This window comes from Sapajus apella, unplaced genomic scaffold (assembly GCF_009761245.1).
Source record: "Sapajus apella isolate SASKATOON/1434 unplaced genomic scaffold, GSC_monkey_1.0 scaffold15, whole genome shotgun sequence".
In the NCBI taxonomy this organism is placed as follows: domain Eukaryota; kingdom Metazoa; phylum Chordata; class Mammalia; order Primates; family Cebidae; genus Sapajus; species Sapajus apella.
In genome coordinates this window covers 975866-1045902 of record NW_022436955.1, presented here as the reverse complement: position 1 = coordinate 1045902, position 70037 = coordinate 975866, and the positions used below count along the sequence as shown (strand labels likewise).

General features: G+C 51.8%; 1 protein-coding gene and 1 long non-coding RNA gene across 8 annotated transcripts in view; one reads left to right on the top strand and one right to left on the bottom strand.

Moving 5' to 3' along the window:
- LOC116555430 overlaps positions 1-5018 on the top strand; it is a 12108-nt gene extending 7090 nt beyond the window's left edge. The window contains exon 3 of the long non-coding RNA XR_004270532.1: positions 4992-5018. This is a non-coding gene — a long non-coding RNA (uncharacterized LOC116555430). The remainder of the gene's footprint in view (positions 1-4991) is intronic.
- Positions 5019-12433: 7415 nt separating this feature from the next.
- On the bottom strand, positions 12434-57845 carry SLC12A3 (solute carrier family 12 member 3). Of its 7 annotated transcripts, none has more exons than XM_032283941.1 (27): positions 57416-57845; positions 55400-55546; positions 54248-54323; positions 53116-53211; positions 52708-52847; positions 52209-52319; positions 51221-51332; positions 50897-51027; positions 44701-44785; positions 43663-43817; positions 43243-43350; positions 42637-42760; positions 40285-40386; positions 38901-39056; positions 37742-37841; positions 36625-36736; positions 36109-36249; positions 35237-35343; positions 32347-32429; positions 32007-32057; positions 31104-31205; positions 29775-29886; positions 25412-25522; positions 24784-24870; positions 23206-23341; positions 21654-21721; positions 12434-12932 (listed from the first exon to the last, which is right to left on the bottom strand). In XM_032283941.1, the coding sequence occupies exons 1-27, from the start codon at positions 57695-57697 to the stop codon at positions 12791-12793; spliced, it is 3177 nt and encodes a 1058-aa protein (XP_032139832.1). In that variant the 5' UTR covers positions 57698-57845; the 3' UTR covers positions 12434-12790. The 7 variants fall into 7 exon arrangements, with proteins under 7 accessions (XP_032139832.1, XP_032139829.1, XP_032139831.1 ...); XM_032283938.1 differs by having other exon boundaries at positions 31980-32057; positions 57416-57843; XM_032283940.1 differs by having other exon boundaries at positions 31980-32057; positions 55400-55543; positions 57416-57843.
- Between the last annotated feature and the right edge of the window lie 12192 nt (positions 57846-70037).

Sequence of the window (70037 nt, the reverse complement as noted above, 5' to 3'; positions counted from 1 at the left end):
TAAAGAATTATTCAGGTGTGGTGGTGCACACCTGTAGTCCCAGCTACTCAGGAGGCTGAGGCAAGAGGATTTCTTGAGCCCAGGAGTTCAAGCTGCAGTGAGCTATGATTAGGCTACTGCCCTCCAACCAGGGCAACAGAGCAAGACCCCATCTCCACAAAAATGTTTTCAAAAATGGGCCAGGCACAGTGGCTCACACCTGTAATCCTAGCAATTTGAGAGGCCAAGGTGGGTGGATTGCTTGAGTCCAGGAGTTCAAGACCAACCTGAGCAACATGGAAAAAAACTCCATCTCTATTTTCTTGTAAAAATTTATTTGAAAAAAAAAAAAATAGAAAAAGTGGCCAGGCACGGTGGCTCATGCCTGTAATCCCAGCACTTTGGGAAGCCAAGGCGGGCGGATCACCTGAGGTCAAGAGTTAGTGACAAGCCTGGCTGACATGTCGAAACTCTGTGTCTACTAAAAATACAAAAATTAGCCAGGCGTGCTGGTGGATGCCTGTAATCCCAGCTTTTTGGGAGGCTGAGACAGGAGAATTGCTTGAACTCCAGGAGGTGAAGGTTGCAGTGAGCTGAGATCACACCACTGCACTCCAGACTGGGCTACAGAGGAAGACTCCATCTCTTAAAAAAAGAAAAAAAAGAAAGAAAAAAAGAAAAAGAAAAAGTAGGAGAGAAAGCATGTGAGGGAATGAAAGTTAGTAATCTGGCTGGGCATGGTGGCTCACATCTGCAATCCCAGCACTTTGGGAGGCTGAGGTGGGTGGATCACCTGAGGTCAGGAGTTTGAGATCAGCCTGACCAACATGGAGAAACCCCATGTCTACTAAAAATATAAAATTAGCTGGGTGTGGTGGCAAGTGCCTGTAATCCCAGTTACTCGGGAGGCTGAGGCAGGAGAATTGCTTGAACCCAGAAGGCGGAGGTTGTGGTGAGCCAAGACTGCACCAATGCACTCCAGCCTGGGCAACAAGAGTGAAACTCCATCTCAAACAAACAAACAAAAAGAATTAGTAATCTGAAGGGAAATCCACAGTGTTAAATGGGATTTCTGGAAATGTGGAACTGAAAGGAACATGGAAACTTTGTAACTTGATTGTGGCAGTGCTGCTGTGTTGCTGTCTCTCTGTCGCAATCGAATTCATGTTTGCATTCTGAGATGGGGACAGAAATGAAGAGCCAATGCCTATCTTATTTTGCAATCAGGCCATGAAGGTAGAGAAGGGGCCTTTGCAAATCTGACTTAACAAAAGATCATTGCCAGTACTCATGTTTTATTTGAAGTAGTCTGGTGTGTTAGGCCCTGCTGAACTTCGGTACTTTGTGTTTTGAACTCTTGGGGGGTGTGTGTGTGTGTGTGTGTGTGTGTGTGTGTGTGCGCGCGCGCATGTGTGTTTGAAGTAATTTGAACTCCAACCAGAATCTGTGTGTGTGTGTGTGTGTGTATGTGTGTGTGTATGTATGTGTGTGCATGTGTGTTTGAAGTAATTTGAACTCCAACCAGAATCTGTGTGTGTGTGTGTGTGTATGTGTGTGTGTATGTATGTGTGTGCATGTGTGTTTGAAGTAATTTGAACTCCAACAAGAATCTGTGCTTTTTATGGTCATTTCTGAAGCCCTAATTTAGCCACCCACATGAGCCACCTTCTTTAGCCCAGGAAATGGACATCCTGTTCCATACTCATGAAACCCTTCCCACGGAAACTCTCCTTGCCTTTGCTAAGCCAGAAGCAGCTTTCCTTCCATACAAGAAGTAGCCCCCAAGGCAAATCCTCCCTTAACATTGTGGCCTGTGATTGGGAAGTGTTTTAGTTTGAAGGAAGGAGGAATGTCAGACTGTGGCTGTCAACTTTTGAGGACTTGGGGCACCCACTTCCATGTTATTCCCCTGTGCTAGCTGATTCTTTTTATTTTTTAATTTTTTGAGATGGAGTCTTGCTCTGTTGCCCACGCTGGGGTGCAGTGGTGCGATCTCGGCTCACTGCAGCCTCCACCTCCCAGGGTCAAGTGATTCTCCTCTCTCAGCCTCCTGAGTAGCTGGGATTACAGGCGCCTGCCACCATGCCCAGCTAATTTTTGTATTTTTAGTAGAGACAGGGTTTCACCATGTTGGCCAGGCTGACCTCAAGCAATCTGCCCACCTCAGCCTCCCAAAGTGCTGGGATTACAAGTGTAAGCCACCACACCTGGCCGCTACCTGATTCTTAAAGATGTTTGTTATATTCAGTTTTTAAATGGAAGAAAGTGAAAACTGAGCGGTTTTGAGAACCTCAAAGTGTGTCTTGAACAGGAGACACCAAGGCGTATGACCAGTCAAGACTGACAACGGGGGCCAAGCTATGGCGGCAGAACAATGGGTCTGATAGTTAAACTCAGACATTAGAAAGTTTTACAGTATACCCAGAGTTGCCGGATAAGTCAACATAGAATTAGCAGATGACCCAGCAATTCCTCTCCTAGATATCTATCTATCCAAAAGAACTGAAAACACTCTTCACAAAAATTTGTCCATGAATATTCATAGCAGCATTATTTATAATAGCACAAAAGGTGGAAACCACCCAAAGGTCCACCAGCTGAATGGATAAGCAAAATACGGTATATCCACACAATGCCATATTACTTAGCCATAAACAGGAATGAAGGGCTGATGCATGCTACAACATGGATGAGCCTCGAAAACATGATGCTAAGTGAAAAAAGCCAGACACAAAAGGCCACATATTGTATCTACTTATATGAAATATCTAGATCAGGCAAATCCATAGAGACGGAAAGCAGACAAATGGTTTCCAGGGGTTAGTGGGGATTTATTGCTTAATGGGTCCAGGATTTCCTTTTGGGGCAATGGCGATGGTTACGCAACATTGTGAATGTACTAAATACCACTGAATGACACTTTGAAATAAAGCTGGGCACAGTGGCTCACACCTGAAATCCCAGCACTATGGGAGGCCGAGGCAGGTGGATCACCTGAGGTCAGGAGTTTGAGACCAGCCTGAGTCTGGCCAACATGGTGAAACCCTGTCTCTACAAGAAAAAAAATACAAAAATTAGCTGGGCATGATGGCATGTGCCTGTAATCCCAGCTACTGGGGAGGCTGCAGCACAAGAATCGCTTGAACCTGGGAGGTGGAGGTGGCAGTGGGCTGAGATCGTGCCACTGCACTCCAGCCTGGATGACAGAGTAAGACTTTGTCTCAAAAAAATAAAATAGTTAAAATGGTGAATTTTGTGCCTTTACCACAATTTTTTTAAAACCTTGGCCTGGCACAGTGGGTCATGCTTGCAGTCCCAGCACTTTAGAAGGCTGAAGTGGGAGGAACACGTGAGACCAGAAGTTCAAGACCAGCCTGGGCAACACAGTGAGACCCCCGTCTTTTTTTTTTTTTTTTTTAATAAAAAAAGGAAAGAAAGAAAAAACCCTGTTTGGGCTTCCCTGTTCTGAGTGTACTCCCCTGCCTTTCTTCCAAGAGTGGGAGGAAGGCAAACAAAATCACCTCCACCACACATAGGAAACCTTCACCCCAACAAAGGACTTAGATCCTGAAGAGGACTGGTAGGTGGGAGGAATCTACCTGATCTGGTCCTCTCTCCCACAGTAAAGACTTGCTTTTGCTCTAGAGCGTGCCGGGTTTATGGCTCTTCCTGGCTGACCAGGTTTGGACCCAGGACAAACAAGTCAGGTGGAGGCCGCCCTCCAGGTCAGCATCTAGGGCAAGGGTCATGGCTGAGCTCAGAGGCCGCAGGTAACCTCTGAAGCCTGCATTCTTTTTCCCCCATCAGAGCTTCCTTCTAAATATTCTGATTGCTATTCAGTGTTTTACTGTAAACAGAAAAGAAAAAAAAATTTATCATAAATGTCAGGTACTTTTTTTTCCCATTCTTTTCTTTTCCCTCCCCTCCCCTTCCCTCCTTTCTTTTCTCTTTTTTTTTCTTTTCTTTTCTCTTCTCTTCCTTTCCCCTTTCCTTTCCTTTTTCTTTTATTTTCTGAGACAGAGCTTCGCTCTTGTTGCCCAAGCTGGAGTACAATGGCACAATCTTGGCTTACTGCAACCTCCACCTCCCAGGTTCAAGCGATTCTCCTGCTTCAGCCCCCCAAGTAGCTGGGATTACTGGTGTCCACCACCATCCCCAGCTAATATTTGTATTTTTACTAGGGATGGGGTTTCACCATGTTGGCTAGACTGGTCTCGAACTCCTGACCTCAACTGATCCACCGGCCTTGGCCTCACAAAGTGCTGGAATTACAGGCGTGAGCCTCCACGCCCGGTCTCATGTACCTTTTCTAGTACACAGAACATTCTATACCCTAAGTAGGATTTTGATCCCTTGTTAGTTTCTTTCTTCCCTCAGCAAAACTCCCACCTTCCCCAAGCTGACTTCAGACAAGACCCAGCACTTCAGCAAAGATGGGTAAGACACCAGAAATAACTTAGGGCAACATTCTTGTCAGATGGAGGGACTTTTTTATCTTCTCCATGAATTTATTTCTGCTTGCTCAGCCCTCGGATTAAGTCCTGGACTTAGCCTCCTGTGTTTATCAGCCCATTGCAAACAACTGCATTGACTCCTCCACCTCTTATCGCTGACATGGTCCAGCTGGCCTTTCCTGCCCTAGGCCCATATCCATCACCAAGATCTTAGGAATTAACCCCTGGGTGTAGTTCTTTGTGAACAGGCTCTAGCCTCCTCCCCAATACGTACCTTACCTTGTACCCCTGGCATTAGCCAACCCTGTCTTTTTTCCAGGAAAGGACCCTGAATATCACGCAAGCTCTTCCCTCCGGTGTCCTCATAAGAGCACACCTGCATCTAATTTGCTGCATATCTTAGCAGCCTTTTCTTTCTTTTTTTTCTTTCTTCAACTTTTAAGTTCCGGGGTACATGTGCAGGTTGTGCGGGTTTGTTACGTAGGTAAATGTGTGCTATGGTGGTTTGCTGCACTGATCATCCCATCGCATGGGTATTTTTCTTTTTTTGAGATGGAGTCTCACTCTGTCACCCAGGCTGGAGGGCAGTGGCACAATCTTGGCTCACTGTAGCCTCTGCCCCCTGGGTTCAAGAGATTCACCTCTCTCAGCCTTCCAAGTAGCTGGAGTTACAGGCACCTGCCACCACACCTGGTTAATTTTGGTATTTTTAGTAGAGATGGAATTTCACCATGTTGGCCAGGCTGGTCTCGAACTCTTGTCCTCAAGTGATCTGCCCGCCTTGCCTCCCAAAGTGCTGGGATTACAGGCATGAGCCGCCGCGACCGGCCACCCGGGTATTAAGCCCAGCACCCATTAACTATTCTTCCTGATGCTCTCCCTCCCCTTACACCCCCTCCCACATTGTGTGTGTTGTTTCCTCCCACGTGTCCATGTGTTCTCATCATTCAGCTCCCTTTTCTGATCTGAAGGTTTACCTGTCTGCAGGTACAACCTATTGACCTCCAGGGCTCTGTCTCAAGGGCTCACTCAGCACCTTTGACAACCGGCTCACGAGCTTCCTCTCCATCCCTTGCCAACTTTAACAACTCCAGCGTCCCGCTCATACTCACTCTCACAATATTCAGCTCACTTCCCTTTATCTCATCTCCACTTTGGTCAACCTCCCATGGGTATGATCCATGCATTCGTTCTTCATTCATTCATTCATTCTGCAAACATTTATTGGGTATCTACTCTGCGCTAAGCCCTATGCAGCATCCTAGGGTAAGAGATGAGTCAGATATGGTCACCCTCAGAGCTGACATGAAGTCATTCAGCCATTTCAGCAGTTAACATATTGAAATAACCCTGTGCCTACTGGTCTATAGCCCCTGCCCTGAGCACACTCCAGCTGCCCCGGGTCTCCCTCCCATCCAGCAACTAAAAGGTGCATCTCAACTCCCACCTTGGTGGACCTCATAGGCAAACGGCGGACACCTTAAGAGTTTGGTGTGCTCAGGATGGTTATTTCCCCCAGAATGTCAAGCTGTGAAGTACACACGGAGTGACCACAAACTTCATTCTTCTGTATCTCCCCATCTCCCACATCGACTGCATGTTTTTTGTTGTTTTTGAAACAGTGTCTCGCTCTGTTGTCCAGGCCGGAGTTTAGTGGCGCCATCTCAGCTCACTGCAGCCTCAACCTCCTGGGTTCAGGCCATCCTCCTGCCTCAGCCCCCAAGTAGCTGGGACTACAGGTGCGTGCCACCACCCCTGGCTAATTTTTGCATTTTTAGTAAAGATGGGGTTTCACCATGTTGCCTAGGCTGGTCTTAAACTCCTGACCTCAAGTGATCCGCCTTGCCTTGGCCTCCCAAAGTGCAGGGATTACAGGTGTGAGTCACCATGCCCGGCCCTCTGCATGCTTTTGTTGTTGTTGTTGTTTTTGAGACGGAGCCTCGCTCTGTCGCCCAGGCTGGAGTGCAGTGGTGCGATCTCAGCTCACTGCAACATCTGCCTCCCGGATTCAAGCGATTATCCCCACTCAGCCTCCTGAGTAGCTGGGACTACAGGCAGCCACCACCATGCCCGGCTAATTTTTTTCATAGAGATGGGATTTCACCACGTTGGCCAAGTTGTTCTCAAACTCTTGGCCTTAAGTGATCTACCTGCCTCGGCCTCCCAAAGTGCTGGGATTATAGGTGTGAGCCACCGCGCCCGGGCTGAGCCACCGCACCCAGCCTGCACGCTCTTTTTGTCCTCATGCTACCAGCATTTCACTTCTCAAGTCTTGCAGTTCACTTCCGTCTCCCCATCCACCTGGGAGCTCACGGTCATCCTTCTTGAATCCCTCCCTCGTGCCTTGTCCTGCCCTCTTTGCTTGGCCAGCCCCATTGCTGGGGAACATGTCACCTGCAATTTCCATGTTTGCTTTCTGACCTGGTGCCTGGGGCCCTGCCAGGTCAGATCACAAGGGCAGGGGTCCTGAGAGTTTTGCACTCTAGGCTACCAGCTTCAGCTACACCTCTCTTGTTGCATGCCAAAAATGTCCTCACGTTTTGTTGATTCATCATCGCTACTTTTCTGCAGTTATTCTCTTCCTTGCATCATCAATCTCTCCCCTCTGACACATCAATACACTCAAGTCTCTATTACTCGACCTCACCCTGTAACAAAGGCTATTATTGCTCAATGAATATTCATATTTTCCCCCAAATTTCCCAGCACCCTTGCAGTTAGGTGGAGCCATGTGACTATTTGGCTTTGGCTAATGGGCTTTGAGTGGAAATAAACAACGTCCCGTCTGGGTGGAAGCGTTTAAAAGCCAGAACATGACCTTCCAGCTATCTCTTCCCTTCTTCAATGAGCTGGCCAAGGTGGTGGCCTTCTCAGACAGGAGTAATTTTGATCATTGAGTCCTGATGTGGAAAAGAGGAACCCTGAAGAGCTGCCTGACTGTTGCAGGAATATTTGTAAAACAGAAACAGATCTTTGTCATGTATGCCTCTAACACAGAGGGCAATTTCTTACTGCAGCATAGCCTAGCATTACCCTAATACAGGCCCTACGATAACAACAGTCAAAGCACCTTTCCTTGAGTCTGCTATTCCCCTGGGTTTCCACTCTATTTTCCTCCATCTCTCCATTGCTGGCTTCTTCAAGTATGAAGTCTCTAAGTAGGGCTGCTCTTTTCCCTTCCTGTCCACAAATTCATTCCTCAATCCCTGGCCCCTGACCTGCCGCTTTACCAAATTCTTTGCTGCAAGCTCCCAGTGATGCCACAACCCCAAATTCAACAGCACCTTCAGCGGCTCTAGCCCCTTTGCAAACAACTCCTATGTGGTGGATTCTGAGCTCCTTTGACCCCCTTCTCTGGTGCCTCCTCGGTGATCTGAGTTTTCCTCCTGTCCCTCCAATGCTCTTTTCAAGGCTGCCTCACCACTGACCCTTCTTCATTCTGCCTCCTAAATATAGCCCTTCCAAAGTTCTAGCCCTGTTCTTTTTTTGTTCTTTCTCTCTTGATTTCACCCAAGCCATGATTTCCATGTCCCTGACCATGAGCATGACTCCCAAATCTATTTACGGTCACTGCTCTCAAAGAGCTGCAGGCTAACGGGAGCACCTTGAGCTCTTCCCAGCCTCCAGGACCACAGTTCTGACCACCTGGGCGTTCTCACATTTAAAGTACCAGACCCAAATCAATTTCCTTTATCTTTCCCTTCAGGATTAAGCCTGTTACTCTGCCCTTCATATTACATGACTGCTACTTCTTCTCTTCCTCCTTCTTCCTTTTTTTTTTTTTTTTTTTTTTTAGATAGAGTCTTACTCTGTCACCCAGGCTGGAGTGCAGTGTCACAGTCACAGCACTGCAGCCTTGACCTCCCAGCTCAAGCGATCGATCCTCCCACCTCAGCCTCTGGAGTACCTGGAGCCACAGGTGTATACCACCACAACCAGCTAATTTTTTTTTTTTCTTTTTTGTAGAGATAGAGTTTCACCATGTTTCTCTGGCTGGTCTCAAACTCGTTGGCTCAGGTGACCCCCCTGCCTCAGCCTCCCAAAGTGTTGGGATTACAGGCATAAGCCACCAAGCCTGGCCCAGTGTTATTTTCCTATGCACACTTCCCTCACACTCCAGGAAAACTGGCTTGTCTCTTGTTCTCCAAACATGCCCAGGGCAGTCCTTATTCTTTTACTGCTGCTGCCTAGAAAGCCTTCTTCCCACCCCAGCTCTCATTTCTGCCTTTCTGCTGAATCCCACCAATCTCTGGAACCGATTTTGTACAACATGTTCCCTATAAAGACTTTCTGAATCCCCTCGACCTTATGTGTTTGCTCCCTCTTTTGCAAACGTAGACTGTTTTATTTGTAACTGTTATGAGTTAGAATAAAAACACTTGCCCTTTCTTGCCACTGTCTTTCACGTATCAGACATTCTGCTCTCTGGCCTCCCAGCCAGGTGGTTCTTCTCGGAGTATTTATAGAAACTGTATTTGCGATGGCTCCCTTTTAGGAAGTGGGTGCTTTTTTTTTTTTTTGTATTTTTGCTTTTAGTCATGGGATGAAACCTCACTTCAAGTGGGGAATTACCAGTGAAGCCGGTGGCTGGGCTTTCCTGGGCCCCACTTTTCTGAACATTCTTGGAGTTGGCAGCGTCTTTTCCCTGACATCCTGAGCTCTCTACATGCTATGAACCAAACCTGGCTGCTTTGCATGTGCCTGTTCAGGTGGTTCTTCTGGAACATTCCAGCTGATTTCATCCCTGTGAACCCTCCTTCTTCTCACCACTCTAGACAGTCCAGGCAGGGGTCTAAAAGGGAATTCAGTCCACACTGGGACTCTCCATGTGTTAAGGAGGCCCACAGCTTTCTGCCTGGGTAAGCAGAGCCCAGAGAGCCTGTTGGGTGAAAAATAGGTGGTACTGTACTTACTTCAAAGCCATGGCAAGTCTGTGCAGGCACTGAGGGAGGATGCTAAATCTGGAGGCTGAAATGCTGAGGGGAAAACTGGGCTAACTGGGTTAACTGGGCAGTGGATCCCAGGGAACAGACAGGAGGAGCCTCTGCTGGGGCTGCCGCTGGAGCTGAGGCTGGCCCTGGGCCCTGATGGTTCCCGCATCTGCTGGCACAGAGGAAGGGAAGGCTTCATGGATAGTACTTCCTTCCACACGAACTCCTCAGTGGGAGGTACTTTGTCATCGAAAGGCAGAGAGAGAGATGCAGCATGACACTATATCTCTTACCCTAATAGGCCAAACAGTGACCTAGAGAAATTCGAAATCCCTGGATCCAAAGGCTCACACCACAGGGGAGTAGGAAGTGGTGGGCTGGGAAGGGCAGTGGGTTGGGGGTGAGCAAGGAATGTGTACCCCTTCCCCTTAACCTCCACCTCCGGATGTAGTCACAAGTGTTGTCACCTACTCCTGGGCCAAACCAGTCACTGTTGGGTCAGCTGGCTGGTGACACCTATTCTGATCCAATTTTTTCATTTGATAGACTGGAGGCCTCCCAGAGAGGTGAAGGGGCATATCTGGGGTCACACAGCCAGTTTCGGGGAGACACTGAAACTCAAATCCCAGTCTCCTGGTGGCCTTGCCATGGCTGCTTCCACTCAACCTGTTACCTCTCTGTGTGAGGCAAGATGGGAAATGCTGGGAGACTTTGAGAAAGGCTGACAAAAATGGTTCCCCAAGAGTCTGCAAATGCGTGGAAGAGAATCAAAGGGAAAATAAATGGCCCCTATGAATATTTATGTCGAAACCTGGCTCTATGACCCGCAGAACCAGTAGAGGCTCTGAGAAAAGTTCAATCCAGGGTTGGAAAAACAATAGTTAATTTTTATCAAAACACACAGCAGAGTTGAAAAACAGTGTGTTCCAGAACAAATAAGTTCTGCTGACTGAGTGACCGTAGTTTTTATTCATTCCATTGTGTATGGCCTCCCTGGTAAAGCTTCTTTTTTGTTATTACAAAGCTATTATTATTAAAAATATACTATTTCTAACATCGTGAAATTTTTGTTTTTGTTTTTTTTTACGACACCCAAAGCCAAAATATTCTTTTTTTTTTTTTTTTGGACCAAGGACTCCTTGAGGTTTGAAGAATCAGAAAATTGTTTTCCATGTGGCTCTAGAAAGGCCAATATTCCCTGATGGAGGCTTCCCCTTATCTGGAGTTGGGGATTATCCCAGGGTCTAGCGCAATGCTTTGGAGGCAGGCCCATTCTCCAGGTCCCTTGGGAGCAGGGGAGCTGTTCCTAGTGAGCACAGCCAGTTCCCAGTCCCTCACAGCAAGCCCTGAGGCAGTCAAAGGACAGTGGGAAGTCCAAGCCTTCTGGACTTTGCAGTGGGGTGAACTGAGAAACGCTAACGTCCTTTGGGTCCTAACTCCAAAAAGGAGACTTCAGCTATCCTTTGAAATTCTAGAAGTCTTTAGTCTCCTTCTGAAGTCTAAAGTGTAGGTGCATGCAGTGGATGTAGCTCTTGCAGGAGGCTGACGAAACCTAAAGATGTCTGTTCCTTCAGCCACCCCAGCGCCACACAGGAAGCAGGCACAGGCAGTGGTGCCACCAAATGACTCACCTTTACGCTGCTCGATTATGTTTAGAGCTGCAAGTACCCTCTCACTGGGCCTCACCCACTGGCATTTGATGGCAGTGCTCTTGCACCCTAGCTTTGGGGGATCAAACCCTGGGGATGTTCAAGGTGTAGTGGCCTGAATGCCTTCCCCGAGCCAGGTGTAGGTCCACTCTCCATCTCCCTTGTCCCAGCTTCTGTCCCACCTCCAACCCGACTCTTAACAGCCCCTCCCTGCCAGTGCCCTCTGCCACCTGCTCTTTCCATCTCTTGCAGGTGGCTCCTCCTCCCCTCTCCTTTCACTCAACCTGGGGCTGGGCTTGGACCTGCTCCTGCCTTTCTGATCCTTACCAACCTCGCCACGTCTACACCCCTCTCCACGTCCCCATTCCTGATATCCTTGTCCTCCGTGGTTAACCATGCCTGAAATCTTACCCCTTGCCACTAGACTTCTTCAACCTTTCTCCTTCTTTAAAACTCTTTTTTGACTCTCCTGTCATCAGTATCCCTCTTCACGTGTTGTGTCAATTTGCTTTTCTTCCCCGTGAGATGAGCTGGGAAAATAGCAGTGACACCCAGCTGTGGCTGAGTGAGCCTTTCCTCAGCTCAGCGGGACTCCCTGTGTGTAAACAAATGCAGGGCATGACAGAAGGGCAGTCGTGGTTTTCAAATGTCCCCACCCAAGAGTGGATCCCAAAGTCATTTTAGTGGATTGCAGCCAACAGTGAAAAATAAATAGAACAGAACATACTGCAGGGCATCCCCCATGGGGAGGGTAAGTATTGTTTTGTGACATTTTTGTCTTTGTTGTTTCCATGTGTATGCGTCGCAAGTCTCAGTGTGAAATATATTCCTTACTATGGGTTGCAACCAAAAAGTTTGCAAAGTCCCTGGTCTAAAGAACCAGTGAAGACATCAAAGACCCATTATTGAAAGTGATGGGAGTGAGAAGTAGTTCAAGAAATTTGCTTGGGCTGGGTGTGGTGGCTTGCACTTTGGGAGGCCAAGGCGGGTGGATCATCTGAGGTTAGGCGTTTGAGACCAGCCTGGCCAATATGGTGAAACCCCATCTCCACTAAAAATACAAAAATTAGCCGGGCATGGTGGCGGACACCTGTAATCCCAGCTACTCAGGGAGGCTGAGGCAGAAGAAACACTTGAACCCGGGAGACAGAGGTTGCAGTGAGCCAAGAATGTGCCGTTGCATTCCAGCCTGGGCAACAAGAGAAAAAAACTCGGTCTCAAAAAAAAAAAAAAAAAAAAAAAAAAGAAAGAAAAGACAAAAGAAAAGAAAAGAAATTCGCCTCACTGTGGAGGCTCAGAGAGAGCCTTACATTCCTCCTTGGAGCACCTGTAGGTCCCACAGGTGAGGCTCCCATTGTCCTATTGGAGGAAGGAGGCATGGCTTAGGAACTTTCACCCAGGAAGGTCTGCAGAAACTGTCAAGATTCACACCCAGCATTGGGACTCCTGTTTGCATACAAATCAAAGACTGAACTCTTAATTAATGGTCATCAAGATCAAAAGAAACCCTTTAAAAGGAATAGGATCCTTTAGAGAGTTTTCCTTGCAGCTCCATCTGCTGTTTCTCCAGCCCATAAAAACAAAACCCAGAGAATGTGTCCGGTGGAAGCAGAGTCCAGCCAGATTTGGAAATCTACCATCTTTTTTGGTGAGATCATCAGATGCTACCACTTAAAGTGCAACAGAACATGAGTCTCATCCCTGTGGACTGCAGCCAGTCGAGTTCCAACTCGTCCCACGCACCCCCAGTGGCGGACAGGGATGGCCAAGCCCGGAGTTACTGGCAGTAAAAGGTGAGCACGTTTTCCTGGTTTCCTCGGATCAGGATGACTGGAGGTCTGAGGTCCTGGGACAGCGTGTCCAGCCAGGCCATGTACAGCGAGCTTGGGCACTTCCCCTTCCTCCCTATGGGCAGAGTGCTGCAAGGCAGGAAAAAGTGGCACCAGAGAGATTAGCATGGGGCCTCTCCAACGCCCAGCTCCTGGCTTGTTTTCAGAACAGCGAGTCTGTTTACTGTCCCTCAGAGCTCCTTCCACCCACCCTAGGAGTGACCTCCCTGCTTTCCGCACAAACATGACCCACAATGGACCTTCCTCTGTGAAGCGTTCCAAACGAAGCTGTGGCCAACGGGCCCCGTGGGATGCAGTCCTCGCCAAGCCCACGAACTCACCCTCGCCTTGTTCACCCCCGATGCCCTGTAGCTTTCTTTCCATTCCCAAAAAAACGCCATGCTCACTCCTGCCTCCAAACTTTACACTTGACACTCTTCCCACCAGGAAGGGAGCAGCCCAGCTCTGGACCTGGTGGCTTCCTTCGAGTCAGGCGAGTGCCCCCACCTCCTTTCCCCGTCACTCCTCCCGGGCAGGCTGCCCATGCCTCTTCCTCACATCACCCACTTTACTGCCTTCAGAGTTCTTCACAGTCCCAACACATCTTCACATGATTTATGTGCTTGTCTCCCCACATTAGAATGTTCACTCACAAGCAGGCCGCGTCTGTCTTGTTCACCCCTCTTACCCAGTGCCTAGAACACAGTCTGATACAGTCGGGCTCAGTCTATATTTGTTAAGTCTATATTTGACCCCTCCCCATCAGGCTACCTGCTTCATGCCAGGCTTGCCTCTCCAGCCCTGTGTCCGCCTGTGGCCACAGCAGTGTGCTATGTTTCTGTTCATTCATTATCCAGCTCAGCATCCTTGTCCTGCCTCCCATCCTGAGCAAGAGTCCCTAGGAGCAGGGCTCCACCACTGCCTGTGGGGAGGCCCCTTGTCTTAACTGTGCAATGCTGCACAAATAACGAGATGCCCTGGGAATGCTGTTCAGCCCTGTCTTCCAACTATTTGAGGAAGTGACTTTTCTACTATCTGGAGAATTCCAAAAATGCACTGGGATGGCTGCAGCCACCCAGCTCTGGGCTCCAGGGGGGGCAGCGTCTTACAGGTCCAGATGGTCCCAAGTGAAGTTGGGGCACCAGCACCTTAAGTGGGACTCACTTGTATGTCTGTTTCCCCCGCAGCACTGTGCTCCTTCACAATTGAGGGAACCGGGGCGGGAGGAGGATGCTGGAGCACTGGGGTCAGAGCCAGGCTTTGGCGTCTGAGTCATGGATTTGCCACTTCCTCAGCCATGTGACCTTTGCAGAATTTCTCTTCCCTAAGCCTCCCTCACAGGATGTTTGTGATGCTAAAGTCAGCAAAGCACACGCAGGCACAGCATAATGCCCGGCACGTAGTGAGTGCTCTGTAAGGTCAGCAGCTGTCATCATCACTTAATACTGACCAGCACGAGATGGCCAAGCCAGCGGCGGCAGAGCTGGAACTTGAACCAAGGTCTTGGCATCTTCCCTCCGCAGTGGCCTCTGCTTACAGCAACTCTGCCCTCCTCTGAGAAGGGTAACTGGGAGCCTAAACAGCTATGTCATACTTGAAGTTCCAACCACAAAGCTTCAGCTGGGACAAGCCCTACCCTCCTATAAAAAGCAAGGTCCCAGGCCAGGCGCAGTGGCTCACACCCATAACCCCAGAACTTTGGGAGGCCGAGGTGGGTGGATCACTTGAGCCCAGGAGTTCAAGACCAGCCTGGGCAACATGGTGAGACCCTGTCTCTACAAAAAATACAAAAATTACCTGGGTGTGATGGCACACGCCTGTGGTCCCGGCTACTCAGGAGGCTGAGGTGGGAGGATCGCTTGAGCCGGGGAGGTTGAGGCTGCAGTAAGCCGTGATTTCGCCACTGCACTCCAGCCTGGGCAACAGAGTGAGACTTTGTCTCAAAACAAACAAAAACTAAGGTCTCAAAAATTAGGGAAGGTGAGTGGGACCAAGGGCATTCCATTAAGCTATAGTCATCTGAGTTCAAATATTTAGTGACTTTCCAGGGGAAAGGGACATAGGAGTACTGAAAGCAAACTCTCCTGACAGCAGTTACGCGAGAGGCAGACAGCACCGTCCAGGAAACAGACGTGATTTCAGGGACTGAATTCAGAAACTTCAAAAGCCATAGGAGAATTGGTGCCTGCATCATAGGGACGGGGAGCACCCATCACCCCTGAGATGGACTTTTAAGCTTCAGCATGGAGTTCCCTCCCCCAGCAGAGCTTGTCCACCTGTCCAAGAGACAGCTCTCTTTAAAATCACCCCCGCCCCCACACCAATCACTGACAAGCTCTATTCCTGCTCACAGGATGTACACGCCTTAAGCTACTAATCTTCAGAAATAAAGCTGTTCCAGAACAAAAGAACATTTGTTTTCAGAATTGCATCTCTTAGCCACAAAGAAAGGCAGCCTTAGATCTAATCTAGATGTGAAACGACAGCCCTGCATCAGAACCACCGCCAGGGGCTCCAGCAGTTCCCACTTCCTGTCTGCAAGATCCTGGCCAAGTTGCTTCACTTCTCTGAAGCTGTTTCCTCATCCCTAAAGCGGGGGCTCACAGAGTTGTGAGCCAGGCACAGTGGCTCATGCCTGTAATCCCAGCACTTTGGGAGGCCAAGGCAGGTGGATTGCTTGAGCTCAGGAGTTGAGACCAGCCTGGGCCAATACAACGAAACACTGTCTCAATAAAAAACACACAAAACTAGCCAGGCCTGGTGGCACATGCAGGTAGTCCCAGCTACTCAGGAGGCTGAGGTGGGAGGATTGCTCAAGTCCCAGGAGGTGGCGCTGCAGTGAGCTGAGGTTGCACCACTGCTCTCCAGCCTGGGTGACAGAGTAAGACCCCGCCTCAATAAACAAAGAAATTAGAGGGCCAAGAGGTCTGAGTCACAGGTTACAAAGAGAAAACAAAAAAACAAAGAGGTTGCAGTGAGCTGAGATCACGCCACTGCACCCCAGCCTGGGTGACGGAGGGAGATGCTGTCTTAAAATTAGGGTTTTGAAAATTCATGAGGCCTGATACTTTGAGTAGCATAGAGGCTCAAGCCATAAAATGCAATGTTGATTATTACTATTTTGATTATTGCTGTTCGGCTTTGAGGAGGAAGTGTTTGTAGAAAAAAAAGGTGTCTGGACCCAACAGGAATATGTTGCTAGGCTAGGCAAAGGTTGCTGGGCTATTTATGAGGCTGGTTTATCAGCTGTGCTGGGGTAACTGCACTCAAACCTGGGGCCACTGATAACCCGCTGATTAGTCAACAGCAGTCAACCAAGTGCTGCCTCATCTGGCTCTAGAAAATGCTCCAAGCACACTCTCCCAAATGCTAGACAATGTGATTTAATCATTTCACAGAGGCTTGGGAGATTTTTTTTTCCCTTCCTCGGAATTTCTGGGCTCCACCCCAGAGCCTGGTCTGGAAGGCATTGAGGACCTTGTTTCTGTAGTCCCCTGGTGGTTCTGATGAAGCTGACCCTCTGGCTGAACTTGTAGAAACACTAGGCATGGCTCCAGGTTGGAGATTAGTGCTGGACAGATGCAGCTGCTCTGTCCTCCTGGTGGATTCGGCCCAATAGCTGGGGCCTCTTTGGACAACAGCTGTAGCTACCGGCATGGGGTGGAACGCCCTGGGTAGAGGTCTTCTCTGAGGTCTCCGGATTTATAATTACTTGTATTGGCGAATCCCACAAAAGCTGGTGGGTAGGGTATTGACTTTCCCTCTGATGTTGGGGGATGGTGATGGGGATGGGGGTTGGGAAGGGAGAGATTCCAACAGGTGGTCACCTCCCCAGATGAAATTCTTCATCTTATGGCTTAAGAGACTGATTGTTTTTAAAAATATATAGATAGGGTCTCACTATGTTGCCCAGGCTGGTCTCCAACTCCTGGGCTCAAGCAATCCTTTGTCCTCAGCCTCCCAAAGTGTTGAGATTACAGGCATGAGCCACTAAGCCCGGCTGAGACTGACTGATTTTAATGACAAATAAACAAAATCACAGCATGTTAGTATGAAAGAGAATCTTGGAAATACTTCTGTTTAACTCTATAATTAGGAAAACTGAGGCTAGAGTGACATGGGGTCTTACCCAAGGTCACACTATTAGTGGGCAAATAGCATAGAGAAAATGCACACGTGCTTCTCTGAACAGAGGCAGCACTCGTTAAGCCGTGGGCTGGCACAGCCATGCACACCCAGCAGGCACCATACCCAAAGAAGAGTCTGGGGAGGCGTCCCAGGACGAAGCCATTTGCACTGTCACTCACTCAGACCCAGCCCTCACCCTGGACCAACCTTGCCCTAGGAACATTCTCTGCTAGGTGTTGACGAGAGGTTTGGAGATAAACCCAGCCCCTTTCCTTAACACCGTTCTCCAAGGAAACACTGAGCACTTTCTTTGTACAAAAAAATTATGTCCCTAAAGCCCCAGGAAGCATTATTCTGGGCAAGCCAGCTTCCTGGGTATGCAACCGGTGCAGTCACGTGGGGCCTTCTGGTTAGTAGGGTCTCTTGCTTTGTCTAATGCTCTGCTGCCACCATCTTGACATCCTGCTTTATTTTTCTCTAATGCCTTGTTTAAGTCACACAAGAAAGTGTTGCAAGTGACAGTTCAACCCAATTGACTACACTATAAATTATATCACTATCGGCGGCCAGGCGCAGTGGCTCACACCTATAATCCCAGCACTCTGGGAGGCCAAGGCGGGTGGATCACCTGAAGTCAGCAGTTCGAGACCAGCCTGGCCAACATGGTGAAACCCCAACTCTACCAGAAATACAAAAAATTAGCCAGGCAAGGTGGCAGTACTTGGGAAGCTGAGGCAGGAGGATCACTTGAACCCAGGAGGTAGAGGTTGCAGTGCCCAGAGATTGCACCACTGCACTCCAGCCTGGGCGACACAGTAAGACTGTCTCAAAAAAAAAAAAAAAAAAAGTTATATCACTATCTGAGAAATAAATACAATCATTCTTCTTCTTCTTCCTCTTATTCTTCTTTTTTAAAAAAGTGTACACTAGCACTGGGGGCATTGGGGCATGAGGAATGCTGAGTCCCAGGGGCAGACTGACAGTGGTCCGTTTCTGGTCTGTTGCTAGACTCATCTGCTGAGAAGGGGTTGCACATTGCATAGGATATTAGGAATCATGAAGATTTCTACATGTTCTACCGTCTACTGGCACGTAGGAAGTGACTGGGAAGAACAGAAACTTTGTAAGTCAGAACCATTTGCTACCGTCTGAATATTCATGTCCCGGAAATTCACACGTTGAAATCCATATCCCCAGGGTGGCAGTTTTAGGAGGTGGGGACTTTAGGAGATGATGAGGTCATGAGGATGGAGCCCAACTCTGAATTTACCATGCTTTGATCTAGGGACTTCCGGGCCTCTAGGACTGTGAGAAATAAATTTCTGTTGCTGACAAGCCCAGTCTATGGTATTTCTTTCTTTTTTTTTTTTTTTAGACGGAGTTTCGCTCTTGTTACCCAGGCTGGAGTGCAATGGCACTATCTCAGCTCACCGCAACCTCCGCCTCCCGGGTTCAGGCAATTCTCCTGCCTCAGCCTCCTGAGTAGCTGGGATTACAGACGCGCGCCACCATGCCCAGCTAATTTTTTGTATTTTTAGTAGAGACAGGGTTTCACCATGTTGACCAGGATGGTCTCGATCTCTTGACCTTGTGATCCACCCGCCTCGGCCTCCCAAAGTGCTGGGATTACAGGCATGAGCCACCGCACCCGGCCCAGTCTATGGTATTTTGCTATAGCAGCCCAAATGTTCTAAGACATGATTCCCGAACACTGCTTGAGTGTATGGAATTACCGTTTTAGTATTATCCAAGCATGTTTCTAGCTCTGTCACTGAGGCTGCAGTGCAGTGGCATGATCTCAGCTCACTGCAACCTCTGCCTCCCTGGTTCAAGCAATTCTCCTGTCTCAGCCTTCCAAGTAGCTGAGATTACAGGTGTGCACCACCACACCTGGCTAATTTTTTGTATTTTTAGTAGAGACAGCATTTCACCACGTTGGCCAGGCTGGTCTCAAACTCCTGATCTCAAGTGATCCACCCACCTCGGCCTCCCAAACTGCTGGGGTTACAGGTGCCAGCCATGGCTGCCAGCCCATGGTTATGTTTCTAATCGCCTAAACCACTCTCCTGGTGACCAAATTCCACTAACTGGTAGAAGCAAACATTTAACCTCTACCCTGTCGATGAAGAGTAACTGGTATTGGTGCCTTTTGAAGCCTCCTGGGCATCTTTTTTTCACATGAGAGTTTTTAATCTTCTTGTAAAATATCCACAATGGCCGCAGATCACATCGTCGCCGCCCCTTTCCTCCAGCAGCAGCAGTGGCCTTCATGGTCCCCTAACTTCCTTCACTCTGTTCCCGCGTTCCTTTCGTTGCTTTCTTGAGGTCTTTTTCTTCTCTTACAGGCCACGTCTTGCAAGTCTATGTTTGGGTTCATTTTTCTTTCCATGATCCAAGGAATCATCAATCATACCAAACTAGCTGTCTTGCTCTTGCTCCACCAAAGTTAAATCCAAATGCAAAGATGATCTCCAGCGTGGTCTTGTACATTTTGGCTGGTTTGTCCTAAATTTCTATCTTAGGTACTGTTGCCTTCCCAGGGTGAAGGACATCGATGGCCATTTCTTTCCTCTGAAGTAGTCAGTTGGTCACGACCTTCCTAGTTTGGATAGCTACTGAGTCATTCATGATGGCGGTCAATCTTCAGGCAGCCAGAGAGGAAAAACCCTTATGGGCATCTTAAAATGAACTGGAGGTCCAGAAACCTCCAGGTCAGGTCTCCAAACTGTTTGCTTAGCTTCTAGCCTTTGGTGAGACCTAGGAGGATGCATATCCTCAGGCTTTATCTACTTATTTGCTAGAAGCCATTGACCTTTTTTTTTTTTTTTTTTTAAGACAAGAGTCTCACTCTGTCGCCCAGGCTACAGTGCAGTGGCACGATCTTGGCTCTGCAGCCTCCACCTCCTGGGTTCAAGCGATTCTCCTGCCTCAGCCTCCTGAGTAGCTGGGATTCAGGTGACTGCCACCACACCTGGCTAATTTTTGTACTTGTAGTAGAGACAGGGTTTCACCATGTTGGTCAGTCTGGTCTTGAACTCCTGACCTCGTGATCCACCTGCCTCAGCCTCCCAAAGTGCTGAGATTACAGACATGAGCCACCAAACCCGGCCAGCCATTGGCCATTTTCAGTCTGAACCCATTTGCCATTTTGATTTTCTCAAAGAGGCACTTACACTACCTAAAAGAAACATTGCTGGTGCTCTCCTGAAAGAGAGTACTGCAGACACAGCAGTCAGGGATGTATGCAACTTATATAGCACTCAAGCAACAGAGGTAGTGGAAAAATAAGTTTGAGTTGCTTTTATCACCCTCAGTGGACGACTTGTTCTGAGGTCTCTTCTCATGAATCCAACATCCTTAGATCCTGGCATCTGCAGTCCAGGTCAGATGTGACAAGTCTGGGAACGGGCTGTACCGCCAGAGCTGAGGGAGCCCCTATCTGAGCACATCTTTCTAAAACAGTGTGCGGTGCTAGGTTTGGGGACCTTCTTGCCAGAGCTTCTTGCAAGTTTGATGAAGCATTTGTGGTTGCTCTCCAAGGCAGGGTGCATTTTGCAGATTTATGGAAACATTCAAACATGTGAACATTGAAAAATGATACTCTGAAATTTCAGGCCCATATCATCATCTTTCTACATCAATGATCAACCGATGATCAGTTTTGCTGAACCTCTGCCCTCTCCTCCTTTCCACCACCATGAGATTTTTACTAAAACAAATTCCATACAGACTATGTGAGAATGTAAGGGAGATTACTTTGAAAGAAAAGACCTTGACCTTCTTAATATTTTCTGAGCAAGGAGCCACACATTTTTGTTTTGTTCTAGGCCTTGCAAATTGTGCAGTTGGTCCTGGCTTCAGGTTATGAACAAGCAGGTCCCATGGACGTTGTGGCTGTCCTGCAGAACCTGGCATCTGCAGTCCAGGTCAGATGGTGATAGGTCTGGGAGTGAGTTCCACCACCCATCACCAGAGCTGAGGGATCCCTTCTGTCTGATTCCCAGGCGGTTGGCCCTCAGGAAATGTACAAGAGGCCAGTTACTTGCCTTGGCAAAGACCCCTTATCCCCTGAGCTGAGGGCTTGGCTGATCATGTTCTTCTTACAGGCTTCAGAAAGAGCAGAGCCACCCTGAGACCCTCGCTGCATAACTGTCACCTTCCATCCCACCTTCTGCTTGCTCAGCCCTGGCTGACACACCCCAGGGGTGGCTCAGAACTGGACATGGGTCCAGTAGGAACAGCCAGGGCCGGGGCAGGCCTCCGTTACTGTTGCTCAGGCTTGGAACCAACATCAGTTGGGAATGGCTGATGGCCAAAGAGGGCCAAGTGATTCCTAAACAACCAGGAATCGATGTCCTTCTGGAAACAGCTGGGTTCCCTTTTTGCCAAGTGCAATTTGGTAGGAAAAGGCAGCCACCAGGATAAAGCAATGACAAGGGGAGGTCAATGGTGTCTGGGACACGTGAGGCCCTCAGCTTCTGCCAGCTGGAGCTCAGGTATGTGGCAGACTCGGGCCCAGCCACGTGCTGAGAATCACCAGGGCTATGTTTATGGGAGTTTTGGTCCTTCTGCTTCCCAGGGAAAGGCTCCGGTCGTCTGTGGTGCCCCCATTGAGCCCCTTCCCAGAGCTGAGACACCTGACCCCAGACAGGCTGGTCCTCCCACCAGCCAGGAACTACTTACATGACGATGAGAGCAGCATCTCTGGAGTAATCCAGCAGAATCTCATTCAGCCTCACCTGCCGAAGGGACTGAGCAGGAGAAAGCCAAGTGATCACTTCCCATATCCTCGAGAGCACTTGACCCCTCACCACATCCACAGCCTCGTTAACATTTTCAACTGGATTCATAAATTACTCCCTTAAATTCTTATTGACTCTCCTGCCTCCAGGAAGAAGGGGACCCTTGGAGTAATGGAGCACCAAGCTCACCTCCTCCAAGAAGCCTTCCATGATGTTTCCTTGTCTGACTCTATGACCATAACCACTGGGGTAGAAGGAAGAGAGAACACCTTACTAGGTTCAGACCTCAGCTCTCATATTTCATAGCAGAGAGAACTTGAGCAAGTCATGTCACCTCCCTGACCTTCACTGTCTTCATCTGTAAAATGGGTATGATGATACCTTCTCCAGGTGAATTTGGAGAGTTTCAAATGAGACAACCTACGCAAAAGCACCCAGGAGACGGCCTGGTACATGAAAAATGCTCTAGAAAAGACAGGGGAACTAGGAGCAGGGACAGGTCACCCCACTTCTTCTGTAACAGAATATTGGAGGGTCTCCTTTGGACACAAGGTTTTATTCATCATTTTCCAAAGACCCTGATGGCTGCATGAGCCCTTTGGGGCAAGGTCTAGGGCTGACAGATTAGGGAAGTCCCCAAAGCTTGTGTGGGACTGGGTTGGGGGTCACCCCCTGCCCTTCCAGAGCTCACCCCACCTCGACACGGCCACGGGTACAGGCACACTTTACCTTAGCCCTTAGAGTCCTGAAGTACTGTCAGGAAGGGGCACCATGGCCCTGAGCTGTGTCAGGGCAGGGTCTAGAGGCTAAGGGGGGAAGGTCAGGCCGCTGTGTCCCACAGGATGGAGTCTTGCTCTGTCGCCCAGGCTGGAGTGCTCTGGTGTGATCTCGGCTCACTGCAACCTCCCCGTCCTGGGTTCAACCAATTCTCCTGCCTCAGCTGGGATTACAGGTGCTCACCACCAAGCCCAGCTAATTTTTTTTTTTTTTTTTTTTTTGTATTTTTAGTAGAGACAGGGTTTTACCCTGTTGGTCAAGCTGGTCTTGAGCTCCTGACCTCAAGTGATCCACCTGCCTCAGCCTCACAGAGTCCTGGGATTACAGGGGTGAGCCATCACGCCCAGCCTAACAGGACAAACTATACTTTGGCCATCACCATAAGTCTCAGGAATCTCTTCTACCCAGCATAGAGGAAGCGGGGAGGAGAAGGAGGAGGACTCAGGGCAGTCCATGCCCACTGCCGGGACTCACTCAAGACGGGCAGGAGGACCAGGGTCCCACACAAGGGATAGCACTGAGTTCCACAGCTGGGTAGCCCATCAGCCTGAGTGACTGTGGCGTGAGGATACCTCGGGGGCCGGAGTGGAAGGCAGGGTGGAGGATCAAGGGGAGGGGCTGGGGAGCTCAGGACATGCAGGACGCCTGTCCCTGACCCAATGATGCGTCGTGTTTCCCACCCCCACCCACCCCGGCAAGGCTGCCCCCTCCTGCACCTTGACTCTGTTCTTCGTAATCTCCTCATCTGAGATTTTCCAGGGGCAGTCCCGCCGCATCTCGTTGACAGTGGCCTCGTCCTTGAAGCCATCATTCAGGCGGAAGGGTGCAATCATGTCCTCAAACCTCTTGGTGCTGGGGATGAGAGAGTGTGTGAGGCTGGCTGAGATGATGTGGGGAGTAGAAAAGTTTTGCTTTAAAGTTTTCTTTCTTGTTAAAGAGTAAATTGTAAGTGTGCTGATAACTTTAAGCCCTGTGCTATGTAGCTGTTTAACATGCCATGCTTACAGGCACGTAGTACATTCTATGCCCTTATACTTTAACCAAGATATCTGTGCTGGATGTGCTCACAGGCATGTCCCAGCTCTCCATTGCTTCTGCCTAGTTGGAAAAGTTTTAAGTTATTAGCCAATCAGGTTTTAGTTTAGATTGTGAGGTCTGGCTCCAGCCAATGGGGATCAGACAAAGCAGTAAGGACAATCCCAAATGCCTAAGAAATAAACTTGTGTGTATTCCGGTGTGGTGGTGGGCACCTATAATCCCAGCTACTTGGGAGGCTGAGGCAGGAGAATCACTTGAACCTGGGAGGTGGAGGTTGCAGTGCGCCGAGATCACACCACAGCACTCCAGTCTGCGTGGCAGAGCAAGATTCTGTCTCAAAAATAAATAAATAAATAAAAATCAGATGCTAGATGAGGTCTGTATGTTGCTCCTGCTGTCCCTGCTGCCTGGAAGATCTCCCCCGTCTCTTTTTGATCATCAAGGCCCTTCTCAAGGCTTTGCTTTTCCACCAACAGAGCCAGCCCTACTCTCCTTGGCATCCTGGTCTGTCTCTGCAGCATTGCAACTGCCTTGGCTTCCGCCAGCCTGCCGCTATGCTTGGAGGACTGGGCTGCAGATTTCTCATCTCTGCCTCTGCAGCACCAAGCACAGCTCCTAACAAATGGTTGGCGCCAGTGCATCCATCACTATTACATGGCTCCTTTCTGCTTATCTTGATTTCCTTCCCTGTCCAGGTGGGGGACATCCTTATGGCTGGGAAATGTAAGAGAAAAGTTAGGGCTAGGAGGTCAGGAGGAAACATAATTAGTGAGGAGAGTGTCCTGGAAAACCTCATGCACACTGATTGACAGAATGCAAATCCCATTTGTAAATGTCTTATTTTAAGAAGACGAAGTCACACCATTTGAAAGCAAGCAATCCCTGCTGAACGTACCATTGGTCATTGCTACAAATTCACAGAAGAGTTTGCTTAAAAATCTGCGCTCTTGCCCTCAGATGGAAGGAAGAAGGAAGCTGTTGCCCAGGTCACTCACCTTTTCCCCACTCCCAGCACCGATGTGTTAACACAACCATCAGGGGCTGCAGCCGCCTTGCCCAGTGACAGCCTCAGCCCCAGGGAGGAGACATGTCCTGGCCACAACCACTGCAGAAGTTGTGCCCTCTGACACATCTAGGAAGGACTCGGGGGAGAGCTCTTTGCTCTTAGCTTACCAAAGTGAAAGGGGGCAGCCAGCAGAGGGGTCTGCAGGCACACAACTGGCCATTCTGCCTGGAAGCCCCAACACAGAACTTACTGCTCAGCCCGAGGGTTCTGGTTGATGTCAGGGAGGATGTGGACTTCATGGAATCCCAGTCGGAACTTGCTCAGCAGAGAAATCATCCTGCAGGAAACATGGAGAGGTTTATTATTATTATTATTATTTATTATTATTATTTTGAGACAGAGTCTTGCTCTGTCTCTCAGGCTGGAATGCAGTGGTGCAATCTCAGCTCTTGTGCCCCAGCCTCCCAAGTAGCTGGGATTACAGGTGTGTACCACCATGCTTGGCTAATTTTTGTATTGTGAGTAGAGACAGGGTTTGGTCATGTTGGTCTCAGGTGATCCTCCTGCCTCAGCCTCCCGAAGTTCAGGGATTATAGGTGGGAGCCACCAGGCCCAGCCTGAGAGGTTTAAAATGTATTTATTCATTTAACTAATTTTTACCAAGCACCTACTGACTATGTAGCAGTGAGGAAAACAGAAAGCCTGCCCTCAAAGAACACGGGGGTAGGGGCAGACAGGAAACTCATAAAATGGGTTAGATGATGAGAAGTGAAACAGAAAAGTAATTGACAAGATTTTCCCAAGTATCTGGTGGCCATCTCTGTACTAGCGCACCCCAAATTTTCACATTTCTATGCATCTGCTGAGGATCTTGTTACCGTGCTGATTCTGATTCGGCTGGTCTGGAGTGGGGCCTGGGATTCTGCATGTCTAACACACTCCAGACGCAGTGCTGCTGGACCACAGACAACACTTTGAGTAGGAAAGTTCTAAGGAACAGGAGAGTTGAATAAAGGAAATTCTGGAGTGGCTGAGGAAGCAAAGATAACACACAAGAAACTTGGTACAGAACCAGGAGTAGCAAGCCAGACAGTACTGACTTTGCATCTAACAGGGAAGGTCAACGGGGAGGATTGACCTGTGGTTTGTAGCAGTCAGGGAAGACTTCACAGAGGTGGCAGTCTGGCTGGATGGTGAATGAAAGGTAAGATTGTTACAGGCCAGAGCAGGTGGGGCAGGGGAATGTCTACACTGAAATCACCCAAGGAGCCTTCAAAACAATATACCTGCTGGGCGTGGTGGCTCAGGCCTATAATCCCAGCACTTTGGGAGGCCAAGGTGGACCGATCGCCTAAGGTCAGGAGTTCAAGACCAGCCTGGCCAACATGACAAAACCCCATCTCTACTAGAAATACAAAAATTAGCCGGGCATGGTGGCATGCATCTATAATTCCAGCTACTTGGGAGGCTGAGGTAGAATTGCCTGAACTCAAGAGGCGGAGGTTACAGTGAGCTGAGATCGTGCTATTGCACTCCCGCCTGGGCAACAAAGCAGGATTCTGTCTCAAAACAAACAAACAAAAAACAATACACCTGCCTGGGCCTTCCCCCCACCCCCTTGCCCACCATTAAGTCAGAACCCCTGGGAGGGACCTGATTTGGGTAATGCCTCAGGTGATTCTGATGTGCCAGCCTGGTTAGGGACCACGGGACTGATTGGTAGGGAACAGTTAAAATGAGGGAAGGTGTCGGGGTGCAGGGGGTGGAGCAGGGCAGTGAGGAGCTGGCTGGGATGCATGGAGTGTGCTAGGAGAGAGGAAGAAATAAGAGGCAAGCCTGGAGGACGAGGTTGGGGCCGAGCAGTCAAGCCGCTGCTGGCCCCTGACCATGGGGAGTGAAATTTTGAAAGCAGAGCTGTGGGCAGATTCAAATGGTGTGCGGTGACAGTGGGGGCTGGCAGACCTGGCCAGTGCCTAGGTAAAGACAGACCTGCTCCCGGGTTATGTAGAGAGCAAAGGATGTGGCCCATCAAGGGACAAAGGGAGGCAGAGGAAGGGTTTTCATAACCTTCCCACCAAGTACATGCCGTTAGCCCAGGCTGCCATAGCCTTGAGCTAAACCAAATCTGCTAAAGTCAGCTTCCATTCAGAGCCCGGACAGGAAGCAGAGACAGCACAGCAGTCTCATGGCTTATTTACTTTTTGGAGATCACAGAGAAGTCAAATGCTGCTTTTTCCAAGCCACAGTTTCCTTAGCATTGCTGAAAAGGGGTTTTCAGGGAAGAAATTCTTAGTGGGGTGAGGACAAAGAGACGGGATTTATGGGTTTCTCTTAATTCATACTGTGGATGGCTAGAGAATGGGGCATGGGAGGCCATCCTGGCATAGGACGGGGTGGTGTAGGCCAGGTTATCCCCTCCTACCCCGACCCTGGGGCATCACAGCCAGGATGGTTGTAAAGGGCATTAGAGACCAAGCAGGGGTTCTTCTCTTCAGCTAATTAGTTGCATGACTTTGGGCAAATTGCCCCATCTGTTGGTACCCTTCAGCAGACCTCCAGCCTGTCACCTCCCACCTCACCTGACCTTGCTCAAAGCAGCAGCTGCCCAGTTCCACCTGCCGACACCTGCCAGCTCCACACCTGTGTGCCACCTGCCTTACTATTTACTTCCTTTTCTGTTTAAATCAACTCACATTCTGACTTAGTTACATTTATTTCTTTATTTTATTTATTTATTTATTTTTGAGATGGAGTTTTCCTCTGTCGCCCAGGCTGGACTGCAGTGGCACAATCTCGGCTCACTGCAACCTCTGCCTCCCAGGTTCAAGTAATTCTCCTGTCTCAGCCTCCCCAGTAGCTGGGACTGCAGGCACACACTACCACACCCAGCTAATTTTTGCATTTTTAGTAAAGACGGAGTTTCACCATATTGGTCAGGCTGGTTTTGAACGTCTGACCTCAGGTGATCCACCCACCTCCGCCTCCCAAAGTGCTGAGATTACAGGCATGAGCCACCAGCCTGGCCCAAACTGAGATACATTTCAAAGGCAGATTTTATGTCATGATTTTATTTATTTGTTCAGATTTTACTTTATTTTTATTACTATTAAAAAACAGAGACAAGATCTGTTCTATCACCATGGCTAGAGCGCAGTGGTGCAATCATAGCTCACTGCAGCCTTGATCTGGGCCAAGTGATCCTCCTGCCTCAGCCTCAAGTAAGCTAAGACTATAAGCACATGCCACCATTCACAGTTAATTTTTTATCCTTTTTACTTTTTGGTAGAGACAGGCTGTCACTATGTTGCCCAGTCTGGTCTCAAACTCCTGGCCTCAAGCCATCTCCTGCCTTGGCCTGCTGTCAAAGTGCCAGGATTTATAGGCAGAGCCACTGCACCCAGCCAATGCCACAATTTTAAACAGAAAACCGGCACCTCTTGCCAGGAAGATGTAACCAATAAAATCCATGTAGATGAACCAGGGTCACTGTTCTGGCCAGATGCCACTGCCTGCCAAGCCCATGCAACCAGCCTGCTCCTCTTGCTCAGGGAGCCAAACACAGGCTACCAAACAGAAGGACAGGCCAGGGCTACGCCAGGACCTTCTGCAAAATCAGCCCCAGAATTGGAGGAGAATTAAAAGCCACTTCTTATCAAAAGACTCAGTGGTATTTGCTGCCTCATCCCCTGGCCACTAAAGTCACCTCTTATCTCTCCAGAACCTGCATCCCATGCGTTAGGAACATTGCCTTAAAGCAAGGGCCCCTGATTCCTGGGCTGCTGACAGGTACCAGCCATGGCCTGTTAGCAACTGGGCGCATGGCAGTGAACAAAGCTTCATCTGTATTTACAGCTGCTCCCCACTGCTTGCATTACCACCTGAGCTCTGACTACTGTCAGCTCATCAGTGGCATTAGACTCTTAGAGGGCCATGAACTCTCTTGTAGGATCTAGGCTGTGTGCACTCATTATGAGAATCTAATGCCTAATGATCTGTCACTGTCTCCCATCACCTCTGGATGGGACCATCCCGTGGCAGGAAAACAAGCTCGGGGTTCCCACTGACTCTAAGTGACGGTGAGCTGTATAACTATTTCATTATATATTACCATGTAATCATAATAGAAATAAAGTGCACAATAACGTAAAGAGCTTGAATCATCCCCAAACCACTACTCTTTCCCCAGCCTGTAGAAAAACCGTCTTCCACAAAACCTGTCCCTGGTGCCAAAAAGGTTGGGGACCGCTGCGCTAAAGGATTCCAGCTCCTACTTCATTTCTCCATCCTTCATTTCCTTTTTACAAAACATTATATATATTTAAATTTTTTAATATATGTAAAATATTTATATAAAAATTTAAAATATTGGCTGGGCATGGAGGCTCATGCCTGTCATCCCAGCACTTTGGGAGGCTGAGGTGAGGGGATCACTTGAGGTTAGGAGTTCGAGATCAGCCTAGCCAACACGGCGAAACTCCAACTCTACTAAAAATACAAAAAAATTTATCTGGGCATAGTAGCACGTGCCTCTAATCCCAGCCACTAGGGAGGCTGAGGCAGGAGAATTGCTTGAACCCAGGGGCGGAGGTTGCAGCGAGCTGAGATTGCGCCACTGTAGTCCAGTCTGGGTGACAGAGGGAGACCCCATCTCAAACAAAAACAAAAACAAAAACAAAACTTAAAATATGCAGACAGAGTTTTGCCATGTCACCCAGGCTGGTCTTGAACTCCAGGACTCCTGGATCCACCCGCCTTGGCCTCCCAAAGGGCTAGGATGACAGACGTGAGCCACTGTGCCCAGCCCGTCCCCCATTTCATACAGGTTCCTCCTAGAGGAGATTTACTTTTTGTTCTTTTTTATCTTTTTTTGTTTTCAATTTTTCTTGTCTTTTTTTTAAACTTTAAATCTAAAAGATAGATCCCTTTTCTTTCTTATTTTTATGTTTCTCATTGTCCAAACCCAGAGATTTATGACTTTACAACCTAACTCCCCTCCCTGTCGTCCCAAAGCCTCTGCATTTTATTGAAGGAGGCAGGAAACCAGAACAACTTCTGGAAGGGAGAGAAGCCTGCTCCTGCTCCTGCCCACTGCAGTGGCCTGGAGAGAACTGGTCCTGGGCTTGGGACAATCTCAGAACCCACCTAGGGGTGGTGGTAGACGAGCAGGGGTGGAGGGCAACCTTAGGTGGAGCTAAGCTGGCCGTGGTCCCTGCAGCCCTGGGGCCGGCCCTCCGTACTTACGCCCTTCTCTCCTGGTCCATCCTGTTAATCTGGCCGCCCACGAACACGCGGATCCTGCATTTGCTCCACCTCTTCTTGCGGTGGAGGAGATAGGGAATGAGGAGGGTAAGACCTGGCAAGGAGAATCCCCGAGAGTCACGACGGGAGTCCACTCAGGAAAGAGCGCTCTGTGGGTTCCTGCCCCACTCTGCTATTAGCAAACCTCTTCCTCTCCTCGCCAGGCCTCAGTCAACCCATCTGTATAATGAACATGCCTGACTAAACCCAAGTTGCACATGGTACTCTGCGGGGTAGGGTTTATTTGGCTTGTGCAGTGTATTTAAATAAACAAGCTAGCAGCCGGGTGCCATGGTTAATGCCTGTAATCCCAGCACTTCGGGAGGCCAAGGCAGGCAGATCACCTGAGGTCAGGAGTTCGAGACTAGCCTGGCCAACATGGTGAAACTCATCTCTACCGAAAATATAAAAAATTAGCTGGGCTTTATGGTGTATGCCTGTAGTCCCAGCTACTCGGGAGGCTAAGGCAGGAGAATTGCTTGAACCCAGGAGGCGGAGGTTGCAGTGAGCCAAGATCGTGCCATTGCACTCCAGCCTGGGACACAAAGAATTAAAAAAAAAAAAAAAAGCTGGCATTTAATAATTGAGCAGTTTCATATAAAACTCGAGGTCACTGGCAGTTCTTGAAGGCTGAATACTTGACCAGCGTGGGGAGCCCTCATCCCTCCCTGTCGTCTCCCCACACAAGACCGTGAACCAGCTGTCATGTGTCACCTCATAATCCTCTGTGCCTCAGTTTCCTTATGTATAGAGCGGGATTAATCGTGACAGCTCCTTCCTGGGACTACATTAGGTAGGGAATTCCATGTCAGGCAGGTAGTGAGTGCTCAGCCGATTTCAGCAGTTATCAACAGAACCCATTCCACTGGAGCAAAGACATTTCTTTCTATCCATGACTCTACCAAGGGTAGGAGCAATAAAGCTGAAAGTCACTTTCTCTTTTTTTAATGGGAGAGGATATACTTCCTCGTGAAGTGAGAAATATTCCTACAGCTTTCCTGGGCACCAGCCCACCTCCCTGTTTCTATCACCTGCCTGTGCCCCTGAGGACCATCCAGGCAGAAGGTTCCAGCTCATGGCGACTTCAGCTCTTCCCTCAGTTTCCCATTTTATAGCCGAAAAACTAGAGGCCAGACGGAGGGGTCCCTCCAGGCTCCCCTGAGCTCACTGGTGGGCCCAGGAGCCCCCGTCCCCTTTGAGAGCAGGCCAGGAAGGAGAGGGAAGGAAGACCCCCGCCCCAGGCAGAGGGGCTGATCCGAGCAGGGAACTGACCTCCGTCGTCAAAGAGCCAGTAGATGTCGATGGTCTTCTTGCCCTGCTCCGACTGGAAGATGGTGCTGGCCTGCTCCTCCAGCACCAGAGCCTTGGGGTCCACTGCAGGAGGTGGGGGCGGGTCAGAGCAGAGCCAGCTGCAGCACATCTGGGCTGGCCTGGCCCAGGGCCCCACCAATGCCCCTTCTGAGGCTGAACGCAGATTCTCTGGCAGGTGGGCCAGGACCCACGGCCCAGGACACTCAGTACTGTGATGTGCCCCTGCCCCGCTCTCAGCTTCTCTCTCCCGGAATTCTGGTGAGTACTAGGAGTGGGGACAGAGCCCTCTGGGTAGGTAGGGAAGTACACTCTCCCTTCTCTTAAACACCCTCCTGTGCTCTCACAGATACCCACAGGAGCCCTCCCGCCTGCACTGCAGGCCCCCTACCTCCCAGGGTGACCGTGGGAGAGGACGAAGGAAAATCCCGCCCCACCCTGCATGGCTAGAGGGGTCTTGGCAGGAGAGGGACAAGGGCTCCAGAGCCTGCTGGGTGGACCTCTGATGCCCTGACCCTGAATTCTCCACTCCTGGCAATCTTTTTTTTTCTGAGACAGGGTCTCACTTTGTCGCCCAGGCCAGCATGTCGTGGTGCGGTCATAGCTCACTGCAGCCTGGAACTCCTGCCTCAGACTCCCACAGTGCTGGGATTACAGACACCAGCCACTGCGCCCGGCTGCTGGCAATCTTTAACACAGCCAAGGCCTTCCAGTTCCCAACCCCCGTTACTCAGGCTGTCATGATAAAAAAACCACCTGTCCTCCACCGAGTTCCCCAGTGGCCCGCCCCTAGCTGCCCCACAGGGCAGGAGTGCCTTGAGCTGTGAGGGGAACACTGACACACGCCAGAGACTGACGGCCTGGCACCTCTGGCACTGGCTTCCTTCCTGTCCTCCGCTGGGTCAAACACGGGGTTAACTGCAAAAGAAGGGCAGCATGGTTCATAGGCTCTCCTCGTCTGAGGGCACAGTGGGTTCCTCCTGGACAGGGCTCCCTTGATGCTAGGAAGAAAGTGCCGACACCCCACCTGGCCTCCATGAGCCCACTGCACCCGGCCCTGGCCCCCCTCTGACCTGCCTCCTGCCCGGCCCCTCACACTCCAGCTGCGCCTGGCCTCCTCCTGCCCCTCACATAGGCCAAGTTCATCCCCACCTTGGGCTGTTCCGGCTTTTGACAGGGATGCTGAGTGGGCAGGGCATGTACTCACTGTGTGCCTGCATCATCCTGGACATGTTGAGCCCCTCCCGCATCCTCATGACACACACGCCATAGTTAAAATCAAAGGCATCGCTGGAAAGAGAGGAGGTGAGGTCCAGCTTCTCCCCCAGCTCCCACCCAGGAGATGACCTGGTACCCAGGAGACCGGGTGTCTAGAGTTGCCTCTGCCTCCTACCATACCCTTTTTGTTCTTTGGGCCTCAGTTTCCCCATCTGTATAATGTACAGGCAGAATTGGAGAGTACCCTGGAACTCTTCCAGCTCTACAGACTGTGACACTGTGGACCTACAGATCCGGTTCTCGGGGAAACCAAGTCAGCCCTGTCCTCCTGATACATTTGGATAATCCCCCACGAGTCTGCCCATGGAGGTGGGGATGGTCATTATTACAGATGCAAAAACTGAGTTTTGGAGAGGAACCTGCCCGTGATCACACAGCTAGGAAATGAGTAGCTGGGATTAGAATCATATGGCTGACACTGGAGGCCAGAGGACAGGCATGCTCATGAGAAGAGCTTCACTCATGTACTAGCCTGTCTACAGAGATGTCTGGAGGCCAGAGGCAGTGGCTCACCCCTGTAATCCCAGCACTTTGGGAGATCAAGGTGAAAGGATCACCTGAGGTCAGGAGTTAGAGACCAGCCTGGCCAACATGGTAAAACCCCGTTTCTACTAAAAAGTACAAAAATTAGGCCGGGCACGGTGGCTCAAGCCTGTAATCCCAGCACTTTGGGAGGCCAAGGCGGGTGGATCACGAGGTCAAGAGATCAAGACCATCCTGGTCAACATGGTGAAACCCCGTCTCTATTAAAAATACAAAAAACATTGGCTGGGCATGGCAGCGCGTGCCTGTAATCCCAGCTACTCGGGAGGCTGAGGCAGGAGAATTGCCTGAACCCAGGAGGCAGAGGTTGCAGTGAGCCGAGATCGCCCTGTTGCACTCCAGCCTGGGTAACAAGAGCGAAACTCTGTCTCAAAACAAAAAAAAAAAAGTACAAAAATTAGCTGGGCGTGGTGGAGCACGCCTGTAGTGCCAGCTACTCAGGAGGCTGAGGCAGGAGAATTACTTGAACCTGGGAGGCGGAGGTTGTGGTGTGAGCCGAGATTACGCTGTTGCACTTCAGCCTGGGCGACAGAATGAGACTCTGTCTCAAAAATAAAAATAAAATAATAAAATAAAATAAATTGCAAAAGCTGGGCACGGTGGCTCATGCCTGTAATCCCAGCACTTTGGGAGGCTAAGGCGGGTGGATCACCTGAGGTCAGGAGTTTGAAACCAGCCTGGCCAACATGGCAAAACCCCATTTCTACTAAAAACACAAAAATGAGCTGGGCGTGGTGGAGTACACCTGTAATCCAGCTACTCTGGAGGCTGAGGAAGGAGAATTGCTTCAACCCAGGAGGTGGAGGCTGTAGTGAGCTAAGATTTCGCCACCACACTCCAGCCTGGGTGACAGAGCAAGACTCCATTTCAATAAGTAAATAAAATAATTAAATAAAGACGTCTGGAAGACTCTTGTTCCAAAGGTGTATGAACTGCCTGATTGACACAGTGCCCAAGAGCCCACCCACCACTGGGGTTTGGGCCAATGGGCTGCGTACTGCCCTCTCTGGGCTCCTTAAATCACATTATCTCTGGGACAAGGACCTTTCAGGCCCCGCTTTTTGAAGTTTTGGAATGTTGGAATGTTGGAGGGTGGCTGGAGACCAGGTATTCTACCAACTGCTGCTGTAATTCTGTTAGCAGCAGCCGAGAGGATTGCTCCGAGTCCGACAGCTGCTTAACAGCATATCTGGAAGCGGGTCCCAAGGGCCCGCCCGACCCTCAGCCTCATGCTGTTCACTGACACCACACACGACGACATCAACACAGAAAAGCCACACATCAGGCAGGCATTCTCTGGACCTCACACAGCACAAGCTGAAGAAGACTTTGGAGTCAGCCCGGACATCCCAGGGAGTTTGGTCCTCAGGGCTTGGTTTCACTTCCCTGTTCAGTGTCACCCGGGCTGGAGTGCAGTGGCACGATCTCAGCTCACTGCAACATCTGCCTCCCAGGTTCAAGCGATTCTCCTGCCTCAGCTTCCCGAGTAGCTGAGATTATAGGTGTGTGCCACCACACCCGGCTAATTTTTTGTATTTTTAGTAGAGTCGGGGGTTTCACTATGTTGGTCAGGCTGGTCTCGAACTCCTGACTTTGTGATCCACCTGCCTTGGCATCCCAAAGTGCTGGGATTACAGGTGTGAGCCACCATGCCCGGCCAGCCTCAGAGCTCGAGCTGGCTACCTGTGTACCTTCTGAAGCCCACAGGGAGGCATAAGGTTTTCACCGAAAAACTCACATTTGCAGTTACTCTGAAAAATTAAAAGATCTGGCAATATTGGGTTCACATTTCTGCCTGGGCACTAGAGCGTATTCTGCTTGTGCTACAGCCAAGTAGCAGCCACTCTCCCTGGGGTTACCACAGTCTCCACTGCTCCCTATCATCCCACGCCCAGCCCACTGCACTTTTGGTGCTGCCTGCCTGATCCCTGCCGGCTCTGGCGTCCCTGACTCATACGTCAGAGAAGGGCATTTTCAGCCTCAGCCTGTTTCTTCTTCAGCTTTGAACAAATAGATTGAACTTCTTTCTCAAAGCCAGGGTCTTGCTCTTTCACCTAGGCTGAGTGCAGTGGTGCGATCATCACTCACTGCAGCCTCCAACTCCTGGGCTCAAGTGGGCTTCCTGCCTCAGCCTCCCAAGTGGCTGGGACTACAGATGCCAGACACGCTGCCCAGCAGGACTCAACATTTCAAGCACCCACTACTTCCTCTCCACTGCTCAAGGCCCAATGGCCCGAATTAACAGACCCCAAGCTCCTTCCCCTCCCCCAACTCACTGGAGGATGCCAATGTAGTCTTCCACTGTGGCTGGGTGAGCCAACTGCCAGTTCTTCTTGAACCCGACCACCAGAATATTGGGCTTCATTCTCCCGAGACCTGCGGCCTGCCAGGGGACAGAGGTGAGATGACCCGTCAGAGGGGCAGTTAGTGATCAGGCCTTAGGTCCGGAAAGGGCTGTGCCCTATGACTAGGGTGGGGCTCTGTCTCAGCCCCAGCCACCCTCCCATCCAAGCTTTGGGGGGTCAGGAGATGCATCCCCCTATTTGGGGTCCTGTCTGCCTGGACACACCCAGAAGAAAGGTGAAACTGCAGACAAAGCTGCCCGCCATGGCTTCTCAATCCTTGGCCGAGGACTATAGTGTCCCATGGTTGCAGCTGATCCCAGCTCCTACTTCTCTAACAAATTAATTTCCCATAAGAGACTTGAGTTTGGATGCCACGCTTGGCGTATTACCGGGTCATCTAATCCACACATCATTTACGTTTCTCTCTCTTTTTTTTTCCTTTTTTTTTTTTGAGACAGAGTGCCGTCATGTCACCCAGGCTGGAGTGCCGTGGCACGATCTCTACTAAAAATACAAAAAAATTAGGCAGGTGCGGTGGCGTGTGCCTGTAATCCCAGCTATACAGAAGGCTGAGGCAGGAGAATCGCTTGAACCCAGGAGGCGAAGATTGCAGTGAGCTGAGATCACACCATTGCACTCCAGCCTGGGCAACAAGAGCAAACAAGTCTCAAAAAAAAAAAAAAAAAGTCAGGGCTTTTTCTGCAGCAAAAGGGGCTTAAGCAAAGGGGTGTGCAGGACTTTCTGCCTTCCAGCTTGTCTCCCCGAGCCATAAGTCTTGTAGGGGAGCCCCCAGCCCACGGCACCTGCATGAGAATCTGGGCACCGCTTCGGAGGTCCTCGGCAATGACGTCGGAGTAGAAGGCCTTGATCTTCCTCTTGTTCAGCCACTTGGTGTGCCCGCTGGCGATGAGCCGGAGCTCAGGCATCCTCTGCTTGGGGGGTCCCTGTGGGTGGAAGGGGCAGGGGACACTGCCAGCTGCCTTCACCCTCCGGCCTGAGATTCAGCCCCTCTCCTGTCCTGGAGGCTGCCCCAGGGGCTCAGCAGCATCCATGGTGCCCCTTTCCTTTGATCATTTAAGGGAAGGACAAGGAGTGTGGAGAAAGAGGGGAAGAAGGGAGAGGTAGGGAGCAGGAAAGAGGCAGAGCAGCTGGGGGAGAAGCCAGCAAGAGAGACCAGGAAGGGGAGAGAACAGGTCCGTGGGGGGCCTGGCTGGGCGCCCCTTGCTCTGTATCCCCTCAGCCACCACCCCGTGGGTGGACATCACACCCAGACGGCTCCCCCAGGAGTACTGCCCTACGCCCCTCCTGGGGTCACTCACGATGAGCACATGGCCACAGATCATCAGGCTGAGGTTCTGGGTGAAGGTGCCCACAAAGTCCACCAGCGCTGGGCGGAAGTTTGGGGGCCCTGTGAGCACCAGGCACTGGGGGCTGCGGAGGGAAGAGAAAAGGACAGGAGCCATCAGGAGAGAGCCCACAGGTGGCTGGGTGCAAAAGGCACCACCCAGGCTCCCTGAACAGCGATGTGGCCACCAACATGACCCTAGGTGCTTGGGGCCTCAACTTCCTGCCTATAAATCCAGGGTGACTTTTAGGGCCCTTCCCACTCTTTTGGTGGCCTCCAAAAGGACTAGTCTCCCTGGTCCTTCCTGCTCAGGCCACCGAACACTCCCCGCACTGCTTCTCCCCTGCCCGGCCTAGCCTAGCACGGAGATGGGAAGAACAAAGCCTGGGAGTGAGGAAGCCTGTCACTTACAAACTCACCAGTTACCCAGGCAGGTGACTCAGCCTCTGCGTCAAGAGGCAGCAGAGGGCAGTGGTCAAGGGCCACGACCTGAGTCAACTGGAGCCAGACTTAATCGGCCATTCACCAGCTGTGTGACCTGGGGCCAATGACTTAACCTCTCCGTGCCTCAGTGTCCTTGTCCATGACTGGGTTAGTAATTTCCTGGACCTCAGCCGGTTGTCCTAAGGCTGTGTGAGGTACTTTGCAAGTGCCTGCCTCATAGTAAGCATGACATAAACAGATATTGTCAATAATTACTAGAATCTGGTGGGAAGGGGATGGCAGGTGCATAATTCTCCTCGACAAAGAGGGGAATCAGCTTTGAAGGGTACTCAGGAGAGGTTCACACCATCCACCCCCAGGATACTGTGAGGGGAACTGCAACACCAATTGCCTCCACAACAGAGATGCTTCCACTGTGGAAACTGAGGCACGGAGAGGTCCCTTGACTGGCCTGGTCCCCATCATGATATGTCCACCCCTGTCTCATGGCGGCTGGGTGGCTCCTCCACCTCTGTTCCCTCTCTGAGTGGGGGCCGCGCACACCGTGGGTCTGTCCAGGGCAGGTGACAGGTCTAGGCTTGGAAACTCCCAGGGTGGGGTCATCACCAGCCCCCGGGTCTTAGGTGGGTCCCAGCAGCTCTGCTCACCGGTAGTTCTTGATGTGGTCTTCTACCTCGTTGAGGCCCACTGAGTAGCTCAGGGCCAGGTTGTAGGAGCCGGCCTGTACCGAGGAGCCCCAATTTACCTCTGGGGGAGCAAGGGAGCAGTGGGTTAAGAGCAGTGTTAGGAATCACCAGAAGAAACCAGACACACATGGAGGGATGGGGGCAATGTCAGTCCTCTCTAGGCACCCAGCATCCGTGGGAGCAGGGCCACCTGGGGTGGGCAGCCTGCAGGGTGGAGGCCTGCGGACCATGTGGCTGCACACTGAAAAGTGACACATCGAGGCCGGGCGCAGTGACTCATGCCTGTAATCCTGGTACTTTGGAAGGCCGAGGTGAGTGGCTCACCGAGGTCAGGAGTTCGAGACCAGCCTGGCCAACATGGTAAAACCCCATCTCTACTAAAAATTCAGAAGTTACCCAGGTGTGGTGGCGGGCACCTATAATCTCAGCTACTCGGGAGGCTGAGGCAGGAGTTCCTCGTATTGCTTGAACCCGGGAGGTGGGGGTTGCAGTGAGCCGAGATTGTGCCACTGCAGTCCAGCCTGGGCAACAGAGTGAGAATCTGCCTCCCAACCCCCCACAAAAAAAGTTATACATCAAACTACACACAGTATCCTGCTTTGCCAAATCTTTGCAATGGCCTAGACGCCCAGGTTGAGACTTAGAATCCCAGGCCTTCTCAGAGTCCTGCTTCCTGCCCTCAGGTCACTGCCACCCCAGGGTCCCTGCCTGCAGCCAAGTAGAGCCCCTGCCCAGAGTCCAAGCTTTGTCTGCCTGCAACCACACAGCAGCCCTCGGCCACCCGAGGCCTAGGTGTGCATAGTAGCCAGCCAGCCCCTCCTGGGGGACAGCCCTAGGGAAGAGGCAGGGGCGGCCTCTGGAAGCTCACTCAGGGTCCTTTGGGCAGGGATTCCAAGGTCCTGAGTGCCCAGGGGTGGCTTAGAAGTTGGGGCATGGGACCTGAGTGGGGACATCCCTTGGGGCTCCTTGCCACATGGGGAGGGACGAGGGCGGGGGCCAGAGAGGGGCCCTAGATAGCACAGAGCCTGACTCAGAGCCCTCTAGTGGGGGCAGAGGGCAGTACCGCCTGGGTGGCTACCCTGGGGGAGGAGGGCCGCGGCCCCGCAGCTGGGACGCACACCTGGCTTCTTGTAGATCACATAGAGCAGGAGGAAGAGCACCACGCCGATGGCGATGAGGGCTGCCCACCAGGTGAGAAGGAACATGATGACCACGGAGATGACAGCCCCGAACAGCGCCGCCCACTTGTTGTAGTATTGGAATGAGGGTCTCCACCCTGGGCCGAGAGCACCAGTCAGTGGGCAGTCCTGGCACTCTGGAGCCTCTTTCTAGGCCAGAGCTGCTGGGCAGGGCCTGGCAGTAATGCCAGCAGTGCCCAGAGCCAGGGTCACAACATGTACCCACCAGCCATGAGTACCACCCACTCCTCCTCCCGGGGCTGGGTCTGCAGGCTCTGAGGCAAACCACACACCCATCTTGGCTGGCATTTCACCATGTGCCCCGGCTGTGCCAAGGAGTGGGTGTCCGGCTCTGGCCAAATACAGCCACAGGACACCCCATGCCAGCAACAGCACCAGCTCCCATGGTGCCAAGGGGGTGAGATGGAGGTGGAAGGGCTTGATTCTGCCTGGCTCCTCACCAGCAGGCCAGGCTAGGGCTGCCACGAGTGATAGCCGCCTCATGGCTCAACTCCAGGGCCATCATGCACGCTGGGGTCTATGTGAAAGGTGGCCTGGTAAAAGGCAATGGCAATTTGGAACTAGTTAGAAAAAGTCTTCCTCAAGACTTTATTGCCATCTGCCAGAAGTTTTCCATCATACATATGCAAATGTGTGAAATAATATGATATGAATCGTGCCTTCTAGAGTTGTGCAGTGTGCAACCTGTAGCACTGTACGTGACAGCCCTAGCTGTGACTTTGGGCAATTCTTTCTCTAAGGAATCAGACTCCTGATTCCTGTAAAACTGGGGAAGGAAAAGACTGGAAAACCCCTACAGATGGTAAACAACATCTGAATTCATGTAAAGTGTACACTGTCAGAGCCACTATTATTACTATTTGAGATGGAGTCTTGCTCTGTTGCCCAGGCTAGAGTGCAATGGCATGATCTTGGCTCACTGCAACCTCCTGTTCCCGGGTTCAAGTGATTCTCCTGCCTCAGCCTCCTGAATAGCTGGGATTACAGGCATCCGCCACCACACCCAGCTAATTTTTGTGTTTTTGTAGAGACAGGGTTGCACCATGTTGGCCAGGCTGGTCACAGACTTCTGACCTCAAGTGATCACCCACCTCGGCCTCCCAAAGTGCTAGGATTACAGGTGTGAGCCACCGCGCCCGGCCGAGAGCCGCTGTTACTAGACTAATGTTCCCTCTCATTGGTTTTAATTTGAGAGGTGATCTTGGGCTGCTGACCTCCACCCATGCCTCCCACTCCCACCCCAGGCTCCACTACCCCCCAGCCCCTGGGTGCCTCCTCCTGAAGTGAGGTGAAGGGTTTGCTTACCAGGCGAGTTGGTGATGGAGGCATGGAAGCAGCTGAAGTTGATGAGGGCATAGGAGCAGAGGAAGAAGTTGGAAATGATGGGGGCTATGGTGTTGAGCTCAGCTTCAGGGACCCAGGGAGAGAGAGGACAGCCTGTTGGGCAACTCCGCCGAGGAGTGGCTTGGCACCCTCCTTCCCAGAGTAGGGGACCCCAGACAGGTCACGAAGGCTCAGACAGTCTCAACCTTCTCATCTGTGAAATGGGTCTATCCTTTTGAGAAGCTCAAAGGGATGGTGCAAACTGTAAGTGCCCAGGTTTTAAGACACTGGTGGGGGCAGTGTGAGAGTAGACCCCCTCAGGCTATGGGATGATCAAGAGTAGTGGCTGTCACACTGTTTCGACCACAATTACAGTAAGAAATACTTTTTTTTTTTTTTTTTTTTTGAGATGGAGTCTTGCTTCATTGCCCAGTGGCGTAATCTCAGCTCACTGCAACCTCTGCCTCCCGGGCTCAAACAATTCTCCTGCCTCAGCCTCTCTAGTAGCTTGGATTACAGGCATGCACCACCACGCCCAGCAAATTTTTGTTTTTGTTTTTGTTTTTTGGTGGTGGTGTTGTTTTTTTAGACGGAGTCTTGCTCTGTTACCAGGCTGGAGTACAGTGGCGAAATCTCGACTCACTGCAACCTCCACCTCCTGGGTTCAAGCGATTCTCCTGCCTCAGCCTCCCGAGCAGCTGGGACCACAGGCGTGTGCCACCACTCCCGGCTAATTTTTTTTGTATTTTTAGTAGAGACGGGGTTTCACCGTGTTGGCTAGGCTGGTCTCAAACTCCTGAACTCAAGTGATCCGCCCCCTTGGCTTCCCAAAGTGCTGGGATTACAGGCATGAGCCACTGCGCCCAGCCAGAAATACATTTTGCAATGTGACTCCGGACACCAAAGGCCGTAACACAGCTCCACCCCAGTGGTAACCCACCCAAAAACTGCTTCCACTCCCGTCTCCCTGTTCCCCTCCCCTGCCACTGTCCCCAGCACCCCAGATAAACTTTTCCATATGAATCCTTGTCTCAGGGCCTGCTTCTGGGGATCCCAAAACATTATACGCACCAATGTGCCAGGCCCTCTGTCCACGATTTCATGTAATCACCTAAGAACCCTGCCTGAAGCATCTGAGATCATGGTCCTCAGTCTGAAGTCAAGTCAGACCCACCCAGATGAAAGGACATCAAATCTAAATCAGGGTGCATTGCAGGGAAATGTGTTTCTGGGCCCCGGAGAGCAGGAAGCAGACACAGGGCCAGGGAACACCAAGTCTGAACAGACTTTTCCATCCCTGCCACCTCTCCATGTGGTTCAGGACCCGGTAGTGCCTGGTGTCTGGAAAGCTTCCTTTGGGCAATAGTGACTAAGCAAATCTCATGGACTGTGATGCCAGCCTGAACAGCACGGAGTCACTGGTGGCAGGAGGGTGTCATGAGCCCAGGGAGGCTGGCCAGCAGTCTACCCCCCACCCTACTCCTGTACAAGGAGCGGGGGCCGGGGACCATCATGTCGCAGCCTGGCCACTGCCCATGCTTGGCATGGCCACCTCTCTCCTAGCGAGTTCTGCTGCCACGGCTAAGTTAATGAGGGAAGCGTCGGGTGTGTGCACATGTGAGAGTGTGTGCGTGCATGAATGCATGTAGGTGTTCCTGCACACGTGGTCTCTTCCTGCCCTTCTGAGATACACCTGTTATGCACTATTGCTCCCATTCTGTAGATGAAAAAGGTGAGGCTCAGAGAGGTGAAGTAACTTGTCTAAGGTCACACAGCTGGCACGTGGCAAAGCCTGGATAGGAAGTAGATCTAATGAACCAATTAACTGTGCCCTTTTCTCCTAAGGCATCTTCCACCTTGAAACCCAAGGGGTCTAGAAGTCCGAGGTCTGAGGAACTGGGTTTGTCTAGTTCATATACCTATGAGGATACTGACCAGCCATTTGTATCCCATCCCAAGGAGGGACCAGTCAGCTTGTCCCATGCTCTGAAGGCGTTCTGGGGGTTCATTTAGACCCGGGGAGGGGATGCTAGCAGACCGGGAGAACAGGTAGGTTCCCTTCTCACAAAGCAGAAGGCTCTGCTGCCTGACCTGGTTTGGGAGCCACCCTGCCTGGAGGTGGGAAGGGGAAGGATCACACGGCCCCCTGATGTCTCCTCCCAGGTGGGGCGTCACCCCTCAAGACTTAGCCTCTGAGTGCCCACTAACTATCACACCTAGCGGGGCACTGGGGCGGGGAGATGAGGAGGCGGGAGAAGAGCCCGGCCCCCATGACCCTCAGGGCCACCCAGGGGAACAGGAGGCCAGGCCCTGTGAGCCCCAGCAGCGCCTTACCGATGATGATGAAGGCCACGGCGATGGCATAGGCCAGCAGGTAGCCGCGCACAGGCTCCTTGTTCTTGCCGTAGCCTTTCCCGAAGAAGCCGATCAGTGGGTACAGCTGGTCTTTGCAAAGGCACTGCAGCACCAGATGCCGCGCTCACCCCCAGGCTGGGACCTGCCACTTCCCCTCCCCTGGGGCCACCTGAGCTCCAGACCAGCTCAGTGCCCTCCCCAACCTGGATCCTGGTGTCTGTTTCTGTTAAACAGGGGTGATCAGCCCTCCTCCGCTCTCCCCACTCTACCATGAAGACAGTAAAAGGGCATGACCAGGTGGGTTGGTGGCTCTGGGTACAGCTTGAAAGATGGAGTTGCGGACAGGATGCAGGTGGCACAGGTGGGAATTTGGGGTGGCGACTGCAGGTGTTATTCAAGTCACACTGCCGGGAAGGGGCTGCTTCCTTCAAGAGTTTGCTGATAGCTCCTTTTCCCTTCTGGCTAGAGATCCCGGTCTAATGACACCTCCAGGTCTTTATAGCAGTCACCCAGGGTCCCAGCCTATTGTGTCTCTGGCCCAGGCTTCCCACCCCCCATCATCTTGATCCCTTTCTGTGGCCTCACCTGGAAGACTTTGGCAGCAGAGACAAGGCAGGCCAGGGCAGAGGAAAGGGTGGCCCCAAAAATGCCGGCCGTGATCAGGGGCGCGAAGCCTGACACCATGCTCATAGTCTGCAGGGATTTGGGGATCAGGGACTCCATGGTGGGGGGCTGAGCCAGAAGCCCCCAACTGTGGCACCTCATTCCTTACTGCAGGCAGGGGCTGGGCCCTGAGCCTCCATCTGAGTCCACAACCCACCCCCGGAGATCCCAGGGTCCACTCACAGGCCGGGACAGGACAGACCTGGCTCTGAACCCCTATCCCCTAAGCCTAGGGCTCAGCTCCCCAAACTAGTCCCCCCAGAAATTTCCAGGCCTGCAAGGGGCCCTGCAGCCTCCACCCAGCCCCCACGGTGTCTGCTGGGTCAGCCCTCCTGGCGGTACCTGGTAATAGTTGATGAGGCCATAGCGGCAGCTGTGCTGCTGGGCGCATTCAGTGAAGTTCCAGCCATAGCCGCAGGCCAGTCCCTCACAGGCACCCCAGCCGGGGGTCACCGTGTCATTCAGGACCCCAGAGGCATCGCGTACCACGCAGGAGCCTGAGAGGGGGAAGGAGAGCATGGGGAGATCTCCCTTCCCTCCTTACTCGGTCCTCTTCCAGCCCCACCTCTGCAGAGGGTGAGACACTGCAGAGGAGGGGGCAGCCCCCGCTTCATCACGCGGGGATGATGACAATGGCGGCATGCTGACGGTGTGCCCGGCGCCATGCTAAGTACTTTACAACAACCTATGAGCAGGCGTCGCTATCACTTTTGTTGTCGTTGCCATTTTACAGGGGCCCAGAGAGCTTAAGCGACCAAGATCACAATGTCCTCCTGAGATAAGCTGGACCAAGTCCCTTGGCCATTTGTGAACAGCTTGCCTCAAAGGGGACCTCTGGGAGCAAGTGCACCTGTGAGGATCTCAGTTCAAGGCAGGTTTTAATAGCCCAGGCCTGGGCTCAAAGCCCGGCTCCACCATTCAGTGGCTGTGTGACCCCAGGAAGGTCATTTAACCTCTCTGAGCTCCTGTTTTCTCCTTGGTGAAACAGGGAAAATGACAGTGATGGGATTGGCATGAAAAGGGCTGGGCACGTGACGAGTCAGTTGCGGGTATCATCACCATCATCATCACTCCTGGGGTTGGAGCAGGATTTGTCCTGTAGGATCTTCACACTCATGAACCTGGACCCTCAAGGAACCCAAGGAGCCTGGTCTGACCCTGCCACATCCACCGCCATGAAGATGTTCTGATCATTGCCAAGACACCCCAGAGACAGGTTCAAGGTTCCACATCCTGAGGTCACCACACCCTCCCAGCCCAGCTCTCCCTGTTAGAGAGTCAAACCCCACCCTCTGATCCCCTCCGGTGGTTTGGGGTTTGGACACCGCACGGCGGAGACCAGGTCCCTCCCCTTCCTGACTGGCTGGGCTGGCCACTTACCAATGGTGGCTGAGATGGCCAGGTAAGAAATGGTGGTCCAGAAAATGGCCATGAGGGTCCCCTTGGGGATGGCTATGGCAGGGTCCTGTAGGAGGGAGGGAGAGAGGGGGACAGGGAGGGAGGGCGGGCATCAGACGACCCCTGGGCCTCCTTCCAGGCCCATGCCCCTTGTCCAAGGCTGAGGCTGAGGGCAGCAACCTCTGACCTTGGCCCCTCAGAGCCCCCGTTCCAGCACAGAGGAAGAAGCCTCATGACTGAGGACACAGAGGGAAGCAACCAAGATCACGGGGTGGAGACTCCACCCGAGGCCCTGGGAGATGGAAGCAGAGAGAAGAAATTCAACAGCTCCACGCCTAGGCCATGAGGGCGCTTGGCCAGGGCTTGCTTTAGGGTGGGGAAGGCGGGGGCAAGGCGGTGGGCTCTGGAGTCGGCCAGCCCGGGATCAGTTTCAGGTGGCCAACGGGGCAGGGTGCTGTGTTCTCATGCCCCGGCCCTCACCTGTCAGGGATGTTGGTGAAATAAATTAATCCACATTGAGATCCTAGACCAGGACTCCCCTCCCCACCAGCCCTCACAGCGTGGTCAATCATTATGCACCAATTGATTTGTCTGGCTCCTCAACAATAAATAGGATACGCCCCGAACGTTCCCTTTCCATTCTGGGAAAGAAATCTCTGCTCGTATTTTCTTGTTTCTTTTCTTTCTTTCTTTCTTTTTTTTTTTTTCTGAGACAGAGTATTGCTCTGTCACCCAGGCTGGAGTGCAGTGGCACAATCTCGGTTCACTGCAACCTCCACTTCCTGTGTTCAAGTGATTCTCCTGCCTCAGCCTCCAAGTACCTGGGACTATAGGTGTGCACCACCACTATAGGTGCCCTAATTTTTGTACTTTTAGTAGCGACGAGGTTTTGCCGTTATGGCCAGGCTGGTCTCGAACTCCAGACCTCAAGTGATCCACCCACCTCGGCCTCCCAAAGTGCTGGGATTATAGGCGTGAGCCACTGAGCCTGGCATGCTTGTATTTTCTTAACAGTGATAATAGTGATAACAAGCCTTCATGAACACACCACGTGCTACACTATTCTAGGTACTTTCTCAAATGTAATTTCCTGAGAAGTGGGCTGGGCAGCCCGGCTCAGCTGGTGGGGAAGCTGAGGGCAAAGAGCCGTGAGGAAGACCAAGCTCTGGTCCTGACCACATCAAGGTCCATAGCCTCAGGCTCCGAGAAACTGGTCCTGGGTGCTGCAACACAGGCTGGGATTTTGACAGCAAGTTTAAGACCTACGCACCCTCCAGGCACAGACCCAACCCGGAGGCAAAGGCCAGGCCTGTCACGGGATGTCAATTTCTAAACCTCCCCAGCCTTTCCTGGGCTGTTCTGCACACTGTCCAGTTAGCAGATGGAGCCACAGATTAGCAGCAAGTCAAACTAGGGTGGTGGGGGAGGCTGCCAGGAGGAGGTGAGAGGGAGGGTGTGGCAGTCCTGAGAAAAATGGGAGGAGAGATGCAGAGCTGGAATCTCGAGCCCGGGTCTGCTGGGATCCCCAAGCCTTGGCCAAGTCCCCTCTGTGGCCCAGGTGTGGAACTGTTGAATTTCTTCTCTCTGCCTCAGCCTCCCAGGGCCTTGGGTGGAGTCTCCACCCCAGGGCTCTGCAAGGCCCCTGCACCCGTGGACCTGCTATCCCTACCTGGTATACCTGTTTGACTTAACTGGGCCATGCACATGGGATCCCCAGTCCCAAAGCCAACAGAACTTACCAGCCTCCCACCCTGCCTCTAGTGGATTGAATAGTGTCCCCCAAAATTCACATCCACCTAGAATCTCAGAATATGGCCTTATTTGGAAATAGAATCTTTGCAGGTGCCATTAGTGAAGACGACGTCATACTGGATGAGGGTGGGCCCCGCATGCAATGACTGGTGTCCTTGGGAGGAAAGGACCCACAGAAGAAATGCCATGTGAGACAGAGACAGAGATTGGACTGATGTGGTTGCCAGCCAAGGAAAGCCACTGTCAGCAGCCACCAGAAATTAGGAAGAGGAAAGGAAGTGTTCTCCCCTGGGCTTTCAGGGGGAGCTTGGTCCTGCCAACACCTGCGTTCCAGACTTTTAACCTCCTGAACTGGGAGAGAATATAGGTGTTTTTAAGGCACCCAACTGGTGGTAAAAACACAAATATGTCAGCCATCAACCCCCACCCTGCCTCCTGCATCTAAATCTGAGATCTCAGCCCTTGGATGCACTGGGAAGAGGCGGGCGGGGAAGAGGTGAGCTGGGTAGAGGTGGGCTGAGATGTGGACCTGGATGTGCCTGCCTTTGAGATTGCTGCCTGGGAATTTAACCAAGTTAGACTCTTCCCTGCTGTGTGCACTGGGAGAAGCCCCTTAACACCCCTGAGCCTGTTTCCCCATCTGTGAAATAAGCAAATAACTTGGCATGTGACAAGTGCCCATAAATATGAGCTGTTGGGGTGGGGGCAGTATTGTGAACAGGGATGTGGCCTGAGGCTAGACAAAAAATATTTGTTGAATGATGAAATTGTGATGCAGTTGAGGTCTCTCTGTTTTAGAAACTGGCACTCAGGCGGGGTGCGGTGGCTCATACCTGTAATCCCAACACTTTGGGAGGTCGAGGCAGGCAGATCATCTGAGGTCAGGAGTTTGAGACCAGCCTGACCAACATGCAGAAACCCTGTCACTACTAAAAACACAAAATTAGCTGGGTGTGGTGGCACATCCCTGTAATCCCAGCTATTTGGTAGGCTGAGGCAGGAGAATCACTTGAATGTCGCAGCGAGCTGAGATTGCACCATTGCACTCCAGCCTAGGCAACAGGAGTGAAACTCCATCTCAAAAAATAAAACAGAAAAGAAACTGGCACTCGGGCTCCTCTGCCACCTGTGTAGTCCTGGGCAGGCCTCTGAACCTCTATGACCTTGGCTTGCTTGTCTATATCATGGTAAAAATGACAATGATGACAAGAAGCTCTTAGCTCCTCTTGCGAGCCGGGCACTGTTCTAAGCACTGTATTTTACATGAATTAGTGCATGGAATCCTCTCCACTGCCCTGCAGTGCGGGGGCTGTACTAGTCCCATTTTAGAGTTGGGGAAGCTGAGGCTCAGGGAGTTTTAAAGGATCTTGCCCAAAGTGTCACAGTGAAGGCTCCACACACGGTGGCTCTGCTGCTGAGGATGCTCCCACAGGATGGGTGAGGACATCCAACAGCCAAGGGACCCTTACGGCTTGGGACCATTTAGGACAGAGTGCAGGTGCTGGCCCCACCCAGTTCCAGACAGCTGACACCAGCCGGTTGATAACCTAAGAAGATGGATAAGGCAGATAAATTCCCAGGCAACTATGTAACGAGGCTCCTTGGAATCCAGGCTGTCTGAGCACAGGCCCAGCCTCTGCGGGACCTCAGGACACACAGACCAGGCCTCTGCCAGCCATTCCCCAGACAAAGGAGAGGAGCCGACCAACACCTATTCTGCAATTTCCAGGCTGGTTAAAGCCAGCCTGGCTTCACAATCACCTCCATGCACGGTTCTTTTCTTTCCTTTTCCTTTTTCTTTTTCTTTTTTTTTTTGAGATGGAGTTTCACTCTTGTTGCCCAGGCTGGAGTGCAGTGGCACAATTCTGGCTCACTGCAACCTCCACCTCCTGGGTTCAAGCAATTCTCCTGCCTCAGCTTCCCAAGTAGCTGGGATTACGGGTGCGTGCCACCACGCCCAGATAATTTTTGTGTTTTTAGTGGAGACTAAAACATAGTTTCACCATATTGGCCGGGCTGGTCTCGAACTCCTGACCTCAAGTGATCCACCTGTCCCAGTCTCCCAAAGTACTGGGATTATACGGATGAGCCGCTGTGCCTGGCCCAATGCACAGTTCTTACTTCGCTTAAGAAAATGCGTCAAGGAGCGACTGGAAGTTGAGGGTGGGGGTTAGCTGTGGTGTCCAGCAGGGGGCTAGCTCCCCACTCATCACCCTTGCTTGCCTGCCACCTCCTTTGAGCAAAGCCTCCACCGGCTTCCCATCTTTCAAAACCCAGCTCTGGAGCCTCCTGCACCCAGAAATTCTGCTGGAGCCCCTGCCAACATTAGTCTCTCCTCCCCCACGATGCAGCACTTTGTGCCACTACTCAAACACTGCATTTCACCACAATTCAGTCAACAATCATGTACGGAGCACCTAGTATGCGCCAGGCTCCGAGCTGGGAGGGAATAGAGAGATGGAGGCAAGCCTCAGTTCTCCAGATGCTGGGCAACAGATATGTTTGGCCAGACATCATTTTGCTGGGGAAACCATGGCGCTGAAGGAAGGGCTGGTAGAGATGATAGTTGAAGGAGGTATTTGCAACAGGCCAGGTGCAGTGGCTCATGCCTGTAATCCCAGAACTTTGGGAGGGCAGATCACTTGAGGTCAGGAGTTCGAGACCAGCCCGGCCAACATGGTGAAACCCCCGTCACTATTAAAAATACAAACATTAGCCAGGCATAGTGGCAGGTGCCTGTAGTTCTAGCTACTCTGGAGGCTGAAGCACGAGAATCACTTGAACCTGGGAGGCGGAGGTTGCAGTGAACTGAGATCATGCCACTGCACTGCCCTTCAGCCTGGGAGAGAGTGAGAGGTCATCTCAAAAAAAAAAAAAAAAAGGCCCGGCACCGTGGCTCACGCCTGTAATTCCAGCACTCCTGGGAAGCCAAGGCGGGTGGATCACTTTAGGTCAGAAGTTGGAGACCAGCCTGGCCAACATAGTGAAACCCCGTCTCTACTAAAACATATAAAAATTGGCCAGGCCGAGGCCGGGAGCGGTGGCTCAAGCCTGTAATCCCAGCACTTTGGGAGGCCGAGGCGGGTGGATCACGAGGTCAAGAGATCGAGACCATCCTGGTCAACATGGTGAAACCCCGTCTCTACTAAAAATACAGAAAAAAATTAGCTGGGCATGGTGGTGCGTGCCTGTAATCCCAGCGACTCAGAGGGCTGAGGCAGGAGAATTGCCTGAACCCAGGAGACGGAGGTTGCGGTGAGCCGAGGTCGCGCCATTGCACTCCAGCCTGGGTAATAAGAGCGAAACTCCGTCTCAAAAAAAAAAAAAAAATTAGCCAGGCTGTGGTGGTGTACCCCTGTAATCCCAGCTACTTGGGAGGCTGAGGCAGGAGAATCGCTTGAATCCGGGAAGCAGAGGTTGCAGTGAGCCGAGATTACACCACTGCTCCAGCCTGGACAAGAAGAGGTAAACCCTGTTTCAAAAAAAAAAAAAAAAAGAAGAAGAAGAAAGAAAGAAAAAAAGAAAGAGAAGCAGAACAGAACTTTGAGGGTAAAAAAGCCAGCATAGGGAATTGCAGGTAGAGAGCGCAGCATAGGTGAAGGCGTGGAGGAGGGACAGGGTAACGTGGGCAAAGCAGCAGTCTCAGGGCTGAAGCAGGCTCATAAGGGTGGCACTGGTCAGAGGTGAGGCTGGACAGATGGGCTGGAGCCTTGAATGCCGAGCTGAGAAGCCTGCCTGCAGCAAGGCAATGGAGAGCCCTGGGAGGGTGTCAGCCCAGCGAAGATGTGCATGAACAAGGCTGAGTTCTTTTTTTTTTTTTTTTTTTTTTGAGACGGAGTTTCACTCATGTTACCCAGGCTGGAGTGCAATGGCGCGACCTCGGCTCACCGCAACCTCCGCCTCCTGGGTTCAGGCAATTCTCCTGCCTCAGCCTCCTGAGTAGCTGGGATTACAGGCACGTGCCACCACGCCCAGCTAATTTTTTGTATTTTTAGTAGAGACAGGGTTTAACCATGTTGGCCAGGATGGTCTCGATCTCTTGACCTCGTGATCCACCCGCCTCGGCCTCCCAAAGTGCTGGGATTACAGGCTTGAGCCACCACGCCCGGCCAAGGCTGAGTTCTTAAGGTCACAGCTGGGCCAGTCTTCCTCTAAGGCTGACAGTTCCGGAAACTAGGGAGGAGCCTAGCCATTTTGCGGTGCCCCTCAAAACCTACAATGCAGCTGGTCTTCATAAACAACCGCATAATGGAATAGAATTGGTTGGACTGGATTGAACTGAGCTGAGTAGGACTGGACTGGATTTTAGAGGCCCTGCCTCCTGGGTCTCAGTGCCCAGAGGCAGATGTCAGTAGAGCAGGGAGCAGGATTCTGCTCACTGCCCCCTGCAGTGCTGGGACATGGGATGGATGGGGATTCTTCTCACCCTGAGGTCACCGGAGATGTTGGCCCCTGCAAGGATGCCCGTGGCTGAGGGGAAGAAGATGGAGAACATTCCAAAGAAGGTGCCATCTGGGCCCCGCCAGTCAGGCACCAAGTTCTGGACAAAAATGTCCCCTGCAAAAGCAAGGCCTGAGTAAGGCTCACGTGGAGGGCTTGACCCCACTCGGTGGGACCCACTGGGCAGGCAGCCCCTGATCATGGGATTGGGGAATCCCATCCTCCCAGTGTCCACACCATGGGCCAGATTCCTGGGCAGACACTACTCCCTGTCCCCAGAGCCATGGTCAGGGCCCCGGTCTGCACATACCCCGGTAGCTGAAGAAGCCTTTGGAGGCCTTGTCCTCAGATGGGGGGATCAGCGTCCCCACCAAGTAGTTGGCAAAGGAGACCATGATGACAAGGAAGAACAGCACCTGGGCCTGGGGGACGAAGGACCCCACAGGTCAATTATTCTGGTTCTACCTCTTTGGGAAGCCCCACCAGAAAATGATTTGCCCAGACCGGTCACCCTGTTATTCACTCACTCATTCATTCATCACACGTTATACAGCAGGCTCTGTTTAAGGAGCTGGGAATATAGCAGAGAACAAGACCACCAAAACCTCTTGTCTTGGCTGATAAATAAGGAAGATGAATTTAAAGTAAGAAGAGCTTTGGGCTGGAGGCGGTGGCTCATGCCTGTAATCCCAGCACTTTGGGAGGCCAAGGCAGGTGGATCATCTGAGGTCAGGAGTTCAAGACCAGCCTGGGCAGCATGATCAAACCCCGTCTCTACTAAAAATACAAAATTAGCCAGGCACGGTGGCGGGCACATGCCTGTGATCCCAGCCACTCAGGAGGCTGAGGCAGGAGAATCGCTTGAACCTTGAGAATCGAGATTGCACCACTGTACTCCAGCCTGGGCAACAAGAGGGAGACTCTGTCTCAGAAAAAAAAGAGATTTGGGAGGCTGAGGTGGGCGGATCACCTGATGTCAGGAGTTTGAGACCTGCCTGGCCAACATGGTGAAACCCTGTCTCTATAAAAAATACCAAAATTAGCCAGGTATGGTGGCGTTGCCTGTAATCCCAGCTACTCAGGAGGCTGAGCCTCAAGAATCACTTGAACCTGGCAGGCAGAGGTTGCAGTGAGCCAAGATCATGCCACTGCACTCCAGCCTGGGTGCGAAGCAAGATTTTGTCTCAAAAAAAATAAAAAGAAAAGAAAAGGCACAGGGCCAGGGAGGGCCCAGGCCTGGAGACCCCCGAGTCTCCATGTGACCACCTCCGTGTCCCCCTCCTCCATGTCCTCCTCACCTTGGACTCCCACTCCATGCCAGCCAGGGAGATGGCCAGCAGCACAGTGACGGAGACCACACCGATGATGCGGATGTCGTTAGTGGGGTCCACGATGGGTGTCCCATACTCCTGGGGAGGGAAAATGAGCCATGCTGCAAGCCACGCTCTGAACTCCCCACCCCCCCAGACTCCGCCCACCTAGGAGGCACCTCCTGTGGGGTGCGCTCTGCTAAGACGAAGCTAACTCAAGCACCACCCCTGCCATCGAGTCCCCAAAGCAGCTGCTTCACGGGCCTGGACAACATGGCCCTAAAGGCAACACACACCCCCAAAGGGGACTTGTGGGAAAGGAATGGTCTCTATTTGATGAGACTGTCACTCTCACCCACAGTGATCAGGCTGTGGTTGCTGACGGGTGAGGTCAGGCAGGGAGCAGGCGGGCCCAGCCCAGATAGCGGGGAGGAGAGTGCAGTGGGCTGCCGGATCCCTCTACCCAGGGTCCAGCCCCCCGCCTCACCTGGAGCAGGTCCCGCACGGTCTCTGCAAAGCCCACAGTGTGCATGGCCACACCCACGGCATTGGCGAAAGCGAAAATGAGGCCGATGGAGCCCCCGAGCTCTGGGCCCAGACTCCGGGAGATGAGGAAGTAGGTGCCACCTATGAGGGCAGAGCCGGGAAGCATGAAACCAGAGGGGTCGGTTGGCTGGGGCAGATTCGGGAAGGCAGAGGCCAGGAGAGAGTGGCCATGGGACCCATGGAGTCGGAGACAGCCAAGGCCATCTCGTGGTGTAGAGAGCCTGTCTACAGCGCTGTCCCGGAATCACAGGAGCGGCTGGGGTATCCCATTGGGTTGGGGCAGTCTGCAGTCCTGTTCCCAGGATGAGCCCACGAGAGGAGGGCCTTGGTGGGAAGGGGGATGGCCCACCTGACTTGACCTTGCCGTTGGTGGAGATGGCTGAGATGGAGAGGCCTGTGATGGAGGTCACCGTGACCGACAACAGGATGATGATCCAGGTCAGGACTGCGGGGACACCCAAAGGTAGTCAGGGCATTTCCCGGGGGAGGAGCCGCTTGCCTACTCATTCACCATGCCGCCTAAATTCACCTCCCTTCTCTGAGCCTGTTTTCTCATCTGAAAAATGGGTGTCTATCTACCTCCTGGCATACTTCGAATAGCCAGGGAGCCCTTGAACTAGCATATCTGGGATTGTTAGGTATGGAGGGGAAGCCACCTTTTTTTAAATAAAAATATTAAGTAGCAGTTCCACCCCATGATCACCTCTGGAAGCCAAATCCGTGCTGTGTTTTTACCTGCCTCATATAAATCCTACAACGGCTCTGTGAGGTAGGTTCTGTTATCACCCCCATTTTCCTAATGAGGAATCCAGGGCTCAGAGAGGTTAAGAAACTTGCCCAAAGTCACACAGCGGGGTACAGAGCTAGCATCTGAGTACTGTTCTGTCCAGAATGCAGCTTAATTTATTTTTATTTTTACTTTTGAGACAGGAGTCTCACTCTGTCACCCAGGCTGGAGTGCAGTGGTATGATCTTGGCTCACTGCAACCTCCACCTCGTGGGTTCAAATGATTCTCCTGCCTCAGCCTCCTGAATAGCTGGGATTACAGGTGCCTGCCAATTTTTTATATTTTTAGTAGATACAGGGTTTCACCATCTTGGCCAGGCTGGTCTTGAACTCCTGACCTCGTGATCCACTTGCCTTGGCCTCCCAAAGCGCTGGGATTACAGGCGTGAGCCACGGTGCCTGGCCAGAGTGCAGCTTTCTAACCTGCATGCTTTGGGATAGAAATGGGCTTCGAGAGGTTAAGTGGCTTACCGAGGGCAAACAGCCCTTATACCTGCTGACACCATGTCCAGGGTGCCTCTGCCGTGCCACCTTGACAGCATGCCTCTGCCGCTGCAGGGGACCGAGGCTGCACCAGGGAGGAGCAGGCCTGGCCCTTGGTCTGTGCAGCTCAGGTTTAATCCTGCACCCTCGGGGCCTGAGAAGAACAGGGTTCGGGCATGCCCTCCCTCCTCTACCCCAGAGGGGTACTCACCAATGCCTGCCTGGGCCGTAATCCAGGGCAGCCGCAGGTAGAGGATCACGCCCCAAATGTTGAGCATGCAACGGATCTGCGAGGAGAGGGGAGTCAGAGGCCACCTGAGTGTACACCCCAAGGCTAAATGCACAGGTCCCTGTCCCTGGCTATGGCAGGGTTTCAAGTACCTAGGCCCTGGGGACACCTGCGTCCCTTCTTCACCCACTTCAATAGGTTCTGAGTCTGGTTCTATGGGGCAGGAGGGTGAGAGGCACCCGGAGACCCACCTGTCCCTCTCACCTACTTTCCTGTTCCCATTGAGGCCTGACACTGGGCTATGAGCACTGTCCCCCATCACTCTATCCATCCCAAGCCCGCGATCTTGTGTCTGCCAGCCCCCATCATGGCCCGAGTGGCCAGCAGTTGACCCAGAGCCTGGCATTTACAGGGAGCTCAGCAAATGCCAGCTGAGCCAGTGCCCCATGTATGAGCAGATATCAGAGCTCAGGTGGCTGTGACTTCAGCTTCCAAATTTAAAGCAAAGCCAGAAGCCGAAATGGAGGCTGAAGCTTCCAACTGGGAGGGGCTGGGGTGGTCGCTGTCCCCACCAAGTTTCAGGGCCATTCCGAGCTCTGACAACACAGCCCGGGAGAGAGATCCCAGCTCTGAATATGAGACTCCGGGGATCAGGAGGGGCTCAAGGTTCAGAGGAAGAAATGGAGGCACAGCCAGTTGGCAGTTAAGATCAGAACCCCAGCCTCCTGCCTCCCAGAGTAGGGCTAAAGCCTTCGACATCCCATGAAGTCCCCTCCATAAAGTCCCATAATGTCTCCAAAGCCAAGTGTACTTGATTCTTTGCTGTCTGGAGACTTAATCCTGCTCCACACTACAGCAAACCTTTTTCTTCCCTTCATGAAGGGGAAAAACACGTTCACGGATTTCGGCGTTTAGTGCAGCCCCCTGGTGGCTTTTTAGGGAAACACAGTTTCTTCTAATAACTCCCTGGCAGGCATTGATCTATTATCTATTGATTTATTAACTCATTGAATTCACTGTACAGATGGGGAAACTGAAGTCCCACCAGGGCTTGAGAGTCAGAGCTGAGCCTGGATGGAGCTCTGCCTCCCCTCCCATTTCTGGACATCAAGCACCTACCCACACCCCACTCACCATCACCCCCTTGACCCAGCCGAAGCGCACAGGCTCTTCAGGGTTCTTCTCGCTGCTGGTGCCTGCCTCGTCTTCCACCAGCCCATCGGTCATCTCGTGGCTGGGCCGGCTGTCAAAGGCCAGGGCATGCAGGTGTCTGCCTTCCTGCTGGCAGCCCAGAGACCACGAGTCAGGCAGGTAGCGTTGCTAGGGACGGCATCTCTGCGTCCAGCTCACCGATCTGTACCACTGTACTCCATACTGGGCACCCCCTGACCTCTCAGCTCACAGGGTGTAGAGCTGCTTGAGAGGCTTTTAAAATGCTCCCCAGGTCGGGCACGGTGGCTCAAGCCTGTAATTCCAGCACTTTGGGAGGCTGAGGCGGGTGGATCACGAGGTCAAGAGATCAAGACCATCCTGGTCAACATGGTGAAACCCCGTCTCTACTAAAAATACAAAACATTAGCTGGGCATGGTGGTGCGTGCCTGTAATCCCAGCTACTGAGGAGGCTGAGGCAGGAGAATTGCCTGAACCCAGGAGGCAGAGGTTGCGGTGAGCCGAGGTCGCGCCATTGCACTCCAGCCTGGGTAACATGAGTGAAACTCCGACTCAAAATAAATAAATAAATAAATAAATAATAAAAATAAATAAATAAAATGCTCCCCAGGCCGAGCATGGTGGCTCACACCTGTAGTCCCAGTACTTTGGGAGACCAACGTCAGTGGACCGTTTGAGCTCAAGAGTTCAAGACCAGACTAGGCAACAAAGTGAAACCCTGTCTCTACTAAGAAATACAAAAATTAGCCAGGCATGGTGGTGTGCACCTGTAGTCCCAGCTACTCGGGAGGCTGACATAGGAGGATCCACCTCTTGAAGCCAGGAGGTGGAGGCTGCAGTGAGCCGAGGTGAGATGCCACGGGAGACTGAGGGCCTTGGGTGCTCGGTTTCATAACAGCATCTCCCCCTGGGAGAGCAGTGGCCTTGGAACTAATTAGGCAGTTACCCAGCTTTATATCGGGGGATGGGATTATTATCACCCTGGAGAAGTTAAAGCTTGTCCAAGGCCACACAGTTGGTCCCTGGAGGGCTGGCTCTTGAAACCAGGCTCTACCTCTGCGGCACTGGGAGGTCTCCTGGTTTGTGCCCCAAGTGACTGACGCCCTCCTCTGGGGCTTTCTTCCTGCCACTTCATCTCAGTATGGAGAAAGGGCCGTGTTTTGGTTTGCTCTAAGGTAGGGAAGAGTCCTGTGAATTTAATAAGTCTCAGCCCCAGTATCAAGAACAATTCTGGGCCAGGTGCAGTGGCTCGCGTCTGTAATCCCAGCACTTTGGGAGGCCAAGGTGGGCAGATCATTTGAAGTCAGGAGTTCGAGACCAGCCTGGCCTACATGGTGAAATCCTGTCTCTACTAAAAATACAAAAAATAGCTGGGCGTGGTGGCGTCCGCCTTTAGTCGCAGCTACTCAGGAGGCTGAGGCAGGAGAATCACTTGAACCCAGGAGGTGGAGGTTGCAGTGAGCTGAGATCGCACCACTGTACTCCAGCCTGGACAACAGAGCCAGACTCCATCTCAAAAAATAAATAAAGAAAGAACAATTCTGCCCAATTGTCATATAGGAAAAGTGAGGCCCCACAGGGGTCATGACGATCCAGCTTCCAGCCCTCCACTCTTCACAGTCTGGCCTCCCAGGCAGCAAACCCGGCTAGCCCCCTCTCTGAGGTGGACCTTCCCAGGCCCTTCTTTCCCTGTCTCTTTCAGGGGTGTGCAACCTGCTTGCATGCCTCTACTCACTGGAAGCTCATTGCCTCTCTGGGCCTCCCACTCTACCTCTGGGTTGCTAGTGTTCGGCTAATACAAATTCCAACATGTGCCCAGAGTTCTGCAGCTCCACTATTTCACAGGGGCCTCTCCACCCAGGAGGAAGACGCTCCTCCATCTCCACAGTGCAGACAACAGACCGAGGCTCAGAGAGGTTAGGCAACTGGGTCGAGATCACACAGCAGGAAAGTGGCTGGTCTTCTAAGACAGCACTCACCTTGAGGAAGGAGTGCAGGTCAGCCAGTGTGGGCCGGACCTTCCGGGGCTCACCAGGCTGGGTGCTGTTGGCATAATGATCGTACGCGGGCACCACGTCGATGGTGTTGTAGCCAAAGGTGCGCATGCAGAAGGTGCTGCTGTGGGTCAGGTGGCTGGGGTGGCTGCTGTCGTAGGCAGCTGGTGGTGAGGGCTCATCACTGCTCAGCAGCGTGCTGATGGTGAAGCGCCCGCTGCACAGAGTGGGGTCCCCAGGCGTCTCTGTGGCGGGCAGTTCTGCCATTGTGGCCTGGGTGTCCAGGGAGGGGCTAGGGTCGGCAAGCACACACCGGGTGGTTTTATAGGCTGTGTCTGCGCTGAGGAGGAGGCGGGGAGGTCGGCCTAAACCGCCCGTGGCTGGTGAGCAGCGTCCCCAGACAGGGCCAGAGGCAGAGCACCATTTGATTGCTGAGATAGGAGACCTGCCTTGGATCTGGAGAGGTGGGCTGGCCCAAAGCCAGCCATGCCCTGAGTCCTGGAGTGGCTCTGCTGAGTCTGGGGGTGGCAGAGATCTCCAGCCAGGACCCAAGAAGGAACAGTTGTCAGAGAGGACCCTGAGGGGCCCTCTAAGGGATCCTAGAGATAGTCTCGTGACCTGAGAACCTACTGTGAGCCCTACTCTATGAGAATTCAAAAATCACTCGTATTACTATTTGATCTTAAAAATTTTACTTAGTAGGCCAGGCGCGGTGGCTCACGCCTGTAATCCCAGCACTTTGGGAGGCTGAGGCGGGTGGATCACAAGGTCAAGAGATCGAGACCATCCTGGTCAACATGGTGAAACCCCGTCTTTACTAAAAATACAAAAAATCAGCTGGGCATGGTGGCGCATGCCTGTAGTCCCAGCTACTCAGGAGGCTGAGGCAGGAGAATTGCCTGAACCCAGGAGGCGGAGGTTGCGGTGAGCCGAGATCGCGCCATTGCACTCCAGCCTGGGCAACAAGAGCGAAACTCCGTCTCAAAAAAAAAAAAAAAAAAAAAAAAATTTTACTTAGTATTGGGAGGCCTAGGAGGGTGGATCACCTGAGGTCAAGGGTTCAAGACCAGCCTGGCCAACATGGCGAAACCCTGTCTCTACTAAAAAAAACAAAAATTAGCCGGGCATGGTGCTGGATGCCTGCAACCCCAGCTACTTTGGAGACTGAGGCAGGAGAATCACTTGAACCCGGGAGGTGAAGGTTGCACTGGGCACCACTACACTCCACCTGGGTGAGAGAGTGAGACTCTGCCTCAAAAAAAAATTATTTAGTAGTTTTGAATAGATTAATTATATAATTTCCTTTTTTGAGACAGGGTCTTGCTCTGTCACCCAGGCTAGAGGGCAGTGGCAAAATCACAGCTCACTGCAGCCTCAACCACCAGAGCTCAAGGATCCTCCCACCTCAGCATCCCAAGCCGCTGGGACCACAGGCACACACCATCATGCTTGGCTAATTTGTTTTTACTTTTTGTATAGATGGGGTCTCTAGTCACCCCAGCCACTCGACCCTGGTTACCCAGGCTGGTCTCAAACTCCTGGACTAGAGTCTCCTACCTTGGCCTCCCACCTCCCAAAGCGTTGGGATTGCAGGCATGAGCCACTGCGCCTGGCTGGTATAACACTTTAAAAGATGTGTACACACACACACACACACACACACACACACACACACACACACACACGTTAGTCTCTCTAGCTCCAACCTGTCTTCCAATGTCTGTGTGTCCCTCCAGAGACATCTCAGTATATATACAAGTAACTCCAAACCAGAGCTCAGCGGGTCAGTTAGGGAGCCAGCGCCTTTCTCAGCTCCTGAAGCCATCCCAGACAAGGCGCCCCAGCTCCTTGGGAGCTGCCCCCTCCCAGTGCTGGGCCAGGTCAGACCTGATTTTGCAAGCACTCTGAGGCCACACCTTGAACGCACAGTGGCAGGGGAGAAGCACCCTCGTTACCAGCAGTGCCAAAGCCATTGCAGGGAGGCAGTGGTTGAAATTTGAGCTGTTGGCTGGGCGCGGTGGCTCATGCCTATAATCCCAGCACTTTGGGGGGCCGAGGCAGGTGGATCACCTGAGGTTGGGGGTTCAAGAATAACCTGACCAACATGGAGAAATCCCGTATCTACTAAAAATACAGAATCGGCTGGGCGCGGTGGCTCAAGCCTGTAATCCCAGCACTTTGGGAGGCCGAGGCAGGTGGATCACAAGGTCAAGAGATCGAGACCATCCTGGTCAACATGGTGAAACCCCATCTCTACTAAAAATACAAAAAATCAGCTGGGCATGGTGGCGCGTGCCTGTAGTCCCAGCTACTCAGGAGGCTGAGGCAGGAGAATTGCCTGAACCCAGGAGGCGGAGGTTGCGGTGAGCCGAGGCTGTGCCATTGCACTCCAGCCTGGGTAACAAGAGCGAAACTCCGTCTCAAAAAAAAAAAAAAAAAAAAAATTACAGAATCAGCTGGGCATGGTGGCGCTCGCCTCTAATCCCAGCTACTCAGGAGGCTGAGGCAGGAGAATCGCTTGAACCTGGGAAGCAGAGGTTGCCGTGAGCCGAGATCGCGCCATTGCACTCCAGCCTGGGCAACAAGAGCGAACCTCAGTCTCAAAACAAAAAAAAAAAAAGAAATTTGAGCTGTCAGGGGATGAAAGGTGAGTCAGGGTATCGAGAGATGAGTGAGTGAGTGCGCACTTAATGTGTTGCCAGAAATGGAGAAATGGAGGGCGTATTTTCCCAGCTATTGTGAGGGCTCTCGGTGTCAGCCCCTGTGATCTGGCCTCACCTATGGTCACCTTTCCTCCGAAAGGCCAGCATTCAGTGACTGATGGATCTAGGTATAAAGACCTGGCGCCCTGCCCCAGCTGAGGCTTTGGGTATACACCAAAACTCACTTATCCCTCTGCCCAGCCCTGCTTCCTTCCCTTCTACCCACAAGTACCAACCCCAAGAGTCTCCCTGTTGAATGCCCTGCACGCATTCCTCTATCTTGGAGTCTGCTACTCTGGAGTGAGTGAACTAGTGGCTCACAAGAAAATCACTGATCTCTTTGTCACCTCTGCAGAGTTTTCCATCTTGCAGCCATTCACCCAGCAAACCTTTACTGACCACCCACCATGCCATGGGTGGCGATAGAAGCTGAGGACACACATGGTGGGCTCTGTGCCTGTGCTCATGATGGGGCTGAGTTCTTCGGGAAATTGACATGGAAACAGATCAGCCCAGCTGTGTAGTGAGAGTAGCGATGGGACAGATGTCCCTGGAGGAGGGTTAGGGGAGGGACAGCCAGGGAAGGCTTCCTGGAGAAGGGGATCCCTGACCTGATTCTTAGATAATAAGTTGCTCTTCCTGGAGGCAGGGAATAGAAAGGCCATCGCCAGCTCTGGACATCTGAGCTTGGCTTATGCTCTGGCTCTGGTCATCCTTGGGAGGGACATGGGGGGGACATCCTTCCTCTCTCTTCCTAGCCCTGCCTCTCAGGCCTGGGCTCACAGAGTTCACACAGGTCCCTCAGAGGACTGGCTCCAAGGTGCTCAAAGTCCTTAGGGCTCCATGACCCCAGTAGCAAGTCTGCACTGGGTGACTGAGATCACTCTGTCCCCCTTGCTGACCCTCTTCCTCCTCGTCCAGAGGTGCCAGGCACAAGTGTAGCCACCCAGTTGTAGGGCCAGGCAGAAGGGGTTGGTGAAATGCCCAGCCTGGGGTAGGGCAGCAAGCACTGCTGGGGAGTCCACCTCTAAGATGAGGGTCCAGGAGTCCCACAAAATCGTGAATAAGTTTTCATACCTCAGTGCATTTTTCTGGGGAGGAGACAGAAATTTCATTCACCTTGCTAGACCCACAAGGGCAGGGATCTGGCCCTGTTTTGTTCAGTGATATTCCCAAGCAACAAAACAGTACACAGTGGCTCATGCCTGTAATCCTAGCACTCTGGGAGGCCGAGGCGGGTGGATCATGAGGTCAGGAGACTGAGACCATCCTGGCTAACACAGTGAAATCCTGTCTCTACTAAAAATAAAAAATAAAAAAAAATTAGCCAGGCATGGTGGCACGTGCCTATAGTCCCAGCTACTTGGGAGGCTGAGGCAGGAGAAACGCTTGAACCTGGGAGGCGGAGGTTGTGGTGAGCCAAGATCACAACACTGTACTCCAGCCTGGGCAACAGAGCGAGACCCTGTCTCAAAAAAAAAGAAAGAAAAAATGAGTATTTAACAAATGCTTGTTGAATTACGAAGGAGACGAAGAACCAAAGAGGGCAAAGCGCGGCTCCGTGGAAATCCTTGGCTGACAGTGACAGAATGACCCCAAATGGGGCTCATGCAAGTGGCCACTCCCCAGGCTCTCCCAGCTCAGCATGTGGCCTCTAGTCTTGCATCTAGAGGTGAGCTGAGGGTAACAGGACCTCAATGACAAACCCCAAAGGTTACGATCACTGTGCACTTTTTTTTTTTGCAAAGCTTATACATTTACCATATGTGTTAATTTTTAAATCTTCTCAGGGCACCTCTTAATGACCCCCAGGCCTCCCTACCCCCTTCCCAGGACTCGCAGCCCTTCCCCTACCCCCTTCCCAGGACTCGCAGCCCTTCCTCAGAGCGGCATCTGCCAGGGTGGCTGAAGGCTTGAGGGCCCCACCCTGGCTCTGCTGGGGGAGAGGATTTGTGGAGGAGGCCTCTCTCTGCTCGTTTCCTCCCATGGGGCCCTCGGGGAAGATCTTATCGATCCTTTCCCTCTTAAACTGCCATTTGATTGGCGAAATCATAGCGGCTCTTTTGATCTGCTCATATCATTCCTTCACACCCTGTCCCCAGGCAGCTATGGAAAATTCCTGATTAAGATCTCACAGAGGAAGGAGCCTGAAGGGGCCCGGGCTGGTTTCTAGCAGTGCTGTGGTCCTGGGCAGAGTGAGGGGCCCTGACTGTGCTTGCCAAGGGTGACCTTGGGCAAGTCACTTGCTCCTCCCTCCAGAACACCCTGGCCCAGTCAGCTCCAAACTCCCTTCTGCTCTGGAGGGGGACATTTGCTGCTTCAAGAACCCTTTCCTGCCCCTCTGCCTCTCTATGGGTAAGATAGGGTTTTAGCAGGTCCCATGGGAGGGCTTATCGATAGGACATGCTGAGTGACTGTCAGATACCTTGTCCCAAAGCACAGATCCCCAGGAAGGGGATGCTTGCATTTGGATGGAATTTAATCAATTTCAGAAGTGTTTACAGAGGCACTCTTTGATGGTTGGTAGGGACACAGTGCTGGGTCACACACAGTCCCTACCTTTCAGGACTCTGGCTTCCAAGAGAACCCACGGGCCAGGCCCATAGATCTGAGGTTCTATGCCTGGAGCAAAGCCCTTGATTTGGCCAAACAGAGTCTCAGTTCTGGCCGTGTCTGTGTGACCTTGAGCAAGAAACCGACCTGGGAGAGCCTCAGCTCTGCAGCAGCAAAATGGAAATGACACCTCTACCAGTGCCAAGGCATCCCTCACCCATGGGTGAGTGCTGTGGGCTCCTCGGATCTCCTGGCTCTCAGACAGAACAGGAGCAGCAAAGAAACTGAACCTCTCAGCCATCAGGAAACTCCTGAGAAGTGAAAACCCCAGATGCAGGGCCTGAAATGGTGAGGACAGGAGGCCCTGCTGCAACCTCGGAATCTCGGGGCCTCCTGTTTTGTGGCTACAGAGGCACAGCATTTAGTGTGCTCCTCCTGTGTACCAAGCGCTGGACCTCACAGCCTAGCCTGGCAGGCAGACCAGCAAGGAGATCATGCAGCTGGCCAGCGGAGGAGGAAGGCTGTCCAGAGATAAGGGAGGGGGGAGGGCAGGTGTGTGGGTGAGGATGCAGGGGAGCTGAGGAAGGGGAGAGGAGGGAAAGGAGCTCAGGAAGAGTGTGGTCAGTGCAGGGGGAGAGGCAGTGGGACTGGGGCCCACGTAGTGCTGTGGGGTAGGAGAAAAAAGGGAAGAAATGGTGGGAGATGAGGCTAAAAGGGGTCCAATTGTTTCTTCAGTCCACTGCATTTATTGAGTGCCTACTGCATACCACACCCTGTGCTAGGCAAGGGAGGCACCACAAGGAACAAGACACAGACCCTGCCCTCCCAGAGCTCACATTCTAATGGGAGAGACAATCAATAAACAAGCAATTGTTAGAATACATTTAGTGATAAATGCTGTTAAGAAAACAAACCTTTTCTTAGGAATGGTACATTAGGCATCTTTGAGAATTCCAGCCGAGCTCCAACCATGAGAAGAGCCACCGGCACATGAGCAGGTATGAGCACAGGGGTTCCAGACAGAGGGCGGAGCATGTGCAAAGGCCCTGCGGCAGGATGGTGACGAGGGCTTCCAGACTAGCAAGGAGGCCTGTGTGGCCGGAGCAGAGGGATCAAGGAGATGGTGTTTGAGACCTGTGAAAGGGAACATCCAGCATTATAGGCCGGGGCTAGAGGTGTCCTAATATATTCTACGATGGTCAGGTTTATTTTTCCAAGCTCATTTTGGCTGTTGTTGAGAGAATGATGTGAGGGAGAAAGGCTAGGTAAGACTAGTCATGGGCCGGGCGCTGTGGCTCACCCCTGTAATCCCAGCACTTTGGGAGGCTGAGGCAGGTGGATCACCTGAGATCAGGAGTTCAAGACCAGCCTGATCAATACAGTGAAATCCTGTCTCTATAAAAATACAAAAATTAGCTGGGCATGATGGCAGGTGCCTGTAGTCCCAGATACTTGGGAAGCTGAGGTGGGAGAATCACTTGAGGCAGAGGTTGCAGTGAGCCGAGATCTCGCCATTGCACTTTAGCCTGGGCGACAGAGTAAGACTCCGTTTCAAAAAACAAAAAAAGAAAACACTAGTCAGGGGCCACCACAGGTACATGACAGTGGTGTTGTAGCCAGGCTGGGGGAGTAGCTGTGGGATGGCAGGATGGTGGGAAGGGCTGGGAGCTGAGATAGTTTCTGAAGGCAGAGCTGACAGAACCAGCATGTAGATTTGTGTGGGGCAGAGTTCAAAGGAACGAGGGACCTGGGAGCTCCATGGGGGAAATGATTGTATCGTTTCCAAGTAGAGAACCCTGATGGGAAGTCCATGAAGGCTAGGGCAAGAAGCCTGGCTTTTGTCCTGGGGTCTCAGGCCCCATCTGTTTCTGAAAAGCTGGCCCAGGGCAGCAGTTGCGTTAAAAGAAATGGGGCCAGGGAGGGCCAGTTGAAGGCTATGGCAACTGTCAGGCTGGAACAGGCAATGACCCTGGCTGTGAGTTCCAGGGCCCTCCCTTGACTACTTACAGCTTCGGCATCACACCGGAACCGCTAACAAATGCTGATTCCAGGGCCCCACCCTGGAGAGTCTATGGACCTGGGAGAGAGGAGGTGAGGGGCAGGCATCAGTGTTTATTAAAAGCTGCCAGGTGATTCTGAACAGCAGTCTGGCCTGAGATCCAGCAGGCTACAGAGGACAAGCGTTCACACACAGACTCCCACTCCCACCCCATCCCCAGGTCCTTGCGTCCGGCCCGGTCCCACGAGGCTCGCCTGGAGAGGATGGGTATGATGCAACCCTGGTGTCGTGAAATAGCCGGGTAAGAGGATGCGCTGCTCGTCGGCCTGATTCACAACACCAGCTGCAGCAACGATACCAGAACTCCGCCGGCTTCCTCCTCTGGGTTGTGGCTCCTCTGGTTTTGAGACAGTGATGAACCCATACAACATCTTCCCCAACCAATGGCTGCCCCAGACCACTACAGCACCAGGACCAGGGGTACAAATGGAGGAATCTGGGTCCCTGCCCACAAGGGGCTCACAGACTTGATATTCATGGGGAAGAGGAGAATAGACATAAAACCTGCACAGTGCAGGGGGTGCAGAGCAACAGTGGAGGTACTGGGCACTGAGAAGGCCTGGAAAGCCAGAGGCTGGACTGCAATCTCTTCCCCAACCAGGACCGAGAAACTGGGCCTTGAGGCCGGGTGCAGTGGCTCACACCTATAATCCCAGCACTTTGGGAGGCTGAGGTGGGTAGATCACAAGGTCAGGAGTTCGAGACCAGCCTGGCCAACATGGTGTAACCCCATCTCTACCAAAAATATGAAAATTAGCCAGGCGTGGTGGCAGGCTCCCGTAATCCCAGCTGCTTGGGAGGCTGAGGCAGGAGAATCACTTGAACCGGGGAGCGGAGATTGCAGTGAGCCAAGATTGTGCCACTCCACTCCAACTTGGGCAACAGAGTGAGACTCCATCTCAAAAAAATAAAATAAAATAGAAACTGGCCCTTGAGGAACACACAAGGATGTGTATTGCAGTCCTGGCCCTCTACCTGGGCAGTGTTACAGCAGTTGAACATTAAAGCACTGAAGCTAACGATAGCTAAGGCAAAAAAGGAAACACGCATGATGAGTTAAGACATTTTCATTGTTAAAGGAAGGACTCCCAGCCAGGTGAGGTGGCTCCTGCCTGTAATCCCAGCGCTTTTGGAGGCTGAGGCAGGAGGGCTGCTTGAGCCCAGGAGCCCAAGACCAACCTGGGCAACATAGGGAAATCCTGTCTCTACAAAAAATTTTAAAAATTAGCCAGGCATGGTGGTGCACGCTCATGGTTCCGGCTAGTCAGGAGGCTGAAGTGGGAAGATCACTTGAGCCCAGGAGGTTGAGGCTGCAGTGAACCGTGTTTGCCTGGCTCTGGCCTGGATAATAGAGATCCTGTCTCAAAAAAAGAAAGACTCCTGGTTCCTTTATCTTCATGGACTTAAAAACAAAAAACAAACAAACAAAAAAACCTGGCTGGGCACGGTGGCTCACACCTGTAATCCTAGCACTTTGGGAGTTCGTGGTGGGAGGATCACAAGGTCAGGAGTTCAAGACTAGCCTGGCCAACATGGCGAAACCCTGTCTCTACTAAAAACACAAAAATTAGCCAGGCGTGGTGGCAGGCACCTGTAAGCCCAGCTACTGGGGAGACTGGGACAGGAGAATCACTTGAACCTGGGAGGCGGAGGTTGCAGTGAGCCCAGATTGTGCCATTGCACTCTACCCTGGGCAACAGAAGCAAGACTCTATCTCAAAAAAAAAAAAAAATCCCTATTTATTTAATCAACATTCATTCCACACTTGTAGATATTAATAATGCATTGAACACAATCTGGTTATTTTGAAGGACACACAGAAGGATAATGGTTGGTTATCGCTCTCAGGAACATACAGTTCATCAGAGGAGGTAAGGCCAACAAAGGCCAAAACAAGCTAAGTCATGAAGACATAAATCCCTGGATAAAATGTTACACGGGTACAGAGAGAGGATGATTTTCTCTGGCTTATATCAGGGTAGAGTGAAGTAGATGACACAGAAAGCAGAAAGATCAGCAATTATTTAAGAAGGAAAAAGTCCAATTTTAGCTTGGAGCTTCTTGGCAACCAAGGCAGAAAAAGCAATCATGATCAGTAGTCACTATCTGATAAAAGAGCGAGATTTAATTTCTTACCCTCTTCCTCTTCTCATAAAAAAAAAAATCTCCTTCAACCCTTTATCTGTCCATGCAGGTTTAGCTGGAGCTCAGCCCTGCTGCATCAACACAAACTGGAGCAGTAATTCTAACAAAAATTCAGCCCTGTGATAACAGACACAAGATGTGTTCCTTCACCCTGATGTCTCTGCAAGTGTGCTCTCCCAAGAAACCAAGGACTCAAACCCATTGTCTTCACTATGCTTGGCCTGTCTTTTTTTGAGACAGAGTCTCACTCTGTCACCCAGGCTGGAGTGCAGTGGCATGATTAGAGCTCACCACAGCCTCACCTTCCAGGCTCAGGCGATCCTTCCATCTCAGCTTCCCGAGTAGCTGGGACTACAGGCTGCGACTACACTACACCCAGTTAATTTTTAATTTTTTGATTTTTGAGAGGGTTTTTAAAATTTACTTTTTGAGGGGTTTCGCTTTTGTCCAGGCTGGAGTGCAATGGCACGATCTCGGCTCACTGCAACCTCCGCCTCCCAGGCTCAAGCCATTCTCCTGCCTCAGCCTCCTGCGTAGTTGGGATTACAGGCATGTGCCACCACACATGGCTAATCTTTCGTATTTTAGTAGAAATGGGTTTTCACCATATTAGCCAGGCTGTCTCAAACTCCTGACTTCAGGTGATCTGCCCACCTCGGCCTCCCAAAGTGCTGAGATTATAGGCATGAGCCACCACGCCCAGCCTTCGCCTAGCTAATTAAAATTTTAAAATAATTACAGAGACAAGATCTCGTTGCCCAGGTTGGTTTTGAACTCCTGGGCTTAAGTGATCCACCTGCCTTGGCCTTCCCAAGTGCTGGGATTACAGGTGTGAGCCACTGTGCTTAGCCAGCCTTTCATTTTCAAATTTCATTGGAAATCTTTTTTTTTTTTTTCTTGAAAGCAACAGGAGCAACATGATCATTCTGTCCCTTTTGAATTCCACAGGTAGATTTCTAATCTGAATCCTTTTTAACTGATATTTTTGGAGTCTAGGGGCCTATAACTTGCTCCTGCGACCAGAACTAGGAGGGCTAGAATCTCAGAGTTTCTTTTGAAAGCTAAGCTTCCCGACCCATGCCCTCAAGCCAGGCCCAGTCCAGGAAGTGAGGAAGGATGTGAGCGGAGAGGCCTGGCTGAGATCTGTACAGCCTACTTTCTGACCTGGTGCTTTTGAGTCACTGTTTGTCAAGTGGAGTTCATTCTACCCAGCCGTGGGTTTTCTGATGATATTAAGAGGGGATTTGTGAAAGCAGCATTTTGGAGGACATTAATAATACTCTGCAAATATAAACTACTTTTTTTTTTTTTTTTTTTTTTTTTTGGTCCTAGCTCTTCTTTAGCTACAAGAAAGGTAGGAGAAAACCCACTCATTCTCTACTTGTTTAAGGCAGTGCTTTTTGGTAAGGGCAGCTGCTACGTTTTTGTTTTTGTTTTTGTTTTGAGACAGAGTCTCACTCTGTCACCAGGCACCAGGCTGGGGTGCAGTGGCTCTATCTCGGCTCACTGCAACCTCCACCTCCTGGGTTCAAGCAATTCTCCTGCCTCAGCCTCCCGAGTAGCTGGGACTACAGGCGTGTGTCACCATGCCCAGCTAATTTTTTTGTGTTTTTAGTAGAGACGGGGTTTCACCATGTTGGCCAGGATGGTCTTGATCTTTTGACCTCGTGATCTGCCCGCCTAGGCCTCTCAAAGTGTTGGGATTACAGGCGTGAGCCACCGTGCCCGGCTGTTTGTTTGTTTTTAAAAGTTGAGGCAGAGGGAGGAGTGGGAAGAGGAGGAGCTCAGGTCCAAAAGCAGAAACCCAGAGAGTTAGCTTTTAGAGTCATCAGCACTCAGGCCTTGACAGGCAATGCATACATGTAAAAGCAGAGAACGTTCCGAGACCTGGAAGCTCAATGTCCAGAGGCTCTCCCGCATAATCTGGCCGACGCTTCGCCAGAAACCTGAAATAAGCGGCTGACCTCCTTACCATCCCAAAGCAGAGCTCTAAAGAATCTTCTGCCAATGGTCACCCAGCACACTGGGGCTTGCCTCCAAGGGGATTTTGCACTCCAGGCTGGGGCCACGGTGGACCTTTGTGCTCTGGCTGGGTGCAGGTGCTGCAGGGTATAGAGCCCCACAGTAGGAAGTTTGAGGGGTGGCCTGGGGAACAGAAGTCGGCTTCTTACCCGCAGAGAGCTTGCAGTTAGCAAAGCACCGTGCACTGAAGAGGCTCGGGACAAGCCCATTCAGGGAACGTGCCTGCCAGTAGTGAATGCGGAAAGGCCGGGGCAGCCGGTCACTGGGAAAGGACATTTTTGATCCGGACCCTGGGCTCCAACCAGAGGTGTCAAGTGCTCATTCACTTGTGATCTCCTAAAAAATGTGCCCCCCCAGCCCTTCACACACAATGACGTTCTTTATCTGATGCCTTTTTTTGTTTGTTTGTTTGAGAGGGGGTCTCACTCTGTTGCCCAGGTTGGAGTGCAGTGGCAGGATCTCAGCTCACTGCAACCTTCACTTCCCAGGCTGGTTGCAAACTCCTGGCCTCAAGTGATCCACCCGCCTAGGCCTCTCAAAGTGCTGAGATTATAGGTGTGAGCCACCACGCCCGGCCCCTGATGCCATTTTTACTGGTTAGCTTCCCATCATCGAAAACCATGTTGGACAGCCAGGCTGGCTTTGACCTTGGTGGATACAGAGTGGGTAGCTGACCCAATGGGACTTGGCATGGTGCATGTTTTTCCCTAACCAGATAGAATTTGCATCTTCCTATTTAGTACATCTCAGACATTGTATGAAAATCTGTGTTGGGGAAGGGGTTTGGGGGATTTCCACAGTTAGAAAGGTCCACAGGCCTACTTCGTCACTCCCTGCCTCAGTCACAGCAATGGTTCCTGACCTAGTAGCACATGAAAATCACCTGGGGAGCTTTTAAAAAACAAGAATAGGCTGGGCGCGGTGGCTCACGCCTGTAATCCCAGCACTTTGGGAGGCAGCGGCGGGTGGATCACTTGAGGTCAGGAGTTCGAGACCTGCCTGACCAACATAGTGAAACCCTGTCTCAAAAAAAAAAAAAATTGAAAATAAAATAAAAAACAAGAATCAGTGCCTTGGCCCCTCCCCAGGCCGGTTAAGTGGGATGCTCAGGTGACAGGGGCTTGGA

Bases quoted from the DNA above. Each gene is read 5' to 3' on its own strand.
- SLC12A3 (XM_032283938.1), bottom strand. From the start codon at position 57,697: ATGGCAGAACTGCCCGCCACAGAGACGCCTGGGGACCCCACTCTGTGC. The intron at 40,387-42,636 runs GTAAGGCGCTGC...GGGTCCCTGAAG, and splicing joins CGTGGCCTTCATCATCATCG to CTGAGCTCAACACCATAGCC. The intron at 12,933-21,653 runs GTAAGTAGTTCC...CCTGCCTTGCAG, and splicing joins GATGCTGCTCTCATCGTCAT to CACTCTGCCCATAGGGAGGA.